The sequence below is a fragment of the Schistosoma haematobium genome, chromosome 3 (genome assembly GCF_000699445.3).
Source record: "Schistosoma haematobium chromosome 3, whole genome shotgun sequence".
Taxonomy (NCBI): domain Eukaryota; kingdom Metazoa; phylum Platyhelminthes; class Trematoda; order Strigeidida; family Schistosomatidae; genus Schistosoma; species Schistosoma haematobium.
The window spans coordinates 6491405-6563493 of NC_067198.1; the positions used below are offsets into that span (position 1 = coordinate 6491405).

General features: G+C 37.6%; 2 protein-coding genes across 2 annotated transcripts; one reads left to right on the forward strand and one right to left on the reverse strand.

The window, feature by feature from the left end:
* Nucleotides 1-15987: 15987 nt before the first annotated feature.
* MS3_00004896 (uncharacterized protein) lies at nt 15988-16812 on the forward strand (the record flags this gene model as incomplete). The annotated part of the gene is made up of 1 exon (XM_012945703.3): nt 15988-16812. The coding sequence occupies one exon, from the start codon at nt 15988-15990 to the stop codon at nt 16789-16791; it is 804 nt and encodes a 267-aa protein (XP_012801157.2). The 3' UTR covers nt 16792-16812.
* A 19542-nt stretch (nt 16813-36354) lies between these two features.
* On the reverse strand, nt 36355-60200 carry THOP1_2 (Thimet oligopeptidase). The gene is made up of 14 exons (XM_035732891.2): nt 60072-60200; nt 59823-60038; nt 59646-59785; nt 58853-58968; nt 58666-58797; nt 57877-57914; nt 57304-57416; nt 56819-56873; nt 52439-52603; nt 49865-50092; nt 47749-48092; nt 45964-46192; nt 43943-44074; nt 36355-36683 (listed from the first exon to the last, which is right to left on the reverse strand). Exons 2-14 carry the CDS (start codon nt 59967-59969, stop codon nt 36471-36473), a joined length of 2052 nt encoding a protein of 683 aa, XP_035590030.1. The 5' UTR covers nt 59970-60038; nt 60072-60200; the 3' UTR covers nt 36355-36470.
* Nucleotides 60201-72089: the final 11889 nt, after the last annotated feature.

Below are 72089 nucleotides of genomic sequence, written 5' to 3' on the forward strand. Positions count from 1 at the left end.
GATTTATTCACATTGGTCGCTGCCTTAACTTAAATCTGACTGTACAGACACATACACTCAAACCTCTCAATACTGTTCGTGACCTGGGTTTAAGATATAGCAACAGTCTGAACTTTTCTGAGCACATTATATCTCAAGCATCCAAAGCTAGAAAGCTCATCGGATTGATAATGATAAACCTCAATAATATCGAATCGAGATTGTTATTATTATACAGAAAATGTATCTTACCCATTCTTGAATATGGTATTTTAGTTTACAGTAATTGCAGACATAATGAGCATTTTCACCAAATCGACTACCCAGTGAAGACTGCGGTCATTCGAAATACAGATGTCAACAGGATCGAAAACGTACTGGGATATGTATTGCTACTCAGGTCAATATGAAATTTGACATCCTACTGAACTAGTGTGAGTTACCCATAGACAGTAAGGATGGGACTGGTAATTTAACTCACAAGGCATAATCAAAACAACGTTCACCAAACATCAAATCTTTTTTAGAATAACGTAGCCAAATCGTTCGCTTTGGATATCGCTACTCTAAACCTGTGAATGTAACCAGTGGGGTTATACAAGGAAGTGTGGTTGGCCCATTACTCTTTCTCCTTTTTATCAATGACGTGCGTTCCCTCTTTCAGTATGGTAAGCCTTTCCTTTTGCTGATGACCTGAAAGTAGTTGATTCATTCTCTTCCCCCACGAAAGAAAGCTATATTTCAGCGGTAATCCAAGAGGAAATAAACAAGTTGTACGAATGGACTGTTTCGTGGAATATGCCACTTAATGTTGACAAAAGTGGATTTATTCACATTGGTCGCTGCCTTAACTTAAATCTGACTGTACAGACACATACACTCAAACCTCTCAATACTGTTCGTGACCTGGGTTTAAGATATAGCAACAGTCTGAACTTTTCTGAGCACATTATATCTCAAGCATCCAAAGCTAGAAAGCTCATCGGATTGATAATGATAAACCTCAATAATATCGAATCGAGATTGTTATTATTATACAGAAAATGTATCTTACCCATTCTTGAATATGGTATTTTAGTTTACAGTAATTGCAGACATAATGAGCATTTTCACCAAATCGACTACCCAGTGAAGACTGCGGTCATTCGAAATACAGATGTCAACAGGATCGAAAACGTACTGGGATATGTATTGCTACTCAGGTCAATATGAAATTTGACATCCTACTGAACTAGTGTGAGTTACCCATAGACAGTAAGGATGGGACTGGTAATTTAACTCACAAGGCATAATCAAAACAACGTTCACCAAACATCAAATCTTTTTTAGAATAACGTAGCCAAATCGTTCGCTTTGGATATCGCTACTCTAAACCTGTGAATGTAACCAGTGGGGTTATACAAGGAAGTGTGGTTGGCCCATTACTCTTTCTCCTTTTTATCAATGACGTGCGTTCCCTCTTTCAGTATGGTAAGCCTTTCCTTTTGCTGATGACCTGAAAGTAGTTGATTCATTCTCTTCCCCACGAAAGAAAGCTATATTTCAGCGGTAATCCAAGAGGAAATAAACAAGTTGTACGAATGGACTGTTTCGTGGAATATGCCACTTAATGTTGACAAAAGTGGATTTATTCACATTGGTCGCTGCCTTAACTTAAATCTGACTGTACAGACACATACACTCAAACCTCTCAATACTGTTCGTGACCTGGGTTTAAGATATAGCAACAGTCTGAACTTTTCTGAGCACATTATATCTCAAGCATCCAAAGCTAGAAAGCTCATCGGATTGATAATGATAAACCTCAATAATATCGAATCGAGATTGTTATTATTATACAGAAAATGTATCTTACCCATTCTTGAATATGGTATTTTAGTTTACAGTAATTGCAGACATAATGAGCATTTTCACCAAATCGACTACCCAGTGAAGACTGCGGTCATTCGAAATACAGATGTCAACAGGATCGAAAACGTACTGGGATATGTATTGCTACTCAGGTCAATATGAAATTTGACATCCTACTGAACTAGTGTGAGTTACCCATAGACAGTAAGGATGGGACTGGTAATTTAACTCACAAGGCATAATCAAAACAACGTTCACCAAACATCAAATCTTTTTAGAATAACGTAGCCAAATCGTTCGCTTTGGATATCGCTACTCTAAACCTGTGAATGTAACCAGTGGGGTTATACAAGGAAGTGTGGTTGGCCCATTACTCTTTCTCCTTTTTATCAATGACGTGCGTTCCCTCTTTCAGTATGGTAAGCCTTTCCTTTTTGCTGATGACCTGAAAGTAGTTGATTCATTCTCTTCCCCACGAAAGAAAGCTATATTTCAGCGGTAATCCAAGAGGAAATAAACAAGTTGTACGAATGGACTGTTTCGTGGAATATGCCACTTAATGTTGACAAAAGTGGATTTATTCACATTGGTCGCTGCCTTAACTTAAATCTGACTGTACAGACACATACACTCAAACCTCTCAATACTGTTCGTGACCTGGGTTTAAGATATAGCAACAGTCTGAACTTTTCTGAGCACATTATATCTCAAGCATCCAAAGCTAGAAAGCTCATCGGATTGATAATGATAAACCTCAATAATATCGAATCGAGATTGTTATTATTATACAGAAAATGTATCTTACCCATTCTTGAATATGGTATTTTAGTTTACAGTAATTGCAGACATAATGAGCATTTTCACCAAATCGACTACCCAGTGAAGACTGCGGTCATTCGAAATACAGATGTCAACAGGATCGAAAACGTACTGGGATATGTATTGCTACTCAGGTCAATATGAAATTTGACATCCTACTGAACTAGTGTGAGTTACCCATAGACAGTAAGGATGGGACTGGTAATTTAACTCACAAGGCATAATCAAAACAACGTTCACCAAACATCAAATCTTTTTAGAATAACGTAGCCAAATCGTTCGCTTTGGATATCGCTACTCTAAACCTGTGAATGTAACCAGTGGGGTTATACAAGGAAGTGTGGTTGGCCCATTACTCTTTCTCCTTTTTATCAATGACGTGCGTTCCCTCTTTCAGTATGGTAAGCCTTTCCTTTTTGCTGATGACCTGAAAGTAGTTGATTCATTCTCTTCCCCACGAAAGAAAGCTATATTTCAGCGGTAATCCAAGAGGAAATAAACAAGTTGTACGAATGGACTGTTTCGTGGAATATGCCACTTAATGTTGACAAAAGTGGATTTATTCACATTGGTCGCTGCCTTAACTTAAATCTGACTGTACAGACACATACACTCAAACCTCTCAATACTGTTCGTGACCTGGGTTTAAGATATAGCAACAGTCTGAACTTTTCTGAGCACATTATATCTCAAGCATCCAAAGCTAGAAAGCTCATCGGATTGATAATGATAAACCTCAATAATATCGAATCGAGATTGTTATTATTATACAGAAAATGTATCTTACCCATTCTTGAATATGGTATTTTAGTTTACAGTAATTGCAGACATAATGAGCATTTTCACCAAATCGACTACCCAGTGAAGACTGCGGTCATTCGAAATACAGATGTCAACAGGATCGAAAACGTACTGGGATATGTATTGCTACTCAGGTCAATATGAAATTTGACATCCTACTGAACTAGTGTGAGTTACCCATAGACAGTAAGGATGGGACTGGTAATTTAACTCACAAGGCATAATCAAAACAACGTTCACCAAACATCAAATCTTTTTAGAATAACGTAGCCAAATCGTTCGCTTTGGATATCGCTACTCTAAACCTGTGAATGTAACCAGTGGGGTTATACAAGGAAGTGTGGTTGGCCCATTACTCTTTCTCCTTTTTATCAATGACGTGCGTTCCCTCTTTCAGTATGGTAAGCCTTTCCTTTTGCTGATGACCTGAAAGTAGTTGATTCATTCTCTTCCCCACGAAAGAAAGCTATATTTCAGCGGTAATCCAAGAGGAAATAAACAAGTTGTACGAATGGACTGTTTCGTGGAATATGCCACTTAATGTTGACAAAAGTGGATTTATTCACATTGGTCGCTGCCTTAACTTAAATCTGACTGTACAGACACATACACTCAAACCTCTCAATACTGTTCGTGACCTGGGTTTAAGATATAGCAACAGTCTGAACTTTTCTGAGCACATTATATCTCAAGCATCCAAAGCTAGAAAGCTCATCGGATTGATAATGATAAACCTCAATAATATCGAATCGAGATTGTTATTATTATACAGAAAATGTATCTTACCCATTCTTGAATATGGTATTTTAGTTTACAGTAATTGCAGACATAATGAGCATTTTCACCAAATCGACTACCCAGTGAAGACTGCGGTCATTCGAAATACAGATGTCAACAGGATCGAAAACGTACTGGGATATGTATTGCTACTCAGGTCAATATGAAATTTGACATCCTACTGAACTAGTGTGAGTTACCCATAGACAGTAAGGATGGGACTGGTAATTTAACTCACAAGGCATAATCAAAACAACGTTCACCAAACATCAAATCTTTTTTAGAATAACGTAGCCAAATCGTTCGCTTTGGATATCGCTACTCTAAACCTGTGAATGTAACCAGTGGGGTTATACAAGGAAGTGTGGTTGGCCCATTACTCTTTCTCCTTTTTATCAATGACGTGCGTTCCCTCTTTCAGTATGGTAAGCCTTTCCTTTTGCTGATGACCTGAAAGTAGTTGATTCATTCTCTTCCCCACGAAAGAAAGCTATATTTCAGCGGTAATCCAAGAGGAAATAAACAAGTTGTACGAATGGACTGTTTCGTGGAATATGCCACTTAATGTTGACAAAAGTGGATTTATTCACATTGGTCGCTGCCTTAACTTAAATCTGACTGTACAGACACATACACTCAAACCTCTCAATACTGTTCGTGACCTGGGTTTAAGATATAGCAACAGTCTGAACTTTTCTGAGCACATTATATCTCAAGCATCCAAAGCTAGAAAGCTCATCGGATTGATAATGATAAACCTCAATAATATCGAATCGAGATTGTTATTATTATACAGAAAATGTATCTTACCCATTCTTGAATATGGTATTTTAGTTTACAGTAATTGCAGACATAATGAGCATTTTCACCAAATCGACTACCCAGTGAAGACTGCGGTCATTCGAAATACAGATGTCAACAGGATCGAAAACGTACTGGGATATGTATTGCTACTCAGGTCAATATGAAATTTGACATCCTACTGAACTAGTGTGAGTTACCCATAGACAGTAAGGATGGGACTGGTAATTTAACTCACAAGGCATAATCAAAACAACGTTCACCAAACATCAAATCTTTTTTAGAATAACGTAGCCAAATCGTTCGCTTTGGATATCGCTACTCTAAACCTGTGAATGTAACCAGTGGGGTTATACAAGGAAGTGTGGTTGGCCCATTACTCTTTCTCCTTTTTATCAATGACGTGCGTTCCCTCTTTCAGTATGGTAAGCCTTTCCCTTTTGCTGATGACCTGAAAGTAGTTGATTCATTCTCTTCCCCCACGAAAGAAAGCTATATTTCAGCGGTAATCCAAGAGGAAATAAACAAGTTGTACGAATGGACTGTTTCGTGGAATATGCCACTTAATGTTGACAAAAGTGGATTTATTCACATTGGTCGCTGCCTTAACTTAAATCTGACTGTACAGACACATACACTCAAACCTCTCAATACTGTTCGTGACCTGGGTTTAAGATATAGCAACAGTCTGAACTTTTCTGAGCACATTATATCTCAAGCATCCAAAGCTAGAAAGCTCATCGGATTGATAATGATAAACCTCAATAATATCGAATCGAGATTGTTATTATTATACAGAAAATGTATCTTACCCATTCTTGAATATGGTATTTTAGTTTACAGTAATTGCAGACATAATGAGCATTTTCACCAAATCGACTACCCAGTGAAGACTGCGGTCATTCGAAATACAGATGTCAACAGGATCGAAAACGTACTGGGATATGTATTGCTACTCAGGTCAATATGAAATTTGACATCCTACTGAACTAGTGTGAGTTACCCATAGACAGTAAGGATGGGACTGGTAATTTAACTCACAAGGCATAATCAAAACAACGTTCACCAAACATCAAATCTTTTTAGAATAACGTAGCCAAATCGTTCGCTTTGGATATCGCTACTCTAAACCTGTGAATGTAACCAGTGGGGTTATACAAGGAAGTGTGGTTGGCCCATTACTCTTTCTCCTTTTTATCAATGACGTGCGTTCCCTCTTTCAGTATGGTAAGCCTTTCCCTTTTGCTGATGACCTGAAAGTAGTTGATTCATTCTCTTCCCCCACGAAAGAAAGCTATATTTCAGCGGTAATCCAAGAGGAAATAAACAAGTTGTACGAATGGACTGTTTCGTGGAATATGCCACTTAATGTTGACAAAAGTGGATTTATTCACATTGGTCGCTGCCTTAACTTAAATCTGACTGTACAGACACATACACTCAAACCTCTCAATACTGTTCGTGACCTGGGTTTAAGATATAGCAACAGTCTGAACTTTTCTGAGCACATTATATCTCAAGCATCCAAAGCTAGAAAGCTCATCGGATTGATAATGATAAACCTCAATAATATCGAATCGAGATTGTTATTATTATACAGAAAATGTATCTTACCCATTCTTGAATATGGTATTTTAGTTTACAGTAATTGCATACATAATGACCTGATTAAAATTGAAGGTGTTCAAAGAAAGTTCACCAAAGCTGTTCTGTGGTATTCCGATAACAAAGACTATTACCAAAAATGTCAACAACTGAACTTATACGCTCTTTGGATCAGACGTATCAAATTAAATCTTGTCTTCATCTACTGACTTATTAACGGTATTTCCTACTCTTCGGTATCCACCCCTTCGTACTTCATGATATCATCCCACAATCTACGCAATAAGGAGAATATTCTAGCGATTCCAAGAGCCCACACAAACTTACATCAGAAGTTTTTCCTTATTCGCTACTCAACCATGTGGAACAGACCGCCAGTAAACCTCCGTTGCAGTGAAACTACAACCCGGTTCAAAAGTCTCCTTGATGATTTTCTTTCCGAAAGTGGATCATGTCAGCTATTAAATATCAATGTCTTTAATAATGATTTATACAAACAAGGTCCGTCATCCATTTAATTGCCTGAAAAGCAAAATAAAACCTTTAAATCTTTTCACGTCTATTTTATTTTATTTCTATTTATCTTGATATATGAAGTCTGCTTATGTTCGTATCTATAATTATTACTGTTATTAATATCATTATTGTTCCCCCGACATATTAGATATTCCTTTTATATCTTCTTATCTTAACTCCTGACTGTCCTTTGAAATTAATTGTGACTTTCATAGCATCAATCTTAATTATTGTTGCACAGATGTTTATACTAATATCCTGTTTCACTCTGTATACTATTACATAAGTCTGCATCAATTTATTCGAGTGCACTAAAAGATTTTTATTTTATTTTTCTAAATTGTTGGTTTACTTTAGAGGTCTATATTCCCTATACAATTACTATTATTATCATGGTTGAACTTTTTCACTAGGTGTTCACTTTTTCTCTCTCTTTTTTCCTTCTAAATAAATATTATTCCTCAGATTACGAAGTTTTTTATTAAAATAATAACTTCTCAGACTCGTTTTATCTTCATTATGAATATATAACCCATACATATTAATATGTCATTATCATTTTCACTTAATTGAGACTTTTATAGCATCACTCTAACCTATGACTGCACAAATATTTATTCTAGTGTCATATCTTACTGCAATTATAAGTTATTTTTTCTTAATTATTTTTTGTTACTAATTTGACGATATACACATAGTCGTTTGTTCTTGTTTTATGTTCATAAACACGCCAATTAAACTGTTTGCGTATTTCACGTCTTCTTTATCTCTATTCCTTTATTTTCTCCATCTCCTTCTTTAAACTCAATTCAATATTCTTCTCAATTACACAGAGCCAATTTATTATTATTAATATTCTACTATTATTACTCTAATTTTTTAAAATATGGCAAGTATAATGCTAATATTATTGAAAATTGTGTATTATTGCATTTTCTGAAGAAACCCGAAATGGTTTCTTCACAACACTTATGTACCCACAAGATTTTTGTGAATAATATTAATAATAACACTTGATAAAGTAGTACATAATAGACGGGTACTGAAACTAGACAATCTAGAAATTACTGAGCTACTGCTAGTGTGAATGATAGACTTTCTTCTACTCTGCCGAGAAAAATAAGTATAAATTCCAATTATTCTTTATGGAAACTAATATTTGTGGAGTACAGGAAGACTCCACCATAGGTCCTTTACTTTGTCCATTCAATGTAAAAGGACTTCCGCCTGAGAAATCACAATTCTTTTCTCTTTCTCATCATGGATTCGAAAGTAATCTCGTTTGATATGTAAATTGTTAAGTTGTAGTTTTAGATGTTCGCATATAGCCAGAAGGTACTTTATGTACCGCGGGAGCATGCGAAGCAGACTGAGGGCTGAAAAAGCAACGAACAAAACAAAAGGTGAGTCGACGACCCAGCACGCGCGAACAATGCACTTACATTAACTGCGGAAATCAACAGATAGACGACTGCATTAACACAAGCTTCAGATTAGGATAATCTTGGAAAAGAAACTAGAAGCGGATGGCTTAAACCACCACAGTGATTGCTTCTGAAGATAATCGCTCTCCTTCTTCAACATAGTTTAGTAAAACTCAGAGGGTATAGTGAGTGGGTTCAAAAGCCAAGATCGTTTAAAATAGCCGAAGAAAAAAAATTTTAATGATGAGTAACCAAGTCTTGGAGTCTACTTTCGGAAGAAATTGTGTTCCCCACTTCGATCGGCTTATTGGTGAGATTAGAAATACATAGAAGCTTACTAAAAATCAACTAACACGGCTTGTCGTCTTTCTATCACAAAATGCACTACCAAAATCTGATAGTAAGAGAGAAACTTAACCTGTCGTGACTGAGAAGAAGAATCTAATATCATCAAATATTATTGTGAGCAAATTACTGCAGTCAAACGACCCAGATCCCAAAATTAGATATGCGCATGATTTAGAGAAGCTGGGAGAATATATTCGTAGTATCTTACCAGATAACTCTAAAGGAGTTCAGGCCAAAAAGCTGGTTAGAATAGGCAAGAGGACCAAGGAAAATGTTGAACCCCGACCATGCAGACTCCTCAAGGTAATCCTAGGATCAGAGAGGCAATGGGGTCTCCTCTTAAGTGGCGCTAGTTGTCACGACAATTCCGACATCCGAGTTAGACCTGATATGTCTCTCGAAGATAGAATAAAAGGAAGAAAGCATTACCTGAACTAGAAACTCGTCGGCAAAACGGTGAGGAAAATCTCCGGCTAGTGGGTTTTCGGATAGTCAGGTCTTGGAAGCAAATGCTACCAAGGTATGTGTGGACAGGCCGTTCTACTTAGGAGTTTTCTATGCCAATGGTCGTAGTCTAAGAAATACGTTCTATGAACTAGAAGCATTGGTGGACAGATTAGGGCCACTCATCGTAGCAGTGACAGAAACTTGGTTAGTCCATGACTTAGACATTACACCAGATACCATTATCTCACGAGTGACAGATATATGTAGAAAAAGAGGTGGCGTCCTGTTGTATATAGCCAATAATATAAACGTCCGCTCTTCTGCTAGCAAATCCCATGATAGCGGTACTTGTGAAATCGTTAGCTGTAAATTGGCTATCGGATGTAGTACATTTATGCTCGATGTCATCTATCACAGCCCAATCTGCCTAGCTGATGACTTTATTTTAGAGCACACTTATCTTTGAAATGCAAATACCAGATGCTTGATAATTGGAGACTTTAATGCACCTGATATTAATTGGACTGAAATGGCCACAGAAAAATCCATAAACTCCTTTGATAGTAGGTTCCTGATAACAATAATAGACCATGCACTAGCTCAGCATGTATCCAAACCCACACGTTTTGGTGTTAACCAAGGTTCTTCTCTGTTGGACTTAGTAATCACTCATGAGACTGAAGGTATTGTCGACCTAAATATTCTTCTGCCATTAGTGAACAGCGATCACGCTGTTTTGTTATTCGCGTTTAGAACGAGAGACAGGTTACACCCTGCTCAAATGTATGGAAAGCTAACATATCAGCCATTCAGGAATGAGCTGCTAAAACAGATTGGTTTGTAGATACTAGCTTATCAGCTGAAGAAGCATGGTCTGTATTTAAAGGTAAGTTTAGTTTAGTTACGTCCTCGTTCATACCATACCTGGTACCGCGAAGACCGAATAACAGTCCACCATGGATAACTAAAACTGTCAGGAAACTTCTCAGAAAAAGGAAGAAGCACTGGAATATGTTCATCTCTACTGCTTAGAACAATACAGATCCAGTTATTGTAAGATTAGGAATGCCTGTTAAGCGTTAATAAGTAAGACTAGACGATCATATGAAAAAAAATTGGTTAGGGATTCTAGATATAGTCCGAAACGGTTACTCTCGTATTTAAAAAGGCGAACTCAGAGAAGCGATGGAATTCCATCACTTCTGACACAAGAAAATCCGTTGATCATGGCAGAAAATGAGACTGAAAAAGCTGAAGCTTTATCGGAATATTTTAGTAGTGTTTTCTATCAGTAATCAGGAACAACCAACGATTCATTGTGATTGTGTAGGCTTGTTGATGGACCCTGTAGTTATTGAGAAAGGTACTGTCTTAACACTACTTCAGCATCTCAAATCTGATAAGTTCAGTGGTCCAGATGTTACTCATCCTAGGATTATGAAATCCTTATCAGATGTAATTGCTGAACCTTTAGCTATATTGTTTGATGTCTCTGCGATAGTCCAGACTGCCCATAGACTGGAAACACGAGATAATTAGTCCGGTGTATAAGGCTGGGAGTAGAGTTTCAGCTAGTAACTATCGACGCGTTAGCTTAACTACTACGGTTATAAAACTAATGGAAAAAATTATTTATATAGCTGTTACAAACTATGTTTAAGGGCACGATCTTTTCTCCAGGGAACAACATGGTTTTCGGAGAAGCTTATCATGTTTGACAAGTCTCATTGCAATAGGAGATTGCGCTGCTCGGTCCTCGGTCCTCTTCTCTCTTTACTTTATGTAAATGAATTACCAACTATAGCGAAATCATCCGTCTCACTCTTCGCTGATGACATAAAAATTTAGAGACCCATACACAGTATGTCGGATAGGATAGTATTACAGAATGATCTTAGCTCATTGGTGGCATGGTTGGACAGTTGGTCACTGGAAGTAAATTCTAATAAGAGTGTAGTGATACAAATAAATAACTATGATGAATCGTATCAGTACACAATAGGTGGATTCGTGCTACCCAAAGTAAGAAACTATAAAGATTTAGGAGTTATATTAAGCAGTTGAAGATACAACAGGTATTCAGAGTTTGACAACGCTTTAACGAGTAACACCTAATATGAAGCGTACCCACCAAGTGAAATCAAAAGACAGAATCGAGGAAGTTCGAAGATATATTTGATATGCTATCAATATATCGGGAATCGCCTGATCTAATCTGGCTAGCGATTTCAGGGGTTGTTGAGCGCGGCGTTCCCACACGTGATCTAGTACGGTTGCATGATCGAGCGCCTACAGCTAAGTGAGTCTATTAAAACATGTGGTCAGCATCCAATGTCGAAAACTTACAGAGCTATTTATTTTAGGGATTTATTTACCGCTACAGATCACTACCCCCCTTGTGGGATAGTGATAACCCAAAAGACGTGGCCAGCCAGAAGCTTGAAATCAACGAGTTTCGTCGTTGGTAAACACTCTTCTGATAGCTTGCTAGGTTTAGCAGCGTCTGGTCGTCTTTCCTTACTATAAGGGGCCATGAACTACAATCTAGTAAGAAAACAATGTACAATAAAAATTTTTGGTCCCTCGATAACCTCGTCGCTCTTTTTATCGTCTTTCCCAGCCGTCGTGGAAAAGAAAAAAGAAAGTGTAAGTGCATGTCGAAATAAACCCGTACGCACTTTAAGACACAAAATGGGCGAAAAATGTTTAAAAAACGTAGAGATGAATTTTACAAAATGTTTTTTTGGTTTTTTTAAAGAAAAAACTTTTTAACTTACATATTTCTCAAATAATAAATATATACAAATATCAGCATATAAAAATTGATTTCTTTATATTATATATAATTCCACGTAAAATCTAGATGAAGTAAAATGTTAACTAGTGTCTTACGTGCAATAGTCGTTTAAATGTTCTGGAAATCTTACTCTTCTTCCAGAATGCGTTGTTCTCAGTTTATTTTCAGAAACCGTCGAAGTATCATCGTGCGTGTTGGTCGTCGGATGAGGTGTTATAAGTGTTGGAATCGTGTCGCTCGATTGTACTGAAAGAAAATCGACGTAGATAGGATTTCCTTCTAAATATGCTGCTTTGAGGCGATCAATGCTGATGCTCTCGTTAGTTCCGATTACACAGTACTTAAGTTCGCGTTGAAGAACTTTGAAAGGTCCCTCGTATGTTGATTCGAAAGGTCGTCGATGCGAGTCTCGACGTACGAAAACGTGTGTACTATATCGTAAGTCAGGCTGAACGAAAACATCAATTGGTTGTGGCCGAGTGGAAACAGGTTTAACTGAACGCATTGCGTTTGTAAACCTGTTCCTGTAAGAGGTTAGATCCATGTTCATTGAAAAGGATGAAGGATCCACGAATTCACCTGGAAGTCTGAGTGTCGTTTCATAAACTAGTTGAGCCTCAGTGTATCCACTGTCAGCTTTCATTGCATTGCGAATACCTTGCAAGACGAGTGGAAGAGCCTCATTCCACTGAGAAACGTTTGCAGCTGAAAGTGAAGATTTTAGTTGTCGGTGAAAGCGTGCTACTGAACTGACGTCCACGGTCCGTAGTGATAGTTGAAGGGCAGCCGAAGTTTGCGGTTTTCGGTATGTCGTCAGTAGCCATGGGAATTCGGTTATACGCTTTAACCAAGTCGATTTTCGAAAAACAGTTGTACCTTTCTAGGTAGCTGTCAAATCGTGAATGTGAGGAAACGGGTAACGATCGGGAATGGTTTTCGCGTTCAATTGCCGATAGTCACCAGTTGGACGCCAATCGTTGCTGTCCTTTTTAGGGACTATGTGCGACGGAGATGCATATGGGCTATTTGACGGTCGTATGATTCCTAAGTCTATCATGTAATCGAACCCGTTTTTCCACAACCTTAGCTTTTCGGGAGCTAGTCGTCGTGCTTTAGAGAAAACAGGTGGTCCTGAAGTCGGGATGTGATGTGTAACGTTGCTGGTTACACCAGGTAGTTTCGGTTGCGTTTGCTGAATCCCAGGATACTTACCGAGTAGTGGTTGATGAAGTGGGTCTATCGTATGCTTAATTGTGACTTGGGATAATCTACAACCAGAAGAAGAAGTTACGCAAACGGATAAATGAGTGTTTCCGTCTACTAGCCTCCATTTGCGCGTATCGATGATTAGATTATGGTGTTATAGAAGGTCCATACCAATGATTGGCATGGAAACATCTGCAACAACGAAGATCCAGTGAATGGGTTTGCGTAAACCCACGTTAAGGTAAACGTACCTTTTGCCATACGTAGCGATAGGTTTTCCGTTTGCCGCCTGTAAGTTTAAAGCCGATTCGTGAAGCCGGTCGTTGGGATTTGCTGGGAGAACGCTAACTTCTGTGCCAGTGTCGACGAGGTAGCGAACTCTCGTCACATCCGTGACGTATAACAGACGGCTATGTTCGCCGGCTACGGTTGCCGTTAACGCGTGCCGGCTTGGAAGTTTCCCGAGTTGTTTTTCGTGTCTGTCGGTTTTGAGTTGGGAAACTTGCAGAATTTTCTGCAATTTCTGGAAGACTTTTTATACTGGTTATGATACCGGCACCAGTCGGAATTATCCGTCTCATGGTTTAGAGACAGGTCGCTTACGTGAAGTGCTTCTACGTAGAGTGTGTGATCGCTTACGGTTATGAAGAGAATTAAGATAACGCGTAAGTGTATGATATAACTCTGTTATATCATTCTGGGTCGATTAAGGCTTTTCCTTGACTGAAAAAACCTCGGTAGATTTCGTAATTTCTAAGACACGATCAGCAGATGCAGCCAGCTCGTCTAAGGCGTTGTTGTGGAACGAGACAAGCACAGCTTGCACCTGTTGAGGAAGTCTGGACAAGAAAAGTTGTTTAAAAAGGCTATCATCGAAAATTCTTTGACCTTTAACCTCTCTCATTCCTTGCAACATGTCCGTCACAGAACCGTGATGCAGGTCGATGTTATTTAGCAATTGGTCTAACCTATGTAGATATGTTAGGTCTCCTCGTTTAAGGACAGATCGTAGGGTTCTGAAAGATCACTGGTGAACATACTAGGTGTTACGTACCTGTTGAATTCCTGCGGTAGTTCCTTGACTACTGCGAGAAATTGTGCACGTATGTCGATCACGTCGTGCTCGAAGTAGTCGGCTTCTGCGTAGCAAAACCAGACTTCGATGTTGTCTGGCCAGAAGAACATCAGTTGAAACGAAGGAGGGGACAAAGTCTTAAGCATAAGTACTTTGGGTGTCTGTTCAGTCATGATGAAGTATGAAGTACAAGAACGAACGAGGGAAAAATAAAATATTATCCGAAAACACACAAAATATCACACTGTATAAAAACTTACGATAAGGCAATGATATAAAGAATCCCAAAAAGGGACCGACTCACAGTTTGCAATTTGGTGTACCAGATCACTTCGGGCTCACCAATGCAAATGCCACAGGTATGTGAAGTTTGACAACGCTTTAACGAGTAACACCTTTTAATATAACTCGTACCCACCAAGGGAAATCAAAAGACAGAATCGAGGAGATCGGAAGATATATTTGTTGACTGTCAATATATCGAGAATCGTCTGATCTAATCTGGCTAGCGATTTCAGGGATTGTTGAGCACGGCGTTCCCACACGTGATCTGGTACGGATGCATGATCGAGCGCCTTCAGCTAGGTGAGTCCATTAAACCATGTGGTCAGCACCAATGTCGAAAACTTACAGAGCTATTTATTTCCGGGATTTATCTGCCGCTACACAGTAATCTCAGAACCACTAGTCACTGTAAAGCTACTGATTTTACGAAAGGCTATGGGGCATTATGGTCTATTCGTAGGTCTTTCCAGTATTTAGATGATGAAATGTTTAGATTACTATACCCGATTTATGTGCGACCACATTTAGAATATGGGATTCAAGCATCGAGTCCTTGTTTCATGTATGAAGCAGATATACTGGAAAGAGTCCAACGACGAGGTACTAAGGTGGTACAAGGTCTATCTGGTCTATCTTGTGAGGACAGACTGAGACACCTTAACTTATTCCGTTATCTTACCGTAGAATACGGGATGATCTAATATTGGCTAATCGTATACTGAACGATGACCTTAGTATTAGCATGTCTTATTTTTTACTCCCGTCTAGGACTCATCGTCTGAGAGGACATTCGAAGTAAGTTCAAGAACCGAGATCAAATCATTTACGTCTGGAGTTTCTTTTCTCTCACCGAGCAGTGAATTACTGGAATTCTCTACCGGAACATGTAACATCAGCATCTTCTGTTGATATATTCAAAACGAGGTTGAACCTTCACAGTATTACAAACTGAAAGGATTAATATAGATCGATAGACCTCATATCCTTATTACTGAAGACTGAATACTCAAATCGGTCATTGAAGGTTAGGTATTGCCTCACTCTTTGAGACGTGCGTTACATATGGTCTAGCACATGCTTATTGATATCACTTACTAATCGCTTTCAGCATTACGTTTAAGTTCAATCTATGTGCAAAATGGTTCATTGAGTCTATGTTTTTGTCTTTTTTCGTTTAGGTGCATAAATAATTTCCTCACGTTATTAACAACTAACTTTCAACCAGCTAATAAACCCTCCAATTTGTCTTTATAAACATGCCGAAAAAAGTAGCAAAAGTTGATAGCGTTGATACAACCAAAGAAATTTTAAATCTTGAGTTAGAAGGATATTCACCGGGTATTAGTGATCGTGATAGCATTACAATCCTGTTGAAACATCTTTTCCCTAACGACTGTGTTATCAATGTTGAGAACCTTGCCGAATATATTGTGTCACAAGACTCAGTTGGTACTGTAGTTAAACCTACATGTGATGATGAAAGCGATGATGATGATGACGATGATAACATAGTGTTTGCAGTGACCAGCGTGGTAGATTTAAGCCATGAGTCAGCTATGAAACACTCCGTAGTCAAAGATCTTAGAAACTTCATCCTTGAGGGAGTTAAAAGTTCGAAAAACGTTCCGACGAGATGTAAGGTCGAGGAGCTTCTTGAGAAGGATGTGGACTGCAAATCATTTCTTCTTATTAATGAACGGTTCGAAAACCTACCACTTTCTATTTGTTCTGAAGCTATTTCTTCCTTACCATCTGAATTTAAATCCTCTGATTTACTCCCTACTCATCTCTTCATATTATCATGGGCATATTCAGAAGAAGTCAAAGACAGTGATAAGAAATACGAATTTGCATATCCCGAAATCGAATTTGTTGTTCCCCATGCTCTACATGTATTGGAATTAGATCATAACAGTCTTACTCTTCATAGTGCAAAAAAGAAACAAAGTAGTGATGGCGATGATGATGAAGGAACAAACGACTTTAATACTTTGTTATTGATAATTATCCCAATGGACAGATTCCATGACATGTTAACTTCCTTGGCTAGTCACGTGTAAATATACTGAGTTTGCAACTGTTGTTACTATTTTTAATGGATATTTATCCGGGTATACCTTCCAAGATGGAATGAACTTTTCTTCGGTTTCAGGTCTTTTAGGGAACAAATACGTAGAACTATTGTGTAGCTTTAAGTGGTAAAAATTCCGTCAAAACGAGATCTCGCCTCACTTTTCTTTCATATAGGAAGTTCTTAAAACTATCAGCAAATGGTTTGATCTGTTTTGATTTCGTACATTCAGTCATTTCAAAAATATGTGACCTAACTTAGCAGTAAAAATAGTTCAATTATTTTCTCATGATCTTTGATTTACATGGTTTTTTTCGACGTTAAATATCGTTGTAAGGGTAGTATGTTAGCTAACAATACAGGTTTATTTTATCTTGGTTTATAAATTCAGGACACGTTTGTTGATAGTAAATAAATGAGTCAACTGTTGAGTTATCGTCCTACAAACATTTCTAGTATCAGTTCCTACTCATTATATACAAAATTTTGACATATCCTATCTTGATTAGAAAATGAAGGGGTGAATAAATAACAAAATAAAAGCTTGATGTCATTCTATGGCTTACAAGTTGAGAAAGTTTAGATGTTAAATGAAGTCGTGAGATTAATGATCGGAACATGGGTCAGATAAGTGGAGGGAAATAATGGTACACCTAATAATCCGACTAAATTTTTAGCGGAAGACTATGTTGTCCATAAAGTCATACAAATTCAGTGAGACATAAAGCGAGATTAGTGCTGAGTAAATTAGTCATGTGCTTGGAAGGTTAATCGTGACGTTGAACCAATAATAGCAATAATAACACAAAGATGTATGAATAAGAGTAAAGGAAACTGTATTTGACCCAGAAAGCTTGTATCTGCATTAGTCAAACTAAATTATCCTATTGTTAAAGTTCCTAGTGATTTATTAGCCATTCGGTTGGCCAAGGTAAGAGGAGTTGAATATATCTCCTGTACACAGCTCCGGTTTTGTAATCCAAATGACTTGCTTCTGCGGTTTTGGAGGACTTTGAGTCGGACCGACGTTTGCACAAGATTACTAACCCGGTAAACTACTAAGAAAGATTTACTTACACTAACGCTATTACCAGTTTGCACTAGATGGTCCACTATTGAGCTGTTCACTGTCTTAACTACACCTTTGCTTAGCCACTCCACGAGGCGTTCAAGAACACAAAAATTTAGATTCATGAAACTTCGACTAATATAACTTGCTTCACGAATTGATGAATGCAAAACGAGTTATTTATTCTAACTTGTTTATCTTACAATCAGCATTCCATTAAGTACATCACCTCTAAATTGTAGGCGTACATACATAGATGTTTTGCTCTCAGTTAAGACATTATTCTCTATCTTCCTGGCTAAATGATATCGATGATTCAATCACAACGTAGAACCTAGTACATATGTACATCAATCCAAGTTGTCATACCAATTAACACAAATTAAATTATAGAACTTCTTATTGAGCCGCTGCCTCCTCTTCTTAGCCACGCCGGACAATGTTCTTGAATTCTTTTGGATAAAGTACGCATCGAACGACCTATATACCTAGCTCCACAAGAGCAGGTAAATTGGTAAATGCACATTGAATTGGTCAGATGCGATAATTTATCTTTCAGATTATTAGCGAACAGTGATCGTCTGGAGAATAATATTCGCAATGTTGCTGCGAAAAATGTTCTTTTTAAAGAATCTGAAATTCTCCTCTTTAAGATATATGCGGCTCTATCACCTTTGAAGTCGATGTCCATGTATAAAATTTTCTTTTCTACTACAGTTGCTTGTGGTCTTGGCATTTTCGGTTTCATGTTCTTATCAATGAATATAGAAGGATATCCGTTTTTGATAAGTATCTCTTTTAAAAAACTCAATTCTTCCTCTACGACCTCAGGGCTACAGATTCTTCGTATTCTTGTGGCGAGAGTTATTATTAAGTTTCTTTTTCGGCTGATGGGAACCCAACTGTGGAAATTCGATAGTTGGCCATTCCACATGGGTTTCCTGTAGATAGATCTTTTAAAGTACCATCTTGTTTCCTTGTTATATCTACATCAAGGAAGTGAATATTTTGTTTGCTTTCAACTTCAATTGCGAATTTTATTGATGGGTGACAATTATTAAATGTATTTAGGAGATCACTTAAGTTACATTTGTTATCACAAATGATAAAGATATCATCCATATACCTTTTATATAAGTGGAGGTTTTCTATAATTCTTTTAAGTTGGTTGTTTTCTAAACTGGCCATGAAGCAATCTGCCAGTAATGGACCAAGTGGGGATCCCATTGCTATACCATCCTTCTGTCTATAAATTACGTCGTTGAATGTGAACTGTACATTGCAAGTACAACGTAGTAATAATTCCTTCAAATAAACCTCAGGTATCCCAATGTTTATCTCAGTATTGTTTATGTACTTGCAGATAAAATTAATGGTTTCTGTAAGTGGGACATTAGTGAATAATGATTCCACATCCAGAGATAGCATAATTTTGCCACTTACATTCACTTCTTTTATGTGCTCGATAAATTCAAAAGTATCACGTACAGAATGTTTACAAATGAGTTTTCTAACGGGTTCCAAGAGATTCGCCAACTACTTTGCTATAGGGTGGTAAGGGGATCCAGACATATCGAGAATCGGTCTAAGAGGTAGGCCAGGTTTGTGTATTTTTGGCAAACCGTATAATCGCGGTATTATCGATGCTGTTGGTCTTATGTGCTCAAATACCTGTTCGTTGATTAACTGCTCTTTTTTCATTTTCTTAAGGACGTCAATTAGTTGCTTTTCTATACTTTCAGTCTTGTTTTTCTCATTGATGGGTTTTGAGAATTTGGTGTCATCTGATAACAACGTTGCCATTTTTTCAACATAATCCTTGCGATCTAGCAGCACTAAACCAGCACCTTTATCTGGACGTGTTATGATCAAGTCTTTATTATTTCTAAGTAGTTTTATCTAATTTCTATGTTCTTTTGTTAGTAGACTTTTGCCTGTTACTTTTGTGTTAATATATTGGTTACAGCTGTCAAGAAGAGTAGATTTGAAACGTTGGAATTCTTGATCAGAGATTGGATTAAGACCATTTGTTTGTTTGATTAAGTTTTCGAATTGAACATGTGTGTTGATTTTGTTAACTTTTTCATTTATGTCGCAGAATTTTATACCCAAAGATAAGGCTTCTAATTGTACATTTGTCAACGATATTGAAGAATGATTAAACACATATCTCTCAGGGTTGTTAGGAAAGTTGCGTTGTGTTTCTGTAGTTTTTTAAACTTTTAGTGAGATCTGATATTAAGTTTTTTGTGCGTTTGTTGATAACTGTGGTAACATACTCGGTGAAAAGATTGTGTTCGTTAGGTGATAATTCATATAATACAGGAGATCTTTGTGAAATGTTAAGTTCCAATAACGGAATGCGAGGACGAATAGAGTCAATAACATTTTGTGCATGGCGTTTAAGAGATTTCGAGTTTGGATAAATATGGTTTCTTCGAAGAATTTTTTAGTAGTATTTAGGATATTTGTGCATTTTAACGCAATCGTTAAGAAAGGTAATCTTCGCATTCACTTCCGCAAGTTTGACAGAAAAACGCAGGAACTCATTAAGTTCTTTTACTGTCGAAGGGTCCTTGGAACTTTTTAATAAACGGAATACACCCATTATGACATTAAATAAGAAAGAAAGCCGTGTTTTTAAATGCAGACTTCCTGGTTGTAAGACAATCGAGCTTTGTGGTTGGAGACTTTAAATGGCATTGATCAACATTTATTTCAATGATGTATGATATATTTATTTTCTATATTTGTCTAAAATTGGATATCCCATACTTTACATTCAGAAATTGCCGTCAATTACTTTTTGAGCTGTGGTTACAAATGTTTAATTTTCCATCATCACTAAGACAATTGTGTTAACTAGTTTTGCTAAAAAAATTCGATTAATCTCGTTTTCATTTTCTTTAGTAAGAATTATAGCAATTTGATTTTATCCAGGTTTACAGTTTATATTCCGTTTTGTTTATCTAATATTGTTTAGTTCATCAATTTATTTCTGTTGCACATATCTAAAACGTTTCATTTCATTAAACTATATTTAATAATCATTTTGACTCTGTGATCTTATGTACTAGGTTTATTCATTTGTAAAAGGAACGTAAAACCTAGAATAGATAGCTATCATTCAAAGTCACTATAACTCATGTCAATAAAGCAAGAGCAAATTCACAGTACGAAAGTAGTCGGATCACCAACATTATCACTGCCGACGATAAATAGCATTAATGCTATCAAGTTTATGCTATCCCAAAAGAAGTTGTGCATGGTTGTGTTAAAGCGGTAATATTACAGATTGGCAAAAACAATTTACCCTCTCTTCTGTTGTCCAAGCATTAAAACTCAAAGCCAAATAAAGTGTATACTTGTTAATTATAGATATCAACACACACCAAACAAGAGGAAATAAGGCTGTAGATGAGCATTAATAAGAGCGAGCATCAAAATGGTGCTTATTAACCAAGGCGAACGTCAGAATAGGTGATAAAAATTTATAGGTCGTGGAATTTGTCGCATTTTTACCTGCTATCCGTTCATCTCTATAACCAATGTAAAACGTAGTTCTTAAATATTTAATGAAAAGTTTACTTTTGACAGATACTGTAATTTCCGAGCCTAGTAATAACTTGTTATTCTTATTAACTCAGTCGTGTTATCTCATATACTTACTTTGAACAAGAAGGCTGAAAATATGGTTTACGTACTCAATAATTCGTAGTGATGTTCAAAGCATGTACTTATTGAATAACTATTAAGTATTATTTCTCTATGATATTATTTTCCTTATAAATTTCAAGGAATTCACCCGTACCTGTCAGTAAATGTGAATGATTCAAATGGAACAGACTAGTCGAGCATTTTGAAACAAACTAAACTCTACTTCTGCCGGATGATTTGAAGTTTCTTTTAAATAATACGCTATCAATTCTGCCAATGTACAAACTACTCCAGGTAAGGATAAACGGAACTGGATTTAATCGAAGGATGTATGTTACTAAATTTAGATGTTGAGAAGGGTATATGTTCCAGGTGTGATAATTAACGTTGGCAAATGTGAATTGAGTGTAGATTACTTCGAGACAACTTACTGTGTCGCAAGTTTGCACAGAATAGATAGAATGTAACTAACAGTGGAATCTAGAATGAGCGTTTCATCCTATTTGGGACTCGTCATCTGAATGTACCTGTATCACAGAATTGAGGCTCACTCAGCTATTCAAACAGTGTATTCCACTTCAAACTCCAGAGCGTTATCCACTTAGCTGTCGAATGCGGATGGCCACTCGCTTCTGCAACAGGTATGAGTTTTAATATAATTTGTAATGGTTCGGAGTGCTCAAAGAAATATCTCATCCATAATAAACACTAACAAACATGTATCCCAGGCGCAAAGTAACGATACTTTAACGACAAACGAGTTGAAGTTTTGTACTTTTCTTTAGTGAGACTATAGTTTATTTGGTAATCCTGATATTTCACTTTAAAATCTGATAACTAGTTAAAATATAAGTACAAATCAAAGGATTTCTCGTGTATTCTGCGAATATTTGCAAACTGATTTATCACCATCATTCAATTCCTAATTAAATACTAATACGTTTAACAGTTTCCTAATTAGTATCAGAAGGGGTTTTTGTGGATATTATAGTAATTTCAATAGTTGAGATCATGAGTCAATTGAAATTAAACTACCATGGAAAACCTGGAAGCACTGGACGGTCGTTTCGTCCTATTGTGGGACTCCTCAGAACAGCTGGGTTCGAATCTTGGGAGGCGGGATTGTGGATGCGCATTGCTGAGGAGTCCTACACTAAGTCTAGTGCTTCCAGGTTTTCCATGGGGATCTAGCTTCAATTGACTCATGGTCTCAACTATTGCAGTTTCCTAATTGTGAATAAATACTACCTCAAGCTTACGAATGATGTCATTCTAGTAGTCTGTAGAACTGAATGGTTCAAATCTTCTGATAGATATGTGTTGATTGCTTGACACAATTGGGTTGTGCATATAACCGAAAAATCACATTAAATTGTTAATGAAAAGACACTGTCCCTTGATAAATTAGACTCACTGATATGCACAGACAGAAAAAGAAAATATGTATTGTTCAAACTACTTACTAATTATCAGAAGGGGTTTGTGGAGATTTTAGAAACTTCACAGATTGAAATCATGAGTCAATTGAAGCTAGACCACCATGGAAAACCTGGATGCACTGGACAGCCGTTTCGTTCTAGGATGGGACTCCTCAACAGTGCTCATTTACGATCCCGCACCCCGCGATATTCGAACCCAGGACCTATCAGTCTCGCGCCAGGCGCTTAACCAACTAGACCACTAATTGTTAATAGTATAGTACAAAGGTCAAAATAGCAAATGTATCCAAACTTTTCAAACATTTGAAGCTGGTCCTTTATCATAACACAAAGTTTTAACCATTGTGTCCGATGACACTACTTTACTGGTTCATGGCAAAGGTTTAACTTAGGCGAATTTCAACAATGTTATTACACACTGCCAGTCAGTGTTTTTCCAATATAAAAGTTGTAAATTGGTTTTTGTCTGTCATGTAAATATAGCAATGCTATTGATTGAAATAAAAAATTGTAGCCAAGCATGTTGAATTTGGAATGTTTAATATTTTCTTGAAAAATAAACACATATTATGCTTCAATCTTTTATTGTTGCTAGTGCCATCTACTTACGTTCATTTTGTAGCGAACTTCGTCACTGATGTTTGTTAGTTTTGGTGTTACTTTGTTCAAGTAATATTGAAAGAAATCCTATTAATAGTCATCAAAACTTTTTATAATTTTAATAAACTACGTTTACTGTTATGAAATCAACATTAAAAATTAATATTTAATCCCATTGTATAATAAGTTATGTGACACCATTGTTTACAAAAATACCACTTCTTGAAACCATAGACATAATTTGTTAGCATCCTGACATCCTACCTCTACCGGCAACAGACTTCAAACGACCATTACTCATGTGTACAAAAGATGTTCAGTTCCAATTCAACAATATTATATACCGATAAACCGATGGTGTAGCAATGGGAAGTCCGTTAGGTCCTGTCCTAGCAGACATTTTCATGGCTAACCTCGAAAGAACCAAGCTCAGAGGAGCGACTGATGAAATGATGTATTATTCGAGGTATGTTGATGATACCTTCATCGTATGTACTAATCAACAACATGCAACAAATCTAAAAATTTTCACCGAATCTCATCCAAATATCCATCTCACTATGAAACATGAAAAAGAAAACAAGTTCCATTTTCTCGATATCCCGATGAAACGAAGAAAGGATGGTACAGTTCAACGCTCAGTTTATAAGAAAGACACATGGAATGGAATTTATCTCAATCTCAACAGCTTTTGCCCTATCAATTACAAAAAGGCACTAGTCAAAACACTGTTTCACAGAACAGAAAGAATATGTACTGCCGATACACCAGAAGAGGAAGTTATGAATGTTAAAAAGTGTTTAAGGAATAACGGATACCCAGTGAAATTTATTGGAAAATATGGAAAACATAAAGATAAAAAACCCAAAGGAACTACAGTAAATAAAAACCTATTTTTATTCAACTCAAATTCAAAGGTGATAATGTCACAGTGTCAATCATTATGAGACTAAAAAGTGCATTGACGAGAACTTATCCTGCAGCTAAATTGATTGTCCTGTCCAAAAAAGCATGTTAAATGGTGGTTGGAGGTAGTCGTTTACACTCACTGTCTAATCACAACTGATTGATCGCTGGGTGGTGATCAATGTCATGTGTGTCAAGTCCTTACTTACTGTCTAAAGAAAGAATTCAAATAACTATATCTGAGCCAATTCAAGTGAATTTGTGCCCTCGACTACAAACTGTCCACATTCAGTCAGTGCACAGTCAAAGTTAATAATTTTCAACAATATTGTTGTCACATCAAGTTTAACACAAGTTATTTATTTTCAGTTTCATACTATACTCTGATACCACATAATTTCACATGTTACCTTGTGTTATGAGAGCAATCTCAGGATTTGGTCTAGATAAATACGGTGGTTGCTACATAGCTATCTGGCCAGTGTACTCTTCGTCCTGATCTTGTCGTAGTTCTTGTTGCTAGTGAACTTCGATGTGAAGTATTGTTTGTTGCAGGTAGTTTGTATGGTGCTTGCTCTGCTGCAGGTTTTGACGGTTTTATTGTCTGTCTTTCAGTGTACTCTAAAAACGCTTGTTTTATTCTGTCGATACTAACAGTTCCATGTTTACCTGCTCTTTTCACTGCATCCGTTTTACTGTCCTTTCGGATGATTTTAAAAGGGCAGTCGTAAGTACTCTGTAATGGCTGTTGTACTCTATCATTTCTGATGAATACATATGAGCATTCGTCTAGTTCAATTGGTGCGAATGACCACACCTTTTTGGTTCGTGGTTCAACGGAACTAATGGATTCCATCTGCTGTTTTAATTGTTCCACGTAGTTGGTTATATCTGTTGGGATATTTGTTGCGCGTCCAAAACATTCACCAGGCAAACGTAACGTTGTTCCATAAACTAACTCAGCAACACAACAACCGATGTCTTGTTTGATAGTTGAGCGAATACCTAATAGTATCAAAGGAAGCTTGACCCCCCCATTTGTAATCTCCTCCTGTGGCCGTCAAAGAGGCTTTTAACTGTCTATGGAATCTTTCTATCATTCCATTAGCAGTCGGATGTTATGCAGTGGTTCTAATCCTCTTTATTCCGAAAGTATCTGTAAGTTGCTGAAATAGTTTGCTTTCAAACTGAGCTCCACGGTCGGTCGTAATTGTTGTACGGACACCAAAGTTTGTAATCCAGTGTTTCACTGGTTTCTTCACCACTGTTGATGCCGACGTGTCTTCCAACGGAACAACTATGGGTCATCTCGTGAATCTATGTATACATGTTAGTATATGTGTGTAACCATTAGAAATCGGTAACGGTCCAACGGTGCCGATATGAATGTGGTCAAACCTAGCGATGGCGGCGGGAAAAATTCCTGTAGGAGATATGGCGTGCCTATGTACTTTTGCATTCTGGCATTGGATGCATTCCCGTGACCATTTTCGTACACCTTTGTTTATGTTTGGCCATACAAACCTATCTGTGATAAGCTTTACAGTAGCTTTTATACCTGGATGAGATATGTTGTGCAATTTCTCAAAAACCTTTCGTCTCATGTCACAAGGTTGAAAGGGGCGAGTTTTACCTGTTGCGATATCACAGGTTAAGGTGTCCTTGCTGTTTATGGGGATGTTTTGGAATAAAAGTTTCGTTTCCTTAGACTGCAAAAACTTTCCCAGCTCCCTATCGAGGTTTTGATGTTTTGCCATGTCTTGATAGTTTACATCAGGGATCGGGAAGGTATTGATATTTAATCTCGATAGTGCATCCGCTGCATCGGAATAGCTTTTCTTGGGTACCATATGGAGCGGTGATGCCCCCGGACTATCGGAGGGGCGTTTGATACCCAACTCTATCATTTTGTTGAATTTGTTATTTGCGAGAGCTAGACGAGAGGGGTCAAGGCGTCTTGGACGTGCAAGCATTGGTGGACCTTCTGTCTTTATGTGATGTACGACGGTATGTGTCCGTTTGTCCCGTTTGAAACTCGGTCGTAATAAGTCTGGAAACATTAAGTAAATTAACGTACTTGTTATTCTCGCGATGAGGTTTGATCAATAAATGTATGGAAGTCTCATTAGATATAATTCCTCCAATTTCACTGCTATGATCGGCAAGGACAAGTTCCCGGTTTCTAACTTCTACCAGTATATCATGGAATTGCAGAAATTCAATCCCGATTATAGGAACGAGGACGTCAGCTACGATGAAGCTCCCCGAAAAATTGGATTTGGGCACGAAATGTAATTGTAACTTCTTCTTACCGTATGTCTTGATCTCAGATAAATTCGCGTCTTGCAGTTTTAGTTTAGGGTCAGGTGTGTTATTCTCGAGTGTAGTAGAGTAGTGAACAAAAACACGGGATGGGGACAACGGGTTATATTTCACACGAAATTACAGAGCATCTCAATAAAATCGGAGAACCATATATCAAATCGTTAATCTGCAAAATGTCCACCAATTGTCTCAAAATGCCTCAGACTTCATTGTTCTTACATTTGCATACAAATTGCATTCTATTCCCGCCCCTGCTTTTTTGGTCTTCCCTCATTTTCTGCCGCCAGACATTACATTCCTGACTCGCATAACATACTACTTATATCAATATAAGGAGCACGCACCACGGTAGGTGGTACCACACTAATCTCTGCCTCGGTATCGACTAAGAACTGTGTTCCAGTTATTTTGTCTGTAGCATATAAAAAACGACTGTCCTGAGAGATGTGATTAGCGACCGCAGTCGTCATTAACCATCGGCCTTGGCATTCCCTTTGCTGTGTGCTTGCGAAGTTACGGGTAGGAGTACACTTTTTAGCTTGTTTACAGTACGTTCTATGATACCAACAAATGTTATGTTTGGTAGTGCTTTGAATACGACGTCTACGGCTTCCGGATCTCCCTCTACACTTGCAGAGGGAGGCATTCAAAAATTGAAGCTCGGCTATCTGTTCAGTGAGGACGTCGACTGTTCGTCGTAACTCGGCGATCTCGTCAGTTGAGCTTGATTGTATATGAGATACGGAGTGAGTCCTATTCCGCTCGTAAATTCTATCGGCTATGTCCGATATCCTATCAAAATCGACATCTTCTCCAATTGCTAGTATTTGTTGTGTATTACAACCAATGGGAGAATAAATTAAAGTTGATGTGCAGACATGTGTTCAGTCAGACTCACAAAGAAATTTACCTAGTGGATTAAGTGTCTAAATTACAGTGAGCAGATAAATAATACAATAGTTGAATGGGCTTACTACAATTTTATACATATCCTAACAGTCTCTTGGTCAATAGAATATAACGAGTTATTTTGACATACATATGTTAAGATAGAGTAAAGAATATTATAAATCGAACCGTGTTAGTTTTTGAACTTATTTTATATTTTCACTGCTATTATTACTATCAAAACTGTTCTTACCTGATGAAGCATAGAACACAGGTATGCAACAACTAGTCTTAATCAAAGATGTTCGAGATTGATTCTGTGGTGTGTGCTATTGATGTCGATCGATATAAGTAGTATGTATCATCAATTGAAAGTAAAATGACTGGCAGCAGGAAATTAAAAAGATCGAAGAAGGAGAGAACAGGAACAGAGAATGATTGATGTGGAAACGAAAGAACAATGAAGTCCGAGACGATTGATGGATATTTTGCAAATGAAGTATTTACTGTACGGTTCTCAGATTTTAGTAAGATATTCTAGAATTTTATGTTCAAATACATTTGGTTGTCCCCACTTGCATTTTCGTTCACTACAATTCGACCTGTTTTAAAAAGGAATAGACATTATCTGCAACATACCAGTAACACTATCAAAATTCTGATGTGAGAATCATTTACTATTCATTCTACTAAGTTATTAATGATTAGCATTAAACACAAAAGGATCTATGTTTTGTATTTCCAGATTGTGGAATCATCTAAAACGTTATCACCAATGCTCAGATTCTCTGATGCAGATGAAACATTTTTAAGACAAGAAAGCTACTCAGTGATTCATAGATTTATCCAGTCAACATGAATTTGTGGTCAGAAACCATGGGAAACAATTAAGCTGAGTAAAATAATAAACAATTAGTTTATCATATAGTCAACAGGTACGCTAAGTTGAAACACGTTAAATTGAAAATTATGTTAGGGGAAACAAAGATTGGTAAAAGAATTATATGAATTCACTTTTATTTGGCTAGGTACATTCTCATCAGCTGTTTTCAAACTTATAATATTTCATGATCACAGTTATTATATAAACACGAAGGTGATTCAAGATGAATATGTGTATCATGATGTTATGATGATTCCAATAGAGTTAACAGGGACATTGAAAAATTGTTTATTTCGGATAAATAAAAATGCGAGAATTAAAATTCTATAACACCGAATTAATAGTTAGAACTCATAGACTTAACAAACATTAGATGATTGTGTAACGAAGCAGCTGAAAATAGATTATTGATAATAAAAAAAGATGTGAATTGAGATCAGTCAGTTATGGATTGAAGAAAAATGACAATGATGTAATGAAGACTTGATAAATAGTTAAAATGATGATCTTATGAACTCGATTAGGATCTTCACTAAATCACGACACATATTCATCTCTAATCACCGTCGTATTTATTATAAGTATGTCTATCTGTAATAACTTTGATATTAAAATATTATAGGTTTGAAAGCATCTGATGAGAATCTACCTAACGAAATAAGATAAATTCATATTATTCTGCACAAATATTTGTTTTGTGTTCATTTCAAGATGGTATAGGGAACTAAGCGTATTAGGATTTTGTGTGAATTAGTGTTTACAGTGCATGATTTGTCAATTCGCATAAGACTGTATTTGAATAACAATCGAATTTTTGTGAATCAACATAATGCACTATATAAGTTGAAACTGCACCAACATATTAAATCACTATAACAGTCAAAATATTCATCTAAACAATTTCGAGAAGCAAAGACACTTTTGACAAAAAGAAAACTGAAAATTTTATTAGATAATTCTGATTTCACTACATATAGTACTTACTTGATTACAGTGCACACGTTGTATACAAATGCTTCATGGAAATCATAACATTATAACGGTTCAATAGTTGGGAACATCCTCTACAATTGAACAGTAAACTAGGATATGAATTAATAATATAAGCACAAATTATAGATGTTATACGAAGACTTACACTTGTATATGAGTATGAATAACACAAAGGATTAGATAGACATTCATCAAAGCATTTTGACGATGTTTAGTGTACATCTAATGCATATTGATCTATAGACGACTGAATTATTAGTTCCCATTCACTTATCTGTTGTAAGTTATTACAAAACATATTCTTGTAACACGTCAGGCATTCACTATATTACGATAACAACATATAATCACTCGTCAACCTTGTTTGTTCGGGACAGCAATTCAGAGAATCAATTTAAATGTATTCATTCAAAATGAATGAATGCTTAGTCCTTGGGTAATGATTGAAACCTATTAGAAGATTAGTGTAATTAGGCAGAAATAATTTGCTCTCAAATTTAAACGCTTATATTGTATTGATGACTTTAATTATTCGTGGAATAAACAGCAATTAAATGTTGACCAGTCAAATTATTCCTGTTGATTAGTAATTTAATTCTATCTAAATGATTGAATCTCAGCTTTCTCATACACACACATGACTAGTTGTCTTATTGTGAAGGATCACAGGATTACAGAATAAATGATCGAATTAGAAAACAAGAAATTTTATTGAATAAACACTAGCCATTTTTGATAATCAACACATTTCGGAATGTAGTCCAGTAACCACCCACTTCGTTTTCATAGTGACAGTATTTTTACAAATTTATAATTTAATAGATAATGCCCACCGTCCTACTTTTATGGGATGTAGCACATTTAATTGTAGTGTGATGATGATTCTATTTATTCTATGTATTATTATCAACCGATACTGAGATAATAAGTTGTTTTCTTCTGTGATATCCGAATGAGTAGAAATTAGTATTTGTGACGTTTCATGATTTATTATGATTATCTACTGTACATAATAAACAAAGATGAATACTGGTTGGCAGTGGAATCCCGTATGCGCGTTTCGTTCTATTTGGGACTCGCCAGCTGGACGTACCTGAACCTCAGAGCTGATGTTCACTCTGGAACTCGAACTCAGTATCGACCGTTTTAAACGCCATCGACTTATTCACTTAGGAACTGAGTCCTGATAGCCACTTGCTTGTGCAGTGAAGTTTAAATTCACAGTATGCATATATGCCAATAAGAGATTGATCAATTGAAGTCATAAACATCAATGCGAAAATTCAAGTAATCAATACCAAGTGAATATTGTATATAGTATACATATATTACATGTATCCCATATTTATTATTTTTACACAGTGCTCAAATTATTTGAAACTATCAAGTCCAACATTGACACTGTCACGTACAAACTAATTAATAATGGATACTGTGATGGTGTCAGCCAACTTATGATGTTCATTATTCATTTGTCAAATCATTTCGTCGACGAATACCATTGAAAAATGTTTATTTCAGTGGATGTTTGAGAGATCCTCTCCATCAAGTGTAGAAAACGTTCTGTCGTCTTTTCGCTGGCCTTCTAACTGAAATTATTTAAGAAGAACAAGAGAATCCACCGAATTTCTATCATTCCTATAATGAGGATCGACAGCAGTGAATATACTTGCACTTCGTAACAAATAAATTGAAGAATTTTCACACTCGGTGGTTTGAAGCGATCACTCGGGTAAAGATAATTTAGTTAAGAATTCTCGCTTCAACTAAATAATTTAGTGAGGATTATAGGTATAAAACCAGAAGCTGAGACAATCTACATCATCAATCGATCAAACAAAGGATCCCATCGATGATCCGAGTTTCGAATGTTACAACTAAGATTAACAACACCAATGCAAAGAGACATCATGACTGATTACAAATATTGATGATTATCAGAAGGGATTTGTGGAGATTTTAGAAATTTCACAGATTGAAATCACGAGTCAATTGAAGCTAGACCACCATGGAAAACCTGGAAGCACTGGACGGCCGTTTCATCCTAATATGGGTCCCCTCAGCAGCGCTCTTCCATGAGCCCGCACACCGCGAGATTCGGACCCAGGACCTATCATTCTCGTGCAAGGTCTGTTGTGAGATATCAGCTCACTGAAGACAATGGTATGCGGTGGCACAATTTCGTGGATTAGTTGGAGTTAGACATTAACACCGCTGGACACCGGCTCAGTGGTCTAGTTGGTTAAGCGCTTGGCACGAGACTGACAGGTCCTGGGTCCGAATCTCGCGGAGTGCAGGATCGTGGATGCGCGCTGCTGAGGAGTCCCATACTTAGACGGAACGGCCGTCCAGTGCTTCCAGGTTTCCCATGGTGGTCTAGCTTCAATTGACTCATGATTCCAGTCTGTGAAATATTGATGACATTATAATTTTAAATGACTGGTAAATGGGTATTGTTATGTCCTTATGCTCTAGTGAATATATCACGTGACTAAACCGTCAATTAGAGACTGATTTATACGACCAGACCAATGAAGCATAAACTAGTACGAGCAACCTAGAATTTCCATTGGTCCTCCGGGATAGTAACTTCGTTCCTAATCCAGCCGGTTCAGACGAGAATGCCAGTATCAGCCTCCGCTATACAAATCATGTATTTCAGACATACGCATTATATATACAAGCAAGTCAAACCGCATCACACAAGATAATAGAAAATAACAATTATACAAGATCAGGCCAAAAAGTGGGTGTGATTGTGAGACACTGTAACTAATAAACTGGGACTAACTTAGGAATTGTAAATCGTGCAATAGTAGTCAATAGGTCAAATGGAAGTTTATAATAAGAGGAATATGGATATACATATAATATGGGTACTTAATAGTTTGAATCAATATTTCTGGTTAGCGTTGTTTTAGAGTTATTTTTCTACGGGTTGGGGTCGCTAAACCCATGTCCAACCCTCCTCCTTTATCCGGGCTTGTAACCGGCCGTAGCCCCAGAGGAGCTATAGGTGGAGTTAATAGTTATACAATTATAGAACTCATCTAAATCATTGAACCACGTTTCAAAAGAACTAACTGTAGATGGTGCACACAGTATTGATAAGTAAATTTACACATATTAGATGATTTGAAAATAAATCGTGTTTCGTAATTGAAAAGAAATTGTGGTGTGTCCCACTCATATTGACATAAGTAGTATATGATATTAGTCGTGAGCAGAAGGTCTGGCAGCAGTAAAGAATGGAAACGGAATGCAATTTGTACGAAAATGCAAGAACAATGAAATCTGAGTCATTTTGAGACAACTAATGAACATTTTGCAAATTAAGCTTTACTTTATGATTGTTAGATTTTACTAAAAAGTCCTGTAATTTCGTATTAAATACATTCGATTGTCCCCACCCGTGTTTTGTTTGCTACAAAATCACGTATTGTAGACAATTCAAACAAGATTTTACAGTGGTAAATTAATTAGTGCAATCGACAAATAATATCAAGTCATTTGATACATAGATCGTTCAGAATGATGTATTTCGAAATCTAATGATTGATGGCGTTTAATATGAGACAAAGACAATCATATTATCGTTTAAGCCTTATTCATTCAGTGTCCTGAATTACAGGATGTTTGTATTTCATATCACAGAATGACTTTGTTTAGACCATCACTGCGGACTAGGAATTATATCCAAATTATACTCCATATAAACAGATTAGTGCCAACAGTTATTCTTTCAACAGGAATCACTGTTAATAGTTTTCAGATGTAACAAAGGAATGTGTTATACAATAGCAAAATCAGACCACCAGGACTACTTTCGCATCACACGAGTTTGAGTCAAAATGATACAGACTAAGAGAAGAGCAATATAATGACTACCCCCTTAGGTAAAACTATTATTTAATGCCTGTATATTTATCAGACCATTTTGCAGGTTGATCCCATTATGACTTTAGTTCAAAACTGCACATCTATCATAAAGTATTGCCTACCTATTTAGTGCCTTTTTATATGATCAAATCAATGGTTTTGAGAACAGTATAAGCCAGGGTTCAATTACCTTAAATAATTTAACTTTAAAAAATAAAGACACAGTTACACGTTTGTACATCAATATACAGTTTTTTATTTGAACAAAAGTATCATTTACTATCTTATGTCACCAATACGTATGTATTGCCATTATCTTTAACATGTACAGAACCTACTTTCGAACAATTTAAAATGAAATTAAGAAGTGTACGAGTTTCAACTAGTTCTTCAATATATAGTGGTCATCAATAAAGATCTCTTACTGCTTGTCAAATTTTACTCAAAACGATGAAAAATATAATTTCATTCATCATGTGGGAAAGATTGATGACATTTATTAGTCGTACCATTTAAATTAACATTATTTCTGTTCGGATATTCATAAAAATATCTCAAAAATTATTTTGTTAAGTCTAATGCTACCCTTGAACGTGAAATGGTGTCATTCTCCTATTGGTCAATATTCACGGTAGTTCTAACTGTATAAATACGCATTTATCTGTAAAATATTATTCTTCTCCTGACCCCATTAACAACTTTCATCTAACGATTCAGGTTCTGATATATTGGAGAACAGTTTCGTGGTCGTACTGGGATATCTGAAGTTGGTCAAACGGTAGAATTTAGAGTAGCCACCCCGAGTTCCACAATAATTTCAGGAAATTAAATTTGTTATAATATGTGATGGTTGTATACTTAATGCAAATGAATCTCACCAATGTTTAATTATATATCGAACAATGTGATAACAACTACTGATATCTAAGTAAATATCAAGAATTCTCCCAACATACACGACAAATATTTAAAGACACTTATTGCTAACTAATATTAATAAGAAATCATTTCTTCAGTTTTTTTCGAAACTGAGGTTCCACACTTATCTGCTATCCAGTGTAACAAACCTTGCTACATAAAACAATAACTTGTTCTAGTCCAAGATGGAGGACGTCTGCAAAAGGTTGAATGAGGTATTTCTATGATCATCGTTTTCAGGTAATGAATTGCACTAATTATTCGGACTAGTATATGTTCAGTGAAATGTATTGCGATCGTTCGGTTTTTTTGATGAAGTATGAACCCTTTTTTTTCCAATAATAATGACGTTTTGACAATTTGTCAACAACTTATTTGAGCCTTCGTTTCTACACACGGCTGTTTGACTAACCTCTAAATGACATAATGATGTAGACATGCTTTTTGATGCCAGAAGTGTAGTAGTTTCAACGTAGCACTGATAATCTTAGTCTTCCTATTGCAGTATTTAAATGTATGAGAGGGAAAACTTTTTTATATTTTTGGTATAGTATTGGATGTCCAGAACCTGCTCATAATGTCACAAATTAACCACCATCTAAAGACAAGAAATCATCATGAACATAATTGAATATTTCTAGTTTGATCTACAAGTCGATGTTAGCAAGATGACTATTTAAAATTTAGAAGCACAGGAAAGCCGTTTCGTCCTGTTACGAAACATCCTAGCAGCGCACATAAATGACTGAAACAAAACCCAAAATATCCGGTCAAATATGAAGTAAACTGATAATTAAGATTAAAACCATTACAAACACACTATTAAGGCATAAACAATCGAAACAAAACAATATCTTAGTACATTGGGATCCATAACGTGTTTCATTCTACACGGAACTAGAAAGCTGGGGTCAAATGCATCTGTGTTGACATTCACATCATGATGTGAACCCGATAGCACTAACTTCAGACGCTTAATTTATTATCCAAAATACTGTTTAGCTCGTGCCACAAGGATTGTACAAGTGTAAGAGTAAATCGAGTAGGGGTTTTATCCTCAAATGTTTAGTCACCTAACTTGCAAATTGCTTATAGTATACGTCCAAATCTACAAAAATCTCCTCACAGCAGACTACACGTATTATCAACCTTATTTTCATGTCATTAACTTTAAATTTGAAAACATACTTCTTCATTTTCTAATTATTTCTCACATCCTCAGAACGTTTTCTAAAATCACTCAGCAGACAATTGTGTTTACATGACCTATTGGAAACAATTAGTGTTCTGACTCGGTAGAACTGAAAAATATATTATTCTGACAAACAAACAATGCTGAGGTGAAAACTTTGTATGCTACTGAATATGCAAATTGATCAATATTCCCATTAATCTATAGCCATAGGCTAATCTAGCTATTCTCTTTGAAATAAAATACCAAAGATGTGAGCAACACATTTAATGTTCAAGAAATATGTCGTATGCAGCACTTTCGGTAACGTTTTCATTCATCCAGTGGATCCGTGTTGTATCATAGTATCAACTACATTAGACATTGCGTTACAAACCCTAACTTTCATGAAATCTGTGTTTTCCCTCCAAAATATTGGACTGTAATACACTAGACATATTCATATCAAACATTTACGGATGTCTTTAGGTAGCCGTAATGAAAACTTCACTCTAACATGTAATACCTATCCACTGAACATTAAGGAAAATACCCGAATATGTTGCCCACAATATCATAATTGAGCACTGAAAACGTTGTGCGTAGCCCCATTCAGAATATAGTGGAATAACTATCGAATGTGCTGGATTCAACACATCTATTGAACACAGAAAACAGTGTGGACAAAACCAGCTAAACGGAATGCGATAGCAATATTATCGGAAATCGTTTCATTAAGGAATCACTTCGAAATATCTGCAAAAAGCAATTACATGCCTTACATGATAATCCTTTTGAAAGCATCACGGAAAAAACAAAACATTAAAACAATCAAATTAAAAAGTCCAGAAACGTCTATATTAAAAAAAATTCAACAAAGAACAATTAAATCTTCTTTTTCCCCTAACAAAAATAAAAGTTGAAAGACAAATGACTTCAATTATGGTAAATTAACATTTAATAATTTGAAGAAAGCATCATCATTTGGTTCACGTCCAAGAAAATCTTTCAACATATCTGCAGCATCTTTAGAACCACCAGGACGGAGAATTTTCTCACGATAATCTCTTCCAACTGATTTACTTAAGCAACCACCATCTATAGCACATTGAAAACGTGATTCAAACATATCAGCACTGAACACTTCACTCCACTTTAAGTAATAATAAATAACAGAGGCGAAGAGTACATCAGATAAATAATCAAAACTAAGCAATTATTTACAATTAAATATTTTAAACTCAAACAATTGAAGTGAAAACCACTAATTCAGAGAAACATTTTTGACACTAATCAACTGTCTGGAATAAAAAGTCAATAGGGATTCAGGGGGCTTTTGTAGGCAACTCAAACGTCAAGCAATGTAAAGTTCACAAAATTTGTTTTACTTAACCCATGAGCATGCATTTTTTGTTCATGCCGTTTTATAGTTCAGAAACATAATAGGAGAGAATTAACGTTTACATGCTAATCTAGTAGTTATCAATATATTTCAACAAAATGACACTGTGAGCCCCCACGCGGAGGGTAAAGAGAGTCCGCTCTCCTCGAAATGCTCTCATATGGCTATATATATATAGCCACTGTCAGTGAAGTCCTACTCACTGCCTTCTCGCAGTATGGGTGTTGTGTAACGAAATTAAGAGAACGAAAAGCGAATGTCCGTAACACTAACCGAGTTGATGGGTACAGAGGACCCACATAGGGGTTTTGGGAAACCCTGATCGCAAACCAATGGAGCATATGGTCTCAGAAATCCTAAGAGAACAAATGGCGTGTGAACCTATTGCCGGTCATGGGCTACCATGGGACTGCATCTACAAACGTTGTTGTTATAACTTGAATGCTGATTTCTTGATATACCGCGGATAACAGCACTAGAACACCAAAACCCTTCCAAGTCGCAATAAGAAGACAGAAGACAAATGAAAAGAATATTATTCAAAACAGTCAGTCAGTAACAACGTAGAACTCCGTACGTACGTACATCAGTTCGAGTTGCCATACCACCTTAGCACAGAGATGCATTTGTCGATTCAAATTCCGTAGTCGTAGAAGTAGTAAAAGTATAAGCTGTAATCAGATACACTAGGGTTTCAAGATGTTATTCAAGGAGTATAATCGAGTGAAATAAATTGGGAAAGAGAAAAAAAGGAACATGAAGAATTCAGAAGATTAGAATTTGAGAGAACACAAAGAGTGGACGCACCTGCGCCATTGCAAACGATTTCGAGCCATGCCATTCAGGGTCTCTAACCATCGGTTGCTATCGTCTCGCGGATCCCAACCAGATAGTCTACACCATCCAACATGCCTCAGTCCACTTGTCAGTGACTTCATGGACTTGTGCCATGTTTTGGTTTGGCCGCCTCTAGCTTTCTACTAATCTACTCCTATACAACAAAACATCGCACATCGAGGCAGTCGGTGGTTGGACATACGTAACACGTTTCCCAGCCATCTCAACTGATGAAGTTTCACTACTTCATCAATTGATTTGCCATCCTTATCTAGTACACGTTTCCTAACAACTACATTACTTACTCGATGGCCCCAGGATATACGAGCAATGTTTCGAAGGCACCTATGGTCAAATACTAGTAACCTACGGATATCCTCTACTCTTACTGGCCATGTTTCACTGCCATAAAGTAGGACGGTATTTATAGTTTTTAGCAAGAACGAAATCATCATTACAGTCCTCCAATCCGCATACAGGGGGCTATTAGCATTATCCAATCGGAAAGCTACATGTATGAATTCTAGAATATTCTTCCGAAAGGTGATTGGATGGAACATCTTCGGCCCCTTCTGAGCCTCTTACAGCTTCCTCGAGTTTACCCGTGGTCCGTCGTCACAGTTGTTCTATTGCCCTGCGGATCAGACCTCTGGGTGACCTCATAAGAAAACTTGCTTCGGTCCGGGCACCTGGGCAGTGTCCCAACCCACACAAAAGCTCAATATTTTGTGTGGCGCATATATATTTTGGAGCCCATTTGCGCTAAATTTCAAAGGTGTTTGCATAAAATATCAATATTTCAACAAAATGATACTTATATTCTGTAAGTTATTTGCACGTACGTTATGATACTAATTAGTGGGTAAAATCTAGGATTATGCAAATCTTAAATTCAACTTTTCAAGTTTAATAGATTAAACAACTGATCACAGTATTAAATACTGCGGCATAAGTGATCAATAATATAACTGAGAAATCTGACAATAAAAATCAAGAGATCACAAAATGATCGCTTAAATTTAAAGCCATTAATAATAACAAGTTTGTATAATGGAACGTGAGATGGGATTTTTGTATAAAATAGGGATAAATTAACTGATCGCTCAAAACAGAGTAAATGAAACAGGACATGGATTTCTGTTTAAATTGGTTTATAGGTAAATCTTAAAAATTATTACTAACAACTTCTACTACTTATCAATGTTATATGTTTGAATGTAGTATGCGTTACAAAATTATGCTCCCGGAAAAATTAGGGAGCATTAAAGATGTGGGAAGTACAGCTAGTGACGTCAACCTAAAAGATCAGTGAGTCTAGAATTCTTACATCTAACAGAGAAAACATCGCCCTCAAGTTCTTTAGATACAATCCGTTGGATTAAATTTTCAACATTGTTCTGTAATTATTCAAAGCATTCGTCAGCTAAGAACATTGTTGAATTACTCGTCTGATTCATTTCAATCTGGCTAAATATTCGGATACCGAAGTTAACAACACGAGAATGTGATTAACAGTATAAACACCACAAATTTACTACTAGTAAAGGACACTACGTTAGAATGACAAATTAGTTGATGAGATAGTTAATCCTTATCCACTAAGGTGGTTGGGATATATATTATGTATGCTCAATAACTGTTTACATCGACGAGCGATTTTGTCTGATGTAAGAGTAGGTTAGAAGTGGTCTTGAGTGCTGTTAGAGGTATGAGGGCGGTTATCACTTCCCGGTTGCCCACACCGTGGAAGGGTTGTTCTGGAGGTACCTGAACAGGAAGTGGTCTTAGTGACCTGGGAGCGCGACCGCAGTGCCCAAGAGACAACGGCTTGAGGTCGGTCACACACGACCTTTTTATGGGTAACTTTTGTGTTAGCTCCGAACTTGTTGAGACCTTACCGCCGAAGACGGATATCCGTGGGATAAGGCGAGGTGTGCATTTTTAAGGTCGACCTTTTCTAACCCCACCCCTCCTTCTGGGAAGGCAGCGTCGCTGTCATTAAAATCTGTTTTTACTCAAAACAAATAAAAAGGCTGATTGATCAATAAGTAGTGCAGCCAGTATTATGTTTACTTTGTCATAAATGTTAATCGAGTTCTATCGATGGCCGGTATAAATGACTCGAAATCGTTGTGTTTGCATATGGCGCAATAGGTAGATGACGCTCAGAACGAGAATTTTAATCATTTCGTGTCACTCAGTAGTTAAGCATAAATAAGTAGTAGTATACATTTTCCACACTTTGTGTGTGACGTCTACCATTATTACTAACTGTCTCAGCAAACTAAACAATTTTCAAATTGAGTATAAATTGCATTTCGGACATACAGACTAACAACTTAATGTTGATTAGTTTAGTTTCACTTAGTAATAGAGATTAGGTGACTGAATAGCCATTTTGAATTGAAGAGTCTCGAAATTCCCTCTATCCACAACTAATTTTAATTTAGATAGATAGCAGAAGAATAGCATTAAATTATCTGCTAAACGTAGAGTGTACACGTACATGTAAACTTGCAATCGGCATATATAAATTATACAACAGGATATTGAACAACAATGCTGATGATAGTCAGTCAGTAACAACGTAGAACTTCGTACATACGTACATCAGTTCGAGTTGCCACACAACCTTAGCACAGAGATGCAGTTGTTGATTAAAATCCCGTAGTGGTAGAGGTAACAAGAGTATAAGCAGTAATCGGGAAGATTATGGTTTCACTACTTCAATTGATTTGCCATCCTTATCTAGTACACGTTTCCTAACAACTACATTACTTACTCGATGGTCCCATGATATACGAGCAATGTTTCGAAGACACCTATGATCGAATACTAGTAACCTACGAATATCCTCTACTCTTACCGGTCACGTTTCACTGCTATAAAGTAGGACGGAACGAACTGCTGCTCAGTGAACACGTCCTTTGGTTAGCAGACGGATATCTCGCCTACGCCATAAATGACGCAAGTTGGTAAAAGCTAGTCGAGCCTTCTGTATCCGTGCTAAGATTTCGTCACACACCAGACCACAAGGGCTGATGAGACTTCCAAGATAAGTGAAGCGATCGACACGCTCAATTACTTCACTCCCTATCATTAGTTCGGGTGTCAACGCAACCCAATCCTGAAGCAACATTTTGCATTTCGAGGGAGAGAATCGCATCCCGAACATGCTTGCATTGTTGCTTAGAGTGGTCAGAAGACTCTGCATTTTGTCAGCGTCTTCACTAAATAAAACTATGTCATCTGCATATTCTAAGTCAACAAGTGAACCTCCCGGTAGAAGTTCAACCCCTGGAAATCTAGACGAGGGAAGTGGTATCTCTAAAAGTACGTCAACGACAAAGTTGAACAAGAATGGGGAGAGTGAACAGCCCTGACGAACACCACTTGAGGTAATCAATTCTGGTGACAGTTCGCCATAAGCTCTCACTCGACCAGTTGTGTTCGAGTAGAGAGGCTTTATAAGGTTAATGTACTTCTTTGGTACTCCTTTCAGTGACAAACACTTCCATAGAACCTCACGATCTACAGAGTCGAATGCCGCCTTAAGATCGAGAAATACTACCATTGTGGGGCGTCTGAATGTGTGTCTGTGTTCTAGAACCTGACGTAGTGTGAATATCTGATCTATACAACCACGTCCAGGTCGAAAACCAGCCTGGTTTTCTCTAATCTGCTCTTCACGAGCTTTGATTAGGCGTCGAAGTACTATTGAAGCTAATATTTTAGACACTATATTAGTCAAACTGATTCCTCTGTGGTTGTCACAAGAGGACTTTTGTCCTTTCTTATAGACTGGCACAATCAGTGATTGAGACCAGTCAGATGGGATTACGTCCAGTTCCCAAATTCTACCTAAGACCTCGGTTAATCTCATTGCTAATACTGGACCACCATCCTTAAAAATCTCAGGAGTAAACCCGTCAGGGCCTGCTGCTCTCCCTCGCTTCAGATTTCCTATGGCTTTTTCAAATTCGTAAAGGGACGGAGGACCTGCATTAGCTTGCCATTCAGGTTGACTAGAGATCGTGGGAAACCGAAGTGTGGCTGAAGGCCAGTTGAACTGATCCCTGAAGTGTTCTGCCCATCGATCCAATCTCCTGGATTGAGAATGAATAATATGTCCATCTTTCTCTGAGATTGTTTCGCTAACGGTCGGGTTCCTAATTCCGGTTTCCTTAACGAGTCTGAACAATTGTCTGCTATTACCTATTGCCGTTGCCTTTTCCATCTCTCTTGCTTTCGCTACCCACCACTGTTCACGATCATTGCGTAGACTTCTTGTCAGCTTGCGCTTAAGCTGACTCCGCTCTTCATTATGTTCAGAGCCAGGTGGAATGAGTTTTCGAGCATCTATCAGTACGATAGATGCTGCTGAGACCCAGTGTTTCTCCCTAACTTTACGGTTTACCTTACGAGCAGATATCACTGCTGTTTCCACAGCTTTTCGGATATCATTCCATGCTGCATCGGGGTGGACATCACATACATGGCTGCCAAACATTTCCTAGTTGTTCCTGAAATATACTCTTAGCTTGACTATCATTAAGTAGGCCCCTATGAGTTTTCCTTGCAGCGTCTTTCCTACGTCCAGTAAGACGCAAGTAAATACGCGCTCGCACTAGAGCATGATCTGAATCTAAGCATGTGCTCCAGAATGAGCGACAGTCTTCTATCGAGCCCCTCCATCGGTGGCTGATAGCGATGTGATCTATTTGGGTCCAACGTTGGGACGAATTAGGGGGTGTCCATGTTAAAAGATGTTTTTCCTTATGCTTAAAATTAGTATTTGCAAGGAACAGGCGGTTATCTGAGCATAGCTGCAACAGACGGTCGCCATTATCTGTTCTTTCAGCCACGACACCATAAGATCCACCTAGGTGTCTTTCCCTATCGCTTAGTTTACCTACTTGAGTATTAAAGTCACCGGCCACTATTACCACATCACAGCGCCTAGCTTTTCGGAGAAGGTCCGAAAGCTTTCTGTGAAACTCATCTTTTACATCATCTGAGCTGCAGTCAGTGGGAGAGTAGGCAGAGACGACGAAGTGGCAACGACGAGTGTCCCTATCTTTCCGGATTCTTACTGTTCCGTTTAGTCGGACAGCGCACAAACGACTGTCTACTGGGATCCACTCTAAGATAGCTAGTTCTGCCCTAGGACTCAATGCTATACCTACACCGGCGAGGCCACGGGAAGCAGAATCAGGGCTTTCAGATACACGAAGCGTAAATCGAGTCGGTTCTTAATTTTGGCATGGTGAGGTCAAATGAATGACGCTACTCGGATCCTGTATGCGCGTTTCGGAGACGCAGCACACATCGGTGGCACGAGATTCTAAAGTCCTAGCTAAGGAAGCCTGTTGTCCTATTTGGCAAAGTGTTCGTACGTTAAAAGCTCCTACGTGCAGTTTAGAGTGTGGTTTCGGGAGACCAGGAATAGCGTTCCACGTACTCGAATCGTTTGCCCTAGCGGTGCGAGGTGATAAAGAGACGTGAGGAGGGTTAGTCATGGAGATAAGAGAGGTATTAGGAGGTGTAGGAAGGATTTAAATGTGACCAACTTGGTCTCGTGTGCTGTTACGAGTATGAGGGCTGATGTCAATTCCCGGCTGCCCACACAGTGGAAGGGTATTTCTTGAGGAACCTGAAAAGGAAATTGGATTAGTGTTGGTCTTAAAGACCTGGGAGCGTGACCGCAGAGCCCAAGGGACAACCGCTTGAGACCGGTCGCGCACGGCCTTTTTGTGGAAGGTTTTTGACGTGTTAGCTCCGTTCTTCAAAGGGCCTTATCGCCGGAGACGGAAATCCGTGAGGTAAGGTGAGGTGTGACATTTTTAGGGTCGACCTTAGCTAACCCCACCCCTTCTTGTGGGAAGGCAGCATCTCTGTCATGCTGGTTGTCCGAGGGAAACACCTTACTGCTGTCACACCTCTCTACAGTCAGCAGTACGACTTCGCCCTCAGACCTTGAGTTGCTGCTTTTAGTCTTACCGTTCACCAATCGACCTGCCTGGCATGGTAGAACCTACAGGAACATATATTCCAGCCAATATAGCTCGGTTGGGTCATCACGATAAGCAAGCCCGACCACCGCGTCAAGGTAGCAGCTTCGGTCGGGTGGTGATGATAGTAAGAATAATGATCAATTAGAATCATAAACTTACTAAATAGCTATAATAACGTGCATCATATCCACCGGCTAAATGTCCAAATGATGCAGGCATAAAAGTACCAGGTGTCGGTTCAATATCAATCCATTTTTTGCTTAAATTTGTAAACGTGACTAGTGGATCATCCTGTGTCAGAAAAATGAGGCACAACACAAAATGTGATTAGAAACAAAGTTATACAAACATGTTAATAATAATTATGATGTGATTTACATCAACTGATTTTAAACAAACTATCGAAAATCGAGAAGCAATGGACAGCAGTTCCGTCCTAGTATGGAAATTATTAGCAGTGCACGTCCACCACCCCACCCAAGGTAGAACTCAGCAGGCTACACAACAAGTGACTAACCATTAGATATTTACTGAGACGAAACAACTGGACAGTGTTTTCCAGGTATTCAATAGTTGTCTAACCAAGGTCAGTTTGTGGTATAAACTACAAAATTCAACTGCCTCTTTAAACCAACCTATCATAATAATAACGATGAGAAAAATTTATACACGACCAACACTTAATAAGAGAAAAAAATTGAATATTTCACGGGGAAATTATGGTTTGGTTATTTGAGAAGAGATACGTGGACTTTTTCACATCATCCAAAGCTCAACATTGTATTGACCAGATAAAAAATGACAGTTTTGTGGTTGAAAGTTGAGAGCCTAAACCACTGAGTCACTGGCGCCATCAATATTTATTATAAGATAGAAAATGAATACAACCGTACTAACAATATCAGTTTTGAGGTATTTCGTCGAAATGTCTTTGAACCATTTCGGTGACGATTATTGTATCAGACTTAGCTGTGTGAATGAAGATGAGCATTACAATAAATCCAAGAAGTTACTAACATCTGATCGGAATTGTATCTAGGTGTGTGTGTTCAAGTAGATTAAAATCCTACAAATAACCATAATACGTAGTTGAATTATTGTTGAATGATAGGAACCAGAATTGAATGGAGTTACGGTTGTGTTATGCATCATTATGCCTACTCGTGTTCTTCCAATGTATTGGAGACAATGTCATTTTAACGTTTTCATAGCCTGTTCTCACTAATTTATCTTAGTATTCAACCTAAATTTAAGCGTTTTAATACAATTAATATTATTTCAATGTATCTACCATTCTAAGGCTATTTTGAAAATAAATACTGATATCAAATGTACAGTGATGATTTCTACAAGTCGAGTAACATTCTTTAAAGTAAAAAGTTGAGGATTATGTCACTGATCAGCTACTACTTGATATTAATTGATTGAAGCTATTCAGTTTCAAGCTAGTTGGTACTTATCATCAAGATACATCTGTAATATTGATGGAATTAATGTCAAGTACGTTTGCAATCTGAGACTTTACAACTGAAAACACTAGACTTGTGAATGATCGCCTGTGGAACTGAGGAAGAAACATTGATTGGTCACTGACCAGTAACCAATATCATGTCTGTTTAGCTATGATACTGATGTTAGTCAGAATCTGTCGATTAAGCCACCTCCAGTCTGAATGACTGCATATCGCGTGCACTATGTTTTTCATGTTATCAAGTGAAGGATTTAGTGCACACGATATCTAATTGATTGGAATAATGGGTATGTTGCTGTAACTTGATTGGTGAAATGCAGAATTAACAAAAATGACATTGGTCACTTATTCAGTGAACAATCAGTTGTATATATCTGACCAAATAGAAACATCTGACGATTCCGTTTGTGACCAGTCGAGAACATTCTTTCATATCAGAAAGTACAAAAACGCCGAATTTTGATCATTTTATAGATTGCTCCATCAGCATCTTTTAATGTCAACACAATGTAGAACTAACACGGCATAAAATGATCACCCACTAATGACGGATAGGGTAGTACAGAAATTTACAAGATGATTGCATACGGTGAGACTGATTGACTATAAACTCAAACTAATTAGTATGAGCGACGTTAAGCCAAAAAAACGATAAAATAACAAACATCAAGAACCTATTATTTTCTTTACCAAAAAACATCAAACTCACTTCCCAGTTCGTTGTATGAATGGCTTGATCGAATGAGGCTAAAAGTATTTGTCGAGAATAAAATAGACCAGCATTTGCTATACGTGAATTAATTAGACTAGCTAATAAATCTTTTGGAATTGGATCATCATTTGTACCAAGTAGCGCTTTCAGTCCGTCAACATTCCATACCCAATTTTCCAGCATTTGTGATGGACACTCAACAAAATCTGTTTCTACAGCTGTACCACTTCAGAGATAAAAAAAAACAACAACAAGTAAATAAGAACAAATGTTATCAACATAATAAATGGATAGTAAAGAGCAGTGAAATCTTGAACGCCCGTGTCATCTTCCTATTTGAGACTCGTCGTAGCTCAATCTACATTCATTACAGTATATCGATGGTCACATTGGGGCACACACCCAGTATGTTCTACTCAAAACGCCAAAATTGCTATTCCATGAGCTAGTGAGTTTGCATAACCATTAATGGTAAGGGTTTAGAATTATCTCGTTCTTGATATTCACTACTGCTAGCAACAACGCATCGAGTCCATAAGACTTACGACAAAGTGGTTATATCGAGATAGTCTACACACGATACACATATGTCAACAACGACTGATCAAAATTCAGTCAACAATATCAACAACGGGATAACTTAAGTCTTTATTCATCATGGTGTAAATGTTATCAATGCTTTGTCTCTAGTTCAAAATCCAATATTCAAGGGGTATACACCTTCACACAATCTGATGTCTAATTAGGATTAAAAATCCTCATTGGATTCTACTATACAGAGTAAGTCTATCTCCGTCGACCCTTAAGTAATCTCGTCAATGAATAAAACATCTTGATGAGTCTAAATGAGTTTAGAAATAGTGTAGTGAATGAACACTCAGATGGGGATAACCAATTTATTTTTTAATGCACGGTCACACAGTGGTTTAACAAAATGTGAAAATCATATATGATTTGCACATCATCTTTGAATCGTCTATTACAAGCTTCACCGTCCCTTCATTCTCGTTGTTATCTTGATTACTTTCAATTTCCTTCTCTCCTCTGCATTCTAATCTTCTCAACTTTCTGTTCGTAGACATTTCACTTTCGACTGGTGTTACATATCAATTATATCGGCAAACATATGTAGCATACACCACAACACAACAATGTTATGATCTCCCAGTCCAATCGTCACAAATTCATAAGCTATATGACATTTAACTACATCACTTATGAGAAAACAAGAAGACCAATCATGCTCAAGAAGCTTTAATGCTAAGAATCAAATAATTATGCACATAAGTCATGCCTATATGCATGCGTTAGTGGACTAATCTAAGCATAGGTAGTCGGATATTTTGAGTAGGTAGAATAACGTATTTAATCATAATATTATACCCACGGCTGTCTTTAGGATAACGATGACTTGTCTGAATTCGCAGCGACATGTAACCAAACCAGATTGTGACAGGATACCCATACTTTAACTACTACTAAGGGATAAGCGTTCATAATATTACTAATATTCACGAAAACAGTGTTAATCCGTGTTTTCTCCAACCACCAACACCGCATAACAGAACTTTTCACCCAACGACAGGGTTTATAACAAAAACTAATGGTAAGGAATAACTGAATTTCATGTAAGAATGAATAGCGCTTGGCAACAATTGAGGGGAACCCAAGACAGAGTTGACTGGAATCTATTCAACAACCCATGTCCCACGAGGGGCAACAGACGTAAATAATTAAGTAATGCATCACCATTTACTCCAACCACTGAAAATATTTACTCACCTAAATAAAGCTGTTTCAGTATGTGAGCAAATATGATGCATCAAATGACCGAATTCATGAAAAAATGTCTCAACTTCACTATGTAATAGAAAACCTTGACCAGTTTCTTTATCTGATGCAGTGAAATTAGCAACCATTGCTGCTATAGCCAATTGACGTTCAGAGGTTACCAATGATGGGGAATGACTATGTTCATCCACTGTAATATTATTGGAGTTCATCAATCTACGGCATCCTGGTTGTAAACCGAATACAGCTGCATGTCCATATTTACCTTCACGTGGATGCAGGTCAAGATAGAAATAACCTAACAAACTATCAGATTGAGAATCACTCACTGAATACTACAACGAAAAATTATACAGACAAACAGAGAGAAAGATTCACAGTTAATTACAAAATTAAATGATTTTTAAGTTTTTAATAACATTTGAAAATAGTTTACATCAAGGACTGACTTTAGTTAAACAACTGTTGAAGACTTAGAAGCACTAAATAACCATTTCATACCAGTAAGAAAGTTGTCAGTAGTATGCATCTATAACACCATTGGGGATTGAACACAGAATTCCCAGGACTAGTGGTGGGAAATTAACATTTAGACCACTGAGTTCGCATCTAGCAGTTTACATTTCTAACTCAAACCAATATGTGATATTGAGCAACCATCATCAGTGGTGGATAACTGCCCCACTTCTGATACCGTTAGACTCCACCAGTCACGACTCATCACTAGAATTATCTCTCGAATGATTACACGATTCAGATGAATCAATAGAAGGAGTTAGCTCACCTGGACAGATATCACTTGTACATACTTATGAAAAATTAAGACAGTGTATATAGTATTTCACATAAATTGAATGTCTTTTTCGTTCCAAGATAAACGAATTCTCAACCTATAAACACAAATATGGCATGTTCATACTGTTTATGAGAACTATTGACACTACGAATCGATTGAATTGCACTTGAATAGTCAGTAGTTTGACATAAGCTTTACAAACTGTGTTTAGCCCTCATACAACAAATTAGATAGAAATAATGCTTAGTAATATAAATCGCTAATACTCAACAGGGAAACACTCAAGGTACATTAAATTCATAGATGAAGGTAACAATTGAATTGACTGATGACCAAGGCATAGACCTTACATAATTCAATATGTGCGTATATATCATCAACTACAAAAGTATATAATCGAGTTTCTGAAATTCATTACTCAACAAATATATCGATGTAGCAGTAGGGATACTATCATTAACCGCGTACAGATTTGTGTGCTTGGCTTCGAGACACACTTCAAGTGACGGCTATCGATGCTATTTCGTTGACGAAACCGAAGTAGTCATGGTGAGGTTCAGACGTGCAACTTAGTGGCTAAACGTCGAACACCGAAACCGAGAGTCACTGCTCCGTCTACACAGTCTGAAGGATATCCATAATAATAATAATATAAGCGTTACCTTGAACAAGTGTGCATAGCGATGGGTTGATCAGTTGAGTGCTGTTCTATGTAACCAGAGTGATTTTTACTTCCTGGTTGCTAACACTGTGATTTTGACGACCTAGGGGCGCAACCACAATGCCCAAATGACAAGTGTTCGAGGCCGACCACACAAGGCCTATTTGGGGGTAGTTCTTAATGTGTTAGCTCCGTGCAGAACTTACCACTGACGACAGAAATCCGTAGGACAAGCTGACCTATACTATTTTCAGAGCCTACACTTTCTAATACTTTTAGTCCGTTATCGGAAAGCAGCATCGCTGAAAATGCTAGTTGTTTGAGAGAATCACCAACTTACTGCCGTCACATACCAGTACACTTAGTACAACGATATCGCTCTCAGACTTGCTCTCAGTTCTTGCTTTTAACTATACTATATTCTCCAAGCGACCTTCCTGATATTGTAGAACCTAAATGGATCATTTTCCCAGCTAATATAGCTCCACTGTGTTATCACTATGTAAAATCTAATCACAATGTAATAAGTCTCAATCCCACACTCAACTACTTCAGTTTGGGAAGTCGAGCACTATACCGCTAGCTCTAGAAATAAAACAATACAGTCTTGACCAAACTGAAGAATCAATATACCAAATTTGTAAACTAACCATTTCTACCTCTTCGTGCCAAACTTCTGCATTCGAAACACGCTCAAATCTTAAACCAAGCAGTTGTTGATACAATCGCAATATACCTGATTTTACAGTGGCCAATGGAAAATATTTCTTTAGAGCCACTTCATCGACGGAATAATCTCGTTCTTTAACCATATTCATATAATATCGTGTATCCCATGGATTTAGGCAATTATTAAACGTATATCCTAAACGGTCACACTGGAAGAGAGAAATAAACCATGTATATACATTAAATGAAGGTCGGAAAGAAGAATACAACTGAAAAGGATCTTCATTATGGTCCGAAAATACCAAATGAGTAGAACCGATTAAAAATAAAAGAGCACTGGCATTAAGCGATTGTGTCGACTTAGGTTAGAACTTTTCAGTAGTGCGACATTCATGTTTTTGTAACGAATATGATACATTAGAATAGAATATAATTTACATAATAATCAGTCAGTCATTTACTATCAACGCAGAAGTGGGTAAGAATAAAATGCACCACCTCAAATTGTCAAACCATATTAGCAAAATCGGAGATGAAATAACAGCATGAATAGATGGGAATTCAAAGTTTTGCTTCATTGAATCAATTCACTTAAACAATCTACTATAAATCAGGAGGCATCCAATAGTTACCTCTAACGTAGCGTGAAACTATTACTTTGTGGCAGTAAGCATCCACGACCCTTTCACATATAAATAGTCAATATAACACACTGTAATTAATAATAATAATAATAATAATAATAATAATAATAATAATAATAATGCGATTACTTGTAACTAACAAATTATCCAAGTTATAATGGGAAGCCGTGAACAACTAAGTTCAACCATGGTGAGTGTGACACAAATATCACCGAGAGTAGTGAATGATGGTCCTTCCTGTGAATACTAATGATCGTTTACAAGATCTAGTCTTCAACTTATAGGCGGCAAGTGAAAAACCGATCTCCGCCAAAGGTGAAAGATTTGTTCACCTTAACGTGGGTTCACGCCAGCCCACACACAGGATTTTTATTCTTGCAGACGTTTCTATGCTAATCATTGGTATAGATCTGATACAACATAATCTACTCATCGGTGAAAAGAAACGGAGGTTAGTAGATGGAAATACTAAATTATCTGTTTGTGAAATTTCACTTTATGGCTGTAGGTTATGCTTGGTCACGATTAAACATATGATCGATTCATTCTTCCGATCGATACTCGACAAGTATCTTAAACTGTACAGAACACGACTGCAACTACCGTGTATAACTAGCATTGTCACACACCACATTACGACTACAGAGCCACCTGTATTCTCGAAAGCATGGCGAACAGCTCGCGAAAAGCCAACATTGGCCGAAAACGAATTCGATCATATAATGAACTTGAGAATTACCTGGCCATTAATACCCCATGGGCATCTCCTTTGAACATAGACTTTAAAAAGAACAGCGAGAATTGTCATCCAACTAGTAATTATCAGCGACGTAACACGAAAAAGTCAATCCCTATTGTTACGCCTTGCTGCAAATCCACCACCTAACAGCTACCTTGAAAGGTCAAACTTCCCTTTATTTCGCTAAAGCGTACAAGCACATTTCTATGGCTACAAACGACAGACCTAAAACGGCTATCGTCACTCCTTTCGGACTCTACGAACCTTTGCTCATGCTTTTCGGTTTAAATCCCGAACAAACTTTTCACAAATTTATCGTATTCCGAGGTCTTGACTTCGTGCATGCGTATGTTGATGACTGTTTGGTTCAATATCAGGTCAGAGAATCACATCTCCAGCATCTAAAACTTGTTTTCAAACGACATGGCACTACTATAAATATTCAGAAATATCGGGTCGAAACCGGCTCCCTAGACTTCCCCAAGCATACTATTGATGATTAAGGCATTCGCATAATATTAAATATAACCGTCAATAATAATAATAATAATAATAATAATAATAATATTGTATTGTGCTGTGTGATACATTCAACACTATGTGGAAGGTCAGGAATTCACTTTTTCATCGATCATAAACCTGTGGCGTTTTCTTGTCTGAAGACGAGTGAGGGGGAAAGGGTAAGGATTTATGGTCGGTGAAAAAAGGGATTCTTATCCTTTCACATAGTGTTCAAAGTGCCGTACAGAATAATACGCAGTAGAGGCTTTAGCCACTTACTAATTTAAACCTAACCTTTACGTACAAAAACAGTGTGTTTGATTCCTTATCCTACCAAGGTCTTAATTTTTTTTCTAACCCCCATAATTTATCATTTTTTTATTCCTTTTCCATTATTTTTATATCTATTAATCAGCCATTATTACAAATATAAATACGATTGTACAGCTTGAGTAAATGAAATCGACGAAAAGATAAATTTCTTCGCTTAATAGCTTATGTTTACTTCCAAGTTTATTCATTCTAGTCTAAACATGCTGAGACCGAGTGCATATTGCTCAAAGGTAACTTCACAACAATGTCACGTGTAAAACAACTTTTGACAACTATAATTACAAAACACAATAGAACAATATGAAGAGAAAGCATCAATTTGCTTATCCGAATCTTACCTCTTCTTTTTTCAGTTCCAATAAACGTGCAGTCTCTTTTACTTGAGCTTCCTTTAATTTAGTCCCAACGTTGCTTAAAAATTTATCAACGTTGAGAGCAGTTTTAGCCATACGTAAATCAAGCATAAAATCAGCATGTGTAGGAAAACCAAGAATTGTTGCACGCTAAGAATAAATTTATACATAAGAATACGTAATAGAAGAAAATGAAAGTCACAACCACTTACAATGTACAAAGAAAGATCTTAAGATATATATGTATGGTATCGATGTGCAACAGTTCAAGTTTTCATAACACATTAGCACATCTATAAAATGAATAAGATAGTGAATAAGCCGAAGTGATGTAATAGCAATCATACTGAGAAGTATTCATCACTGAGGATAGTGTACAAAAACACGGAATAAAAAGGTTTATCTGATGAAATACTGGGGCTTAAAATCTAAGGTAAGATAAATGGCGAATGAACCAGCTCAACCAGTGCAACAAGACTAGATGGTGGCTAGCAGCTTATAGTGTTTGTGACTGAAGGCAATATCGAGGCAATCCGCACAGGATGCACATATGCCAATAGGAGACTGTTAGTTGCAATAACATGATTCCATGAAAATGGCGAATAAAGTCACTTGCGGGTTTGCGAAACATCCCGCTTACAAGCACTAGGTTTCTTCAGGCTCTTTACAACTCATTGAAGCCAGTCAGTCTACTCCGACTGACCGTGAGTTTGACCACAAACGAAGGATGTTACGTAATGAAATTGGACAAAGCTTGCATAAGGACCGAGAAGCCTGGTGGTCGGAGCGTCCCAATGAGCTGGAAGCAGCAGCTGCATCTGATAACTACCGGAGGCTCTTTCAATTCATCCGAGCTACTGGCAGCAAGAAGTCTGGTGTGAGTGAAACAATCTGCGAGGATGATGGGATTCCAACCACCAACATCCATCGGAGTCTTGAACGATGGGCAGAGTTCTTCGAAGGGCAGTTCAACTGGTCTGTTTCCCCAGCAACATCGATTCGACTGTTCTGCCTTCCATGGCCTGTGACGACGTATACACTAAATGAGGCGGAAGTCCGCAAGGAACTCCAACTCTTGAAACGCTACAAACCACCGGGCCCAGATGACCTACCTCCGGCCCCTTTTAAAGATGGTGGTGACTTTCTGGCTAAGGGAATGACTGTGTTGTTTACAAAGGTCTGGGAGCTAGAGAGTATACCAACATCATGGAATGAGTCGATAGTTGTCCCTGTCTTTAAAAAGGGTTCACGTCGTTCCTGTAACAACTATCGGGAGATAAGTCTACTGATTGCGTCCAAGCTTTTGGCTTCTGTTATACTTCATAGGTTGTTCAGAACTCGAGAAAGATTGACTCGCGAGGAGCAGGCTGGTTTTCGTTCTGATCGAGGATGTATTGATCACATCTTCACCCTCCGCCAAATGTTAGAACACCATCATACTTATCAAAGGCCAACAATCGTAGTGTTTCTTGACATCAGGGCTGCATTCGATTCGTTGGACAGGACTGTTTTCTGGGATTGTCTATTGAAGAAGGGTGTGCCTCGGAAGTTTATTAGCATCCTAAAAGCCCTATATGCAAACACTTCAGGCAGAGTGAGGGCATACAACCACCTCTCTCCATTGTTCCATCCAAGCAGTGGGGTTAGACAGGGTTGCCCAATCTCACCATTCCTCTTCAACTTTGCCATCGATGACATTCTGGAAACAGCTCTGATGGATGTAAGTAATGGAGGTGTGGATCTGCTGCCTGGAGAAAGACTTCTCGACTTTGAGTATGCGGACGATACTGTCTTACTGTGCGATAATGACCAAGTCATGCAATCCGCACTTAATCAGTTGGCAATCAGTGTCCGTAGGTATGGTATGTGCTTTGCACCTTTGAAGTGCAAAGTACTTCTACAAGACTGGCAGGATTCTAACTCTGTAATCACCCTGGATGGTGAGCAGATAGAAGTAGTCGAGAAGTTCGTGTGTCTAGGTAGCTGCATAAGTGCTGGTGGTGGCGTGAGTGATGAGATCAATACACGTATAGTGAAAGCCAGAACGACTTATGCCAATCTGGGCCATCTTTGGCGCCTTCGTGATGTAAGTCTGGCTGTAAAAGGTCGGATCTACAACGCGTCGGTGAGAGCAGTTCTGCTCTATGCTTGCGAAACCTGGCCTCTGAGAGTTGAGGATGTTAGACGACTCTCTGTGTTTGGTCATCATTATCTCCGAAGAATCCAAACGCAACACTATGTTAGTAATGGAGAGGTTCGGTGCCGTGTGTTCGAACACAGCGATGACAGTTCAGTTAGTGTCACTACCTTGGAACATCAGCTTCGGTGGCTTGGAAATGCCCTACGAATGTCTTCGCATAGAACTCCACGTCGTGCATTATTTTCCGACGCTAGGACTGGTTGGAAAACGCGGAGAGGTGGTGTTAAGTTTGTCTTACATTGTTCCTACTCGCTCCCTTTCCACTCCTTTGTATATTGTTTTACACTACTTATTTACATTCAGTAAGCAGTTGTATTTCCAACAATTTTTAAACTTATGTTGTAAAGCAAGTTGTAGTGTAGTATTTTGAGATGTTCACACATACTTATAACGTTTATTGTACTTATCATCATAATCACTGTAGCGGTTATCCACAGTTTTGTGCATCTGTTTAAACGCAAAAGTTTCCACAATGTTTGCTCTTAGTTCGGGTTTCGGTTGTTCATAAGCTGTTAGCAAACTTAGACACAGCTATCAGCTGTCCTTTGTACTATCGTACGTTGTAATTATTCTTCGTGTTACTGTTACAGGAAGCCCTTTTATTTCATTCTTGAAGGACGCGTTTAAATGCCCCAGACACCTCAAAAGTTGAGGTTTGTAACTAAATTTTGTGTATTATTCAATAAAGAACCGCTATTGTAAACAAATCGTTGTTTTGGAACTTCAGTTTCACGTGTATCTCAATCGGGTGACCTAGACGCTTAGATAGATTTAACAGGTGGTCAGTGTATGACATAGATGAAGATGAAATATCCGTTACATGACTATCATTAATATATGGAACTCGTGGTCTACAGGTTAAGCATTCGCGAGCGAAAAGTCCTGCGTTCAATTTCCGCAAGGGAGTCGAGAATGCGCGTTGCTGAGGAGTCCCATGCTAAGACGAAACAGTCATCGAGTACTGCTAGTTTTTCGATGTTCATCTAGCTATGGTCAACTCATGATTTAAACTATGGAAATATACATAATAAATGGTTAAACCTTAATACAAATCACTGCTTTTTAATTACAAGTTTAATGGTCATTACGAACCAAACTTTCAACTACTGGGTTTAAAAGGTTTAAATTCCGGTTAACTTACTATAACATCGCAATGTCCTAACTAGTATTCGATCATAGGTGTCTTTGAAGCATTGCTCGTATATCCTGGGACCACCGAGCAAGTAATGTAGTTGTTAAGAAACGGATACTAGGTAAGGATGGCAAGTCAATTGATGAAGTAGTGAAACGTCATCAGTTAAGATGGCTGGGACATGTGTTACGTATGCCCAACCTCAGAATGCCCCGACGTATCGCACGTCGGTGTAGGAGTAGGTTGGAAAAAAGATAAAGGTGACCAGACCAAAGCATGGATCAAATCCATGAAGTCACTGACAAGTGGACTGAGGCATGTTGGTAAGTGTAGACTATCTGGTTGGGATCCGCGAGACGATAGCAACCGATGGTTAGAGACCCTGAATGGCATGGCTCGAAATCGTTTGCAATGGCGCAGGTGCGTCCACTCTTTGTGTTCTCTCAAATTCTAATCTTCTGAATTCTTCATGTTCCTTTTTTTCTCTTTCCCAATTTATTTCACTCGATTATACTCCTTGAATAACATCTTGAAACCCTAGTGTATCTGATTACAGCTTATACTTTTACTACTTCTACGACTACGGAATTTGAATCGACAAATGCATCTCTGTGCTAAGGTGGTATGGCAACTCGAAATGATGTACGCACATACGGATTCTACATTGTTAGTGACTGGCTGACTATAAAAGCGCTTGAAAAAAGTGTGACATGAAGCAGGGTGTACATGAACTTGTACAGAATAGATGAATTATACTGAATTAAATGTTTTTGGAATAAGCAGCTAAAAGTAAATCTGTGGACAATGTTTTTACATCTTTCACTGGTTACCATGATCTAATCAACAAGATAAGGAAGCTATATCACAATACAGTTTGGTTTGTAGTCCAAAGTGTATATGTGAATGTCATCGCTACATTATGTTGCAGCAATACCAGTACTAATAATGATAATGATGGGTGAATAGCATCCACTCTCAATCCACTAATGTACATTGAAATTATTTAATTACAGGTACAAATAAAATAACATACTTCTTTTCGTAGTTCCATTAAACGTTTCAATATGGGTGAATTTTCTTTAACACACCTAAAAACATAAATTATAAGTCGAAAATAAATTCAGTCAAAGTGAATTTATAAGAAAATACCTTATACTAATTTATAATTTAGGTTCATAATAAAAGTCAGAAAACCAGACATTTCTAAAATCTCCTTCAACTAACTATTATCTACTGATTCATGAAAGTTGTTTTCATAGACTTGGGCCATATTGTTTGTTGTGGGAGGGTTAGTGACATTACCAAGTAGCGTAAACCGAATTAGTTTGAGCAGGATTCTGACCTCCAACCTAGAGGTTGGAAATTAAGTGTGTTACACAAAACCACTTATTTTAAATGAAACCTAGACGGTGATGGAGCGCATCCATACAAATCCCATTAAACTTCATTTATCAATAATGACGACCAGTACTTTTGATAAGCCTCTAAAGAAAATCAGTAGCCAAACGTTTAATTTACCTCGAATTAAAAGCTGTTTCTAATGTTCTCCTTGTTTCTGGATTAGACGCTTTTTGCATGATCGGGAAGTAGTGTGGATATTTGAGAGATACTTCACGTTTGCCAGAAGGGAGCTATTTTTAATTCATAAGTGCATTGAAAAAGAAATAATAACATATTAGGCAGCACATAAATAATTTGTACAGGAAATTTCGCAATTAATATCATTATTATTATGAAATCGTTGAGATGTGATTCTTATTCTGTGGTTGATAAATTCAAATTTTTATTTTTTATTTATTTATTTTAACACATGGATATTGGTACAAGGAGGCACCAAATACATATGCGCCACACAAATCTTTAATGATCAATTTCTTTAAATAATTAACCTAAGACAATTTGTTGTTGACTATCTATATCACACATTACTCAAACTATGTTCGCATTCTCTAACTTGTAATTTCAGTACTGCAGCTCAAAATCAACAATTGAGGCATAACAATCCTCACTGATTACAACATTAGGTTGCATGAAAAAAAGTCAAGAATGTACAACTACAGAATAACATAACGCGTAAAAAAACAGAATCACCTTTTTCAAACCATCAATGAAATCAGCAGGACATCCAGCTAAAAACAAACAAATTAAACTATATCAATTTCCATAAAAAAACGGTACACGAAAATAGATTTACCTGCAACGTTTTACTAGCTACTCCAAAAACCGTTTGTCACAAGAAAATCATTACATCATTTCATCATTGAAGTATGTTTTATCCATCATCGTTCTGCTACTTTAATAACAACACACAAACGAATCGCTAAACCAAACAACACAGAGAAAATGGATCTAAACTGTCATACTTTCTACAACTATTAAAAACAAATACATTGTTTTGTTGATTTCCAAACAAATACCCATTAAACAGAAAAATCAATTGAAAATTGTATGACTGACGAGGCAACAACTTAACGATTTACTCCACCGATACTGGATAATGGACTTGTGGCTAAACTAAAGGCATATTAGAAGGTCGCATTAACAAAAGATATACAAAAACCAGTTTTATCGCCACAAGACGAGTCGCTCAAGGGAACTATCACTGTTGATTATCTCATGAAAGAAAAAATAGCTCTTCAGTTCCAATGCATAACATTCATAACCAATGAAATAAAATAATCAAAAACACGACAAATTCATTAGCGAGCCTGCAATTCTGGTAACTGGATATGTTTATATAACCATCTCCTACCTTTCTAGCCTTAAAACACTGCAAACAATTAACACACAAAGCATATAATCACCATGGCTTATCATAATTATGTCATTAACATCTTATTCAGTTAATCTAAAACTTTATCATTGTTATTGTTAACATACTCAATTCCTCATCTGTAAACTCTAACAAAGTGTTCTCTTCATTTAGAGCACGTTGGAAATCAATGCACAATTGATTTTCTTCCTTATTCAAGGCTTCTATCAACTTCCTTTTATCGTCATCCAGATGAAGACCTGTTGTTCACAATTACAGTTATTCATAAATATCACACAGAAGCAAGCAACAAACCATTTCTCCGACCGAGCTGAACTTTTCTATCAACATAACGACGATATTCATCGGGGAATGATGAATCTATATTTTTTTGAACTGAAACAAACTTCTCAAATACGTCCTTTCGCATCCTAGGCAATGAAAATTTAGAAAAATAGTAGTAAAACATGACAGTTAGTTTTAAGTAAATTATAATCAGGCTACATTTAGTACGTCACGAGGAAATCAAATTAAGGAAAAATAATAGAGCGAACATTCATGCCAAAAGGAGATACAGATTTTTTCGACAATATATTTCAAACGAGTCATTCGTTTTTTTTGTTGTAGACTATGATTGTCCTAAATTCTACAGTCAGGAAGTTTACATCTATGACATTGACGACAATGATTAAGGTTCTGTGAATATTTCAATAAATTAAGTAGTAAACAATGTGTAAAAAATGCCTCATGTCCGTGCCAGCTATACGGTTAGACCTACACAGATGTTGCTGACTGATATTTCATAGGTTTTATCAACCTATTTCTTAAGCACAAGACAAAATACATAAGACATCACATCAGTTTTTATGACGTACTTGATTATAATAATTCCTCACTAGTCGCAGTTAACAGGCTATGCAAGCAAAAATTACACAAGTTTTATTCACATCATGATGAGCACAAGCTGTAACAATCTCCCCCAATCTTTGTTTCAGGCGAAATTTTGAGGACACTACAATATTACCCCAAAGCCTGAGGGAAACCACGAGTTTTCACATGACTTTAAGGAAAACCCCAAAATCGCGAGATGGGGACTGAGTCAACTTACTCCAATTCTACTTCAACATCGGAAAGTTTACGAGTGGCGTCACAACTGGCATCCCTTATAGCTTTACAAGGGAAAGTGTGCTGAGGGAAATCTATAGCATTCCTTTCTGTTTGATATTCAGCTTCGAACATAGAAATAGGCTAGAGACATGTCAATACAACCAGTATTGTAATTTACCAGAACAACTGACTCAAAAGTGTCAGGTTTAGATGATCCCACTTTGTCATAGACTGAACGAGCATAATTTATAAGAGTTGATGTTCTTTTAACGATATCTCCCACGGAAGTAGACCATTTTAGACGACAACCTGAAGCAACAGACATTTTCAAAATTGTGCTAACCCAAACAAGTGAAGTTGGTGTTTTTTTAGAACTGTGTCCAATACCCAAAATCTAACATGTGTAAGTGTTAATTATTTTACATACTTGTCGTTTAAATATTTAGTCCATTTAGTCATAATACAAAGTCATTTGCATGCGTAATCAAGAGATACCATGAAATAATGTGTCACACTAATCATTCTTAGCTGGGAAACTTGAAGGAACTACATGAAAACGCTCGGTTACATATTCACACCAGGTCAATGGTGGGTACGCGATGCTACTCATACTTCGCAACAACTAGCAAGCTTTCTTCAAACGCTTCTCAGCATATTAACAAGCTTCCAGGTCTATCTTCAAAAACACCAAAGCAAGGAAATCAACTTTCAGAATTGATCGTGCTTTCTTTCCACCACTTTGAGCGGCATGAATGACAGTAGTTATTCCGTTTTCCAGGGGCTTGAGCACGTGTATACTAGCATGGTTCTCTAATGTTGTATACTTGAGCAGTCTGTTGATGTCTGAAAACCTTAAAAGTCGTCGCTAACAACACAAATCGTGTCTAGAAAAATTACCAGTATGGGGTTGCGGAGACTGTTGAGTTTTTGATCGTGCATATATTGATAGTAGACCACCAATGAAAGCCTGAGAGCACTGCACACTGCCGAGGAGTCCCATAATCAGAAGGAACGTCCGTCCAGTGCTTCCAGTTTTCCACTATCTCAATCAAAAACTTAACAACCTTCACAACCCCATACTGATAATTATCATGTGCTCAGTAGTGACTGGCTTCGTTAGCGAATTCTCGCGGTTCTAGTGGGAATCCATGATCAGTAGAGCTAATTCATGTCAGGTAGAGACACGTCCCTACCTCGGACAATGGAAGATGCTAGCGCGATTTCGTGGACTGGTTGATGTTAGACATTAACTCCGTTGAATATCAGCCCAGTAGCCTAGAGTGGGATCGTGGATGCGCACTGCTGAGGAGTCCCACACTCGGACGAAACAGTCATACAGTGCTTCTAAAGATATTAATTTTCACAACACAGCATCAATGGGATTTTGGTGAACAATTATCTCTATTATACATCCAAATTATCTTGTGATAAGTTCAATACGTATTCTTGACCTGAATTCGCTAACTTCAGACCAAATCAAATACCTAACTTTTCCCTATGGATTACAGCAGCCATCTGATTCTGAAACTCTTACTCGCATTTTAGCACACATGGAACAGTATGCATTAATAACCGCCCAAGACATGAAAGTAGTTTTATGTTTGAGGCCAAAAATTCAATCTATTTTTTAAATGAAGCGATCAGTCCCATATGCTTCTCTACCTCTAGTGAATAGGGAGTTGGATAGATCGGAGGAACTGGTAATCCTCAAACCTGAGAAATATTCACTCTGAACATCATCAGTAGTCGTTTTTATAAAAGGTCAAATAATCCTAACGTTTGTGTGCTCATTCCTCGACAGATCTGAATAATGCATTGGAAGATCATTCATATCCACTTCCCGTGCCAGAAGATATATTCATGGAACTTAATGGTGAGTATTTTTAAAAATGAGCTTAGCAGACACATACTCTGAAGATGAAATTGATGGATCTTCGGGGAACCTCTTGACCACTAAAATTCACAAAGGTATGTATCAGCACCAGAGATATTCCTTCGGTGTGAGGACAGCTCCAGCGACATTCCAACAAACTATGTATATTGCAACATTTGAATTACGAAAGATTGGGGGCTACATGGATGACATTATTGTTACTGGACTTGCTCAGCGGGAAATGTCCCATAGATTTGATACTGTCCTGACAAAATTTAAACAATCTAACTTTCACTTACATGAAGTGCAATGTCTTTATACGAACCATTAGGTATCTAGAGTTGCACCCGACAAGGACGGTTGTAGAACCGATTTTGATAATATTAATGCCATGAATCAAATGCCAGTACCACAAAACGTCGTCAACACATGATTATTTATAGACATGATCAGATTATAAAGGCGTCAGTTACATCTATGCAAAAATGAAACACTCGTTGATTTATGGTGATGGTCTAAGGAATTCTAGAGGTCGATTGACAAACTTAAAACAATATTGTCATCTTATTGACTCGGCTGACAATTAACCTCTGACGCGTATGTGAAAATGGAATGACTTAACATGAAAATCGAAGAGTACATACCCACTAATGAGGTGTGACAGATAACTAGAAAAGTTGCAAATATTTTTATCCAAAACCGACAAGAAAGTAGTTGGTAAAAAGTAATTGTCAGTGGAAGATCAATACTGACCCCTATTGTTCGGTGTAGATTGAAAGTCGCCTCCGTTAAATAACTGTAATTACAATGTGTTGCGGTAGGAATATACTGAAGCCGCCTTAGCATAGCATAACTAATGTCTTAAAGGATTCGTACAAAGTCAAATCAGAGATCTCGTAGTTGTCTATCAACGAGAACGAGAAAGTATTAAGCTGTGAATCTGTACGTAACGACCAAAATGCTAGTATTCGATTTGAATGCAGAACTAACTAAACAAAGTTTGTTCGATTAGACCAGACTACGTTCTTCTGTACAGAGTACGATGCGTTTTTGATTTACTCGTATTAAATCATACCAAAAACACAAGCTCCGTGCCCAATTGAAATGGTTCTAATTTGAGGAGGAGAACACATTATATCAAAAATATAAAATACCTCAAACGATGCATCCTGTGCTATGCAGTCAAGAATTTCTCTAACACAAATTGGAGTGATAAACAACAAAAGCGGTGGTTAATACACAAGAGTTCAACACCTGAGAATCAATAAAAATATTCCCAACGAGACTGTATCAAATATCTATCCTCAGGGATTCCAGTCGTCTTTCCAAGAAGATAGTCAAAGATTAACAATCATACACTGGACCACGCCGTGTACTTGAGCTTAGGCAAACACAATCTTATTGTCAATAGTGCGAAAATGTGCAACAGAAAAATTAGGTAGCAGAAGGCAAATCTTTAACCAAAGTAAAAGCTCAGACAAGGAAGACCAAAGAAGACAAATTGTGGTTAAAAGAGATTTGAATGAAGGTTAAAATACACGACAGGGAGAATAAGCAAATAAATGACTGTACTGTACAACGAAATGCTGTGAAGGGCTTTCCAGCGTTTTCTTGCCATTAATCTCAGAGTTGTTATGAATCAAATGTTGCGTGCTATTCTCAGAGTAATTTACTGTAGTATAATACTGGATCATCGTCTCTTGAAAAATTACACAAACTCTGTTGAAGTGGCACAGTTGAATTTGTTTCAGTTCTTTCTCTAGATCATTATTTGTACTCACTTTATGATTCGGTTTATAAACCGAAAAGCTTCCATATCATTTTTAAGTTATCCACTGTTTCGACAAGACAATACAGTAATTTAATGTACATGGTATGTGCCTAGCATCGGAATCCGAGAGTTTTAATCCATATAGAATTCGACATTTGTAAATACCTACAACAAACCAGTTACAAGTCTTCACCAATACCCTATTACTTACTATAAAAGTTTGTTTCAACTTTAACTCTGGATCACTGAGGAAAAGCTGCCGTTTAAAAAAGTAAACGGATTTGAGTCACTGTGTTAACATCAACAATGAAATGTACAAACATTTAACTAACGAGTTCCAAGTAGGATCAAATGAATGCCATGGACACTGTATAACAACCATGCGAAAACTTTCCACTATACTTTGGGTAAAAGGTTTTGAATTGGTGTAAAATATTCTCTAAAATCAATGAATCTACCTTCTACCCGATACTTCCTTGAAATTATTCTATTGATTATGAATTCTGCCCAACATAAAGGAAAACGTCAATTGATTTCCTAATTTTAATTATCAGCAGACTTAATAAGAATACTATCTCATGAAAGCGAGGTGAGCATTTCAACAAAATTGATGTTATGTTCGTGTGAATAGAACAGTTAGAACGATATTGTGGTCTTACCTCCAAAGAATAAACCACTATTTCTCAAGCATCATAAAACATTTACCTTTACGTTAAACTCTTCTATTATTATACATCCCATAATTAATTTTGAGAGAAACGCATGAGGCGCTTATTCACCTTAGTATTTCTAATCATTCAGAAACTTGATTCCAGTAGTTATCATCTCATGTAAACATGGATTCCTTACAAAGTTATTGGAATCCACAAATTGTTACTGATAATGATGTGTAAGATACATAGATACAAGACCTCAAAACTCTTGTTTAAGTAACGTTGCAGTATTTTTTTAGTGTGAAAGTTCACCAAAATTGGAGCTGATTAGAGTCTGTAGCGTGGCGTCGAGTTGAGATTATCTATGAACACCGCTACCAAGAAACACGTGCCAGGTAAATCAGAAGGCGGAGGTTGAACGTAACCAGATTTATTTGGTTGGCGATCTCGTGGTATTGAACGAATACCGAGATCGTGCCAAGGAATGGTACAAGTGGAAGCAGAAGACAGGAGTACGTGCGAACAGTACCAAAAACCGCGGAACAATGATGGAAGGTAATGGAAGTGTAACAGCTTAGGTTGGTTGGTTAAGAGTTGACCCCAAACAACCAAGCATATGCCAAAACAGTATTGTTCAAGTATTCATTCACTTCCTTGTTTTGTATAAGCGTTATATTCCCTATTGTCATATATTGAATGTTGAGAGCCTTTGTTCGTCTGAACAGATAATCCCACGCTCCACTGTTACCGCGCTGAGATCGAAATAAAGACCTATTCACTACTTGTCTGGTTTCTTCTATCAATAGCACGAGGGTTACTTTAAGGCACGAAATTGGTGAGCCCTTTTTGGACACAAATTTAACCTCATTTCTGTTATTAACATTTTTTTTTACTTAATCGTAAAAGTAGACCTGATTATCCGTAAACTAATTTGAGTATATAACTAGTTTATCCCGTATTATCTTAAGTTTTTCGTGTTATAGTAACCATTTTTCGTGCTAACTTTATTGCTATATTTGTCACATACCTCATGTCAGACTCAATAGAAACCCATAATCTGGAGGATTTGTCACCAGTGGAGATAGACACTGTTATGACTACGAAATCTCGACTTCCAGAATTTGATCGTAGTGATCCTGAATTGTGGTTTGCTCAACTAGAGCATTATTTCACGAGACACAATATCAAATCTGAAGGGATTCGCTATTGAGACTTGTGTTCTATCCTTCCTCCTTCAGTCGCCAAAGAAGTCCGTGACTTGATTTTAGATCCACCATCACCACAACCATACACCATCTTAAGACGAGAGATAATGAACCGTTTATCATTATCAGATAGTCAAAGAATCCAAAGACTTTTTCAAGGTGAAACACTAGGTGATCGGTCGCCGTCACAGTTTTTACGTCACCTCCAAGTCTTAGTGGGTGATAACACAGTGGGTGAAGCAGTCCTAAAACAAGGATGGATACAAGCTCTCCCATGCTACGTCCAACACTGTTTGGATGCACAGGATCCTGAAACCTCATTATCTCATTTAGCGCGTATAGCCGACAGAATAATGGAAAGAGGTCCTCCAACTGGATCAGCACAATAAATCACACGCAAAAAGTAGAATCAGCAAAAGACCCCGTAATAGAAGGACTCATTGCGAGTGTTAAGAGTCTCACTGAGGCTGTCACCAGAATGCAAATGGGTCATAGAAACAGGAGCAGGTCACCACAACGACCACGATCCAAGTAAAAAAAACAGGTCACAAATGTCCAGACAATCTGGGCAGTTTTGTTGGTACTACTGGAAGTTTGGTGTCAACTCAACCAAGTGCATGCAACCATGCGCCTAGCCTAAGCATAATTCTAAGACAGCGGGAGACGAGTAACCCCTCCCCAGGTCGCGACGACTGAGGAGGGGCGCCTAAACAGTCGCTTGTTTTATGTTAGAGACAGAAACTCTGGCTTGAATTTCTTGGTGGATACTGGCGCTGCTCTTAGTATCATCCCTCAAAATAAAACTGAGATTAGTCGAGAAACGTCCCCAATTACACTTCAAGCTGCAAATAAAACTAAAATCGCGACTTTTGGGCAGAAAAATTTAACCCTAGATTTGGGGTTCAGGAGGCAATTCCCTTGGGTTTTCACGGTAGCCGACTTAGATCTGGCAATACTGGGGATGGACTTTCTAGAGAGATACGAATTTCTAGTTGACACCAAGAAACGGCGACTAACACTAAAAGAAACTCCGTATTACACAAAAGGCAAAGAAAGTCACATCAGCTCTCTTAACTTGATTCAAACTCCCCCAGTAACAACAGCGAAATTCCAAGATATACTCGCGGAATTTCCAAACTTAACTAAACCAAACCCACAGCCTTCTAAAGACAAACTAAAAGTGAGTCACACTATCAAAACCGAAGGTGCACCGGTGTTTGCAAAACCCAGGAGACTAGCACCAGATAAGCTCAAAATCGCTAGGGCCGAGTTTGATTATATGCTACAATTGGGTATTATCCGTCCCTCTGATAGTCAATGGGCATCCCCTTTGCATATGGTCCCAAAGAAGAATGAAGGTGACTGGCGACCGTGCGGGGATTACAGAGCCCTAAACCGTCAAACCGCACCAGATAGGTACCCAATACCTCATATCCAAGATTTCACCAACGGTTTACAGGGTATGAACATGTTCACTAAAATTGATTTAGTCAGGGCATATCACAATATCCCAGTGGCTGATGAAGATATTCCCAAGACAGCTATTACTACACCCTTTGGCTTATTCGAGTTTGTACGCATGCCTGAGAAATGCGGCACAGATATTTCAAAGATTCATAGATAGCCTACTTCGAGATATGCCATTTGCGCAGGGGTATATAGACGACTTGTTAATTGCCAGCCCCGATTTGCAATCACACGAACAGCATGTACAAGCAGTGTTGAAAAGACTGGATGAACATGGAATAAACATACATCAAAGTAAGTGTGTTTTCGGTGTTCAAACTTTAGAATTTCTCGGTCACACAATAAGCCCAGAAGGGATTAAACCTATCAAAAAAGAAGTGGATACCATCAAACAATACCCCGTACCTAGTTCTCTAACACAACTGAGAAGTTTTCTAGGCCTAATTAACTTTTATCGCAGATTCATACCAGGTTGTGCACAATTAATGCAACCTTTGACAGATTCACTTAAAGGAAAACCAAAAGAATTCAAACTGTCTTCTGACGCCATCGAAGCTATTAAACAGCTTAAAGATAAACTGGCTCAAGCAACTACGTTGATATATCCGAATTCTCTTTCCCCACTTGCTTTGATAGTGGATGCTTCAGATAAAGCAGTAGGCGGTACCCTTAACCAACTGGTTAAAAACGCCTAGAAACCAATTGCTTTCTTCTCGAAAGGACTCGCTCCAGCCGAAACAAGGTATTCTACCTTCGGGCGAGAACTTCTTGCAATCTACCTAACCATTAAACACTTCCGACACTTGTTAGAAGGCAGGGAATTTATAGTCTTTACGGATCACAAGCCACTAACGATTGCACTAAAAGCGAGAGCTGATAAATACTCACCTCGAGAACTCCAACACCTTGACTATATGTCACAGTTCACAAGCGATATCCGACATGTCAAAGGTCAGGACAATCAGGCGGCAGATGCTTTATCTAGGCTAGAAATGAACGTGCTACAGCAGTCCACAGTAAACTTCGAGACGTTGAGAAACGAACAAGAGCAGGATCTAGAATTACAAAACCTGCTTAAAACAAACAATTCAAGTCTTAATTTAAAACAGTTCCCATCACCTGTCGATGGTATTCTAATCTACTGTGACACGACCAAGGCAATTCCGCGACCTTTCGTTCCCAAAAGTATGCGAAAGTTGATATATAATAACTTTCATTCTTTGTCTCATCCTGGCGCAAAAGCTTCAACTAAACTAATCAATGCCAGATATATATGGCCGAATTTACAGAAGGATGTACACAAATGGGTTAGAGAGTGTTCAGCATGTCAACAATCAAAGATTATTCGTCACACAAATTCACCCATAGGTGTTTTCTCGCAACCAGATGCACGTTTTGCCCATGTGCATATCGACTTGGTAGGTCCTTTACCACGTTCAAACGGTTTTAATTATGTTTTTACATGCATAGATCGATTTACCAGATTCCCTATAGTCATCCCGATAGCGGACATCACAGCGGAAACAGTAGCCAAAGTCTTCATGCAGAACTGGGTAACCATTTTTGGTACACCCATAACAATAACGACGGATAGAGGAGCGCAATTCGAATCCGAACTATTTAATAACTTGGCTAAACTTCTAGGCTCCAATAGGATACGCTGCACTGCATATCATCCTCAGGCTAATGGGATGGTAGAACGTTTTCACCGTCAGCTAAAAACCGCCCTTATATCTCACTCAAACCCCAATCAGTGGACAGAATTCCTACCATTAGTTATGTTGGGAATACGAACATCTGTCAAAACTGACGCACAGTGTTCAGCTGCGGAACTGGTTTTCGGAACAACTCTGAGACTACCAGGTGAATTTATTAACCCCAATACTAACAGTCAAAAACTTAATTTAGGAAACTACGTAGATCAACTACGGGACCATATGTCCAAACTTAAGCCAATTAATACTCGCGAACAATCGCGTGCCGTATATGTACCTAAAGACCTAAGCAATTGCATGCACGTCTGGATAAGATGTGACAAAATAAAAGCACCACTTAGCCCTCCATTTGAAGGTCCTTTCAAAGTCGTCTCAAGAAAATCTAAATATTTCGTGATAGAAAAAACATGGAAACACCGACACAGTAAGTATTGATAGGCTAAAGCCGGCTTATCTAGATCATGAACCACCATACGTGTTGTTAGATCGTTTAACTGACAAATCCATTACGGAATCGAAATGTAAAGATGATAAATCTTTACAAATGATTAAAACGGTTCGCTGGGCACATCCGATTAGTCAGTCAAGGATGTTGACAGTTTCGGCTGCAGGATAAAATCTAACCACGTAGCTAATCACACCCTGCATTTACTTAAAAATTTTTTTTTTCTCATTCCGCCTCACCTACAACTCCCCAGACCTTTTACCTTTGATATATAAGTGTTATGTTAAATATTTTTTTTAAAATACTGGACACATAAGCTAGGTACTCCGAAACGATGGCTGAGGATTTTAATCAAACTCATACAACTAACACTGGCAAATACAACGAATTCAAAAAGCAACCCAGGCGAGTTTTATAATTTATTTTCCTGGTTAATTAACTATGTTGGCTGTACTTCTTATATATTTATATACATTTTTCACGTAGACTGGCTATACATATATATCATATGAACTACTTCTAAAAGTTTTCGGTTGAGGATATGTTTAGTAGCTTAATACGATTAATACTACTATTAATAAGTAGTTTTCTAGACAAAACATTTTGGATTAAACCATGGTCAAGTACTTATTAAAGTTCTCATCATTTTTTTTCATGTTTAGGAAACGTACGTAATGACTTAACCAGTTTCCCTGCAGCAGGCTTTTTAGTGTGATCATATAACCCATCTTTATTGGCAATATTCAGATTTTTTTAATTTCTGACATTTAAGAATCAATAACCGTGAAGATATAGTACAGTGCGTTACTGTAAGGTTACTATGTCAGCCGCATTGATTCCACATACCTAATTTTAAACACAACTTATAAGGGAACTGTTTAGTAATCATAACATTGAACTGACAATATGAATATCACGACTATGCTAACGTTAAACCAGTTATTATTAGTGGCCCATACAAAGTCCTGGAACTTAACATTAGCGTTATAAAAAAGACATTTTATGTCAATAACTAATATATATATATTCGTTGGTTTAAATATAACGTAAAATGGAAATTTACTAAACTTGTAGTTTTTTTTCTATAGTAATAATATTCATGTAAACAAAGAACTTATACTTTTCCAATATGGCACTTTGATATATCAATCTGTCCTCTTGTCATTTTTTCTCTCATATGTGCGCGACTTACGGGCAACAAACATCGTATTGAAGGTGGGTCTGGTGAACAAAAACGCAGGCCCCACACGCACTCGAACCTCTGCCCTCCTGAATGCTAGACCGCGTGCTTAGTCGTTAAGCCACATCAGACCACGTAGGAAGTGACTTCAATATTTCCTTACACCAATTAATCACTCATAATACTAATGAGTAATAGGACTTACACACTTCTGAGGTGCAAACCAATTCGTTACTTGGATGCATTGACGAGATATTGCTTCAATATATCATGCATACCTAAATCAAACAAGAAAAGGGTATTTGACACAACTGTACTTGATCCGCATACTCTACACAATTATTTTTGCTTCTTAGCCGTATATTCTTTTCCGTTTTGTGGAGTACTCTGATGCACCCTTGGTTACGCACCTAGTTGTAAAACGCGGTCATCACAGGCTCAAGGTCACGCGTTTGATCGATTTTGTTAAGGAGTCCAACTTCTAGCAAGTTCACCCTTTTACATATATGCATTACAAAAGAGTATTTTTTTTAATGGTTTTTCGTGCACAAGATATCCACACTATGTCTATTCCCTTCCAGAATACCAATCCGTTCTGGAGACCAAGCACTTACATGGAACCGAACAATTATCAATTACATTTATGTATTTCCATTTTGTATCTTATTATTTTATGCAGGCAGTGGAGCAGTTCTTCAGGTTTGCTTGATTTTCACCATTACCATTGAAGTAGATTCTTCCTTACTTTTTACTTGAGGGCGACTCAAGAGGCAGGTGAGTAAACACCTGATAGCCGGTTTGAGCACGGAAAAATCGTACCTCACCAACATGGTGTTGGGTGGCCCGCTCGCGGCACTTCCTCAGATATTCTTATTCCACATTCTCACACTTTCTCTTGAAAGCACGCAGCAAACCGTCGGCGATAGTTGTAGAAGAAATCACATGCTACAAAATAAGATGACAAGCTAGTAAAGAAGAGACATCCATGGACTATCGTTGACAGCGTCAGTCGTCACTGATTGTAAGTCAAACAGTGGGCGAGTTGATAATTTTCCCTTGGGATGAGAAATAGAACTAAGGTGTTTTCGATAGTTAGGTTAATCGAACCGACGTTCCTACGGAAGTCGATTCTAGGGGGAAGCTAATGTAACAGCTTAGGTTGGTTGGTTAAGAGTTGACCCCAAACAACCAAGCATATGCCAAAACAGTATTGTTCAAGTATTCATTCACTTCCTTGTTTTGTATAAGCGTTATATTCCCTATTGTCTTATATTGAATGTTGAGAGCCTTTGTTTGTCTGAACAGATAATCCCACGCTCCACTGTTACCGCGCTGAGATCGAAATAAAGACCTATTCACTACTTGTCTGGTTTCTTCTATCAATAGCACGAGGGTTACTTTAAGGCACGAAAGAAGCACAAAATGGCTATAATTAGCACAGTTAAACAAAAGCACATTAAAACAAACACTAGTACAGTTGGTTATAATAATAGTTGTTTCTATTAAATCAGTCGTGTTCTCGTGATAAATGGTGAGTCGCTACAGGAGCCCCCCGCTAGAAAGGGCTTACACTTTCGATAAATAGCGGTTTAAATCGTGGGACTGATCGGCTGACGAGCGATTGTAGGACGGAAGAATTGGCGAACAGGAAAGCGATCTTTGATCGTCGAGTTGCCAACGAAGGTCGTTTTCGGAGAACGGTACCAGGAGCGATGTGCTGTATTTATTGCTTGAGTTGGCATGCCACACCAGAGTGGTTTGTATCCAGAATCTGAAGATTGCGTTCGTAGGGAATGCGGACCAGAAACGCTGCAGACGAAGGACGAAACCACGTTCAGCCAAAAGACCAGAAGCGACCGTAACGACCAAGTTCGAGACCAAGCGTATGCCAAGCATTCGAAACCAAAATATCGACTGAGTGCGTTGACAAGAGCGTGGGTGGCCAATCCAGCTTTCGCCAAAGTTGACTGAAGTCGACGGAACCAAACGGAGATGGTCGAAGGCGTAGGCTCAGGAAACAAAAAGAAAATCAAAAAAGAGAAGAGTGTAGCATAGGAATATTCCTACACCGTATCGGTTGTTGACTGTGAGACTAGTCGCGGAAGCGTACGGGCAACCGTACTCGGCGACCGGAAC

Excerpts from the sequence above, each read along its gene's own strand:
- THOP1_2 (XM_035732891.2), bottom strand. The coding sequence starts at position 59,969 with ATGTCTGTTGCTTCAGGTTGTCGTCTAAAATGGTCTACTTCCGTGGGA. Across the intron at positions 56,874-57,303 it reads GAAACAGCTTTTAATTCGAG|GTGTGTTAAAGAAAATTCAC; the intron begins GTAAATTAAACG and ends TTATGTTTTTAG. Across the intron at positions 48,093-49,864 it reads GGCACGAAGAGGTAGAAATG|TATTCAGTGAGTGATTCTCA; the intron begins GTTAGTTTACAA and ends TTTTCGTTGTAG.